General features: G+C 33.9%; 2 protein-coding genes across 2 annotated transcripts; both read left to right on the forward strand.

Annotated features, from left to right (window-relative positions):
* The first annotated feature begins 20,761 nt into the window (after positions 1 to 20,761).
* LOC127564091 (olfactory receptor 6C2-like) lies at positions 20,762 to 21,700 on the forward strand. Its single transcript, XM_052000403.1, has one exon. It carries the CDS (start codon positions 20,762 to 20,764, stop codon positions 21,698 to 21,700), a length of 939 nt encoding a protein of 312 aa, XP_051856363.1.
* Positions 21,701 to 49,214: 27,514 nt separating this feature from the next.
* On the forward strand, positions 49,215 to 50,153 carry LOC127564092 (olfactory receptor 6C2-like). The gene has a single exon (XM_052000404.1). It carries the CDS (start codon positions 49,215 to 49,217, stop codon positions 50,151 to 50,153), a length of 939 nt encoding a protein of 312 aa, XP_051856364.1.
* The last annotated feature ends 21,936 nt before the right edge of the window (positions 50,154 to 72,089 follow it).

Here is a 72,089-nt window from a genome sequence, read left to right on the forward strand (position 1 = left end):
GGTTAGCTTGCCTCCTACATTCCAACTTGTATTAGGAATAAAAAAAGCTACTCAGTCATTGGACAAACCTGAGGCCCCTTCATCTTCACCCACAGTTGCAATCCTTCAGCCCTAAAATTATTTCTTTGTCTATTTTGATTGTGAACTAACTTTTCTGCATGTTTCTCTCTTACCTTAGCTCATCAGCTGCACTTTGCCTCTACCTCGTGGATGTCTTCTGGTCTTTTTATCTCTGAGACCTTTCAAGGAAAGTGGATGGGAAGATCTAGCTTAAGAAAAAGTCAAATTACAAAAGATTATCATTAGAATTTTTAGAGAGTTACATTTGATTCTCCAAATTGGCAAACTGCTTTCCCTGCTCTGAATGCTTTTTTCTCAAGAGGAAACTCTTGACTAGGACCTCCACTATATCCTCCCATTTAATTAACTCCAATGAAGTAACAGAAGATCTAAAAAGGAATTCACAGCATGGAATTAATAGCAAATAATGACTCCTTGAAAATAATAGTTTAATTTTTAGAAAGAGATATACTAAATACTGTTTGGAGTTGGCATTCAAGTTTATGGATGTGGATGCAGTGTACTCCTCATATATTGTGAATACTACTATCTACTTTTACTTTGTAGAACAATTTGAGTAGGGAATATTGCTTATCTGGCCATTTCTTCCATGCTGATACCTTTCCTATTTTTAAGGTGAAACTATGTTAAGGAGCATTTCCATGGCACAATGGATAGAGTTCTGGGCCTGGACCAAGGAAGATTCATCTTCCTGAGTTCAAATCTGGACTCAGGCACTTACTAGCTGTGTAAATCTGGGTAAGTCATTTAAGCCTGTTTGCCTCAGTTTTCTTATCTGTAAAATGAGTTGGAGAAGTAAATATCAAGTTGCATTTTCAAGAAAATCACAGCTGAAGTCACAGAGAACCTGAAATGACTAAAAATATGTTAAGCTATTTCTAGCTTACTCTAGAAGCTCTAATCACTCTAATAGAAGTCATAGTCAGAGACTGAAATAGTCACAAATAAAATGTAAATCTCTGTGCCTTTAGTTTGCAGAGCAGGGAGGATAGAGTTGGTTTATTTCTGCAAATACTCTTGATATTGCAATGTGATACCTATAATTCTTTTTCCCTATTTAAAGGAAGTAGGTATTATATTGTGACAAGATCCTTGAAGGGCTCCCCCTGTATTTATGATTTCTTGTTCTGATCATTGCATATTATACCTTCATTTCAAAGAGGAATGTAATAGAGCATTGCTATGTGAATCTTCACAGTCTTACATCATCTATTGCCAGTGATACTTTGCAGATTTTTAGATTTATCTCTGTCTGTTCACCTTGTCCCTATAATTTTAAGGTTAAAGGACAGGCACTCTTACTTGTTTTGAGCAGGATCTGGTCACAATTGTTTCTCACTATTCACTAATTAATTCTATTCAATAGCTTTACAAATGTTTCCCATCAATATTCAATTTTCCTCCATGTTTTCTTGGATTAGGCTTCCTTAGGAGAACCCAAGTAGTTATAGGAAAGGATTTTGCTTGGTTGCAGTAAATTATTTTTCACAAAGACCCCTAAAGGGAATTATTCCTGGGTTTTGAGAAATGAAGTGTCTTTATCCCAACTAAGATTAGATGTGCCCAGTTCACAAAATTCAGAATTCAAAGTTACAGACACCATCATAGACATGGAACAAAAATGTTACTTTTCCGGATACATGTTTATTGGAGAAGCAATTTTTTTTTCTTTAGGTTTATAGAAAAGATTCATCAAATGACTTCTTGAGCCAGAATTGCTATCTAATAGTAACCTTTCTCTAAGTTTATTTTCCTGCCTTTCTGCAGCCTGTCTTCTCTGACACCTATGGCTCACTGTGCCACATTAAAGAATTCTTTCTTCTTAGGGAAGTATTGCCCTTCTTCATATAATAGAATCCTCTTCCTCTCTGAATTCAGGTTTCAGTTAATTGTCTGATGAAAAGGATCTCTTAAATAACTTTCACTTCCAGGCCTTGAAAAATAGCCATGTCATGAGTTAACTTTCTCATTTTCAGCAAGGAATCCTGTTCTTTCAAAGGAAATAATCAGGAAAGAGGATATTTAAGAAATATGTAGCATATGGTAAAAGAAAAAGCTTCCTGCACTTGTGAAATCACATGGGTAACTCACCTATGATTTCTCTTCCATCAAGAGGTAGAAGCAATAACTATGTGATTCAAAAGGAGAAGAATATCTCAGAGGCAGATATTAGATTTCATTCTGAAATATACATAGTGCTTGTTGAATTTTTTAATTTAGATTTTAATAAAGAAGAAGTAGCCACATTCATTCCTCCATAGCTTCCAAAAGGAACAATAATGACAAGGCAAACCGTTTTTATAAATACTTTTCTAACTAGACTTATATCTCACAGGCAAGTAAAACTGTGCCTTGTCTTTCCATAATTCAAAGCTGAGCACTATTGGTTTAAGGAAGATTTATATATGCATTTATGGCTATGTTTTCTCTGATGTATCTGTAATTTCACATCCACAGGCAGGTTGTGTATAAGACAGCGATCTTCTATGTTTCTATCTCCTAGCACTCTCAAGGGTATTACCATTTATCATCTCTAAAACATTATTGAATCAAAAATCATCTCCCAAATTTAAAATGAAAATATTTCCATGAATTCTACATATGAAAAGGGAAGATAAAATCATGGTTGATGTAAAAAAAAAACTTCAGATTTTGTTTTTGTTGTGATTGAAAATCTAATCTATCTGAGCAGGAGGACAAGTTTCCCTCCAAATTATTCACTAAACACAAAGGATATTTGTTTTGTATTTTCTGTCTGCCATAAGTGCAAGGGGATCAGTTGAGCTCATAAATAAAAGGGCCCTTGGGTATCCAAGTTCAAAAGTCATTAATGAATCTCCCATCTAATTAATCTTGGCAAAATGACTTTAAATAGGCCTCTTTGTTGCCAGTCCCTACAGAGATTTGAAAGTGTAATAACAGCATTAGATTGTCAAGGTGCTAAGCATGCAGGTCAGGTGATTAAGTCTGGCATTTCATTCTTCCTTCTCACACTAAGAGATTCTTGGCTTTGTAGTGAAGCTCTTCAGGATTCCCTAGAGCAAAGCCATATTTGGAAGAAATTTTCATTAGCCATTTTTTATGAGATTCTGATATTTCTTTCTGTTTTACTGTTATAGATAGAGCCTGTCACAGTATTAGGTTGGAGCTATATATACCTATCTATACCTTCCCCTAGCATTCCTTCTCTTCCAACCTCCTAAAAGAGAAAACTCAAACCATCTTTTTTAGGACTTCTCAGATAATGACTAAGCTTTCTTGAACTGCTAGGATTCTCCATATTCCCTCCTGGATTCAGCTTCTCTCTTCTTATGTCATAGGCCCTCAAACATTTATCAGTGTATTTTTTTATTATTTTGGAACCAGAAGATTCCTTTTTTGAATTTCTTGAATTTTCAGGGCTATAGAGAATTTTTTCATGTGGTTAATTGAGAGCTTGATTTTTTTTTCCTTTTAAAACTACCTATTTATATTCTTTGACTATTCATGTATTGAGAAATGGTTCTTATTGTTAATTTGAATAAATTTCCTTATGAGAACTTATCAGAGAAACTTACTGCAAAGATTGCTTCCCCTTCCCTCAATTATCTTTTATAAGTTTAACTACATTAGATATGGTGGTGCAAAACTTTAATTTTATTTAATAATTTGTTCATTTTTGGGTTTAATTCTATCTCTTTTTAAATCAAGAACTCTCCCTGTATCTATAAATATGAAAGATAAATTTTATCTTGATCCACTATTTTCTTTATGATATGACCTTTTCCATTCAATTATGAATCTATTGAGAGCTTTTCTTGGTTTGTTTTGTGAGTTATTACTTTAAGACCAATTTTTGCCAAAATGCTGTCTAGTTTTCCCAGCAGTTTTTGACAAATAGTGAGTCCTTCAGGAAACTAAAGTCATAAAGAAAGGAGTAAAAAATGAGTGACAAAGGGGAATAAAGGGAAAAAAAAACCTGAAAGTACCTAAAATTCTAGGAAGAAGAAATTTCAAATAACTTGAACAAAACTAATAAAACAAAAGGAAAAAATAACAGCAACGAAAGAAGGCAATATGGTCTCCAGATCTAGCAAATGAATTTAAATACTTAAGAATAAATACTTAAAAATGAAATAAAATGATTCAGCATTTGAGGAAACAGGGGACTCTGTGGAATTTAAAAAGATCATGAGAATTATGAGAGCAGGATTTATGTTTTGTACAACAGAAATAATGAACAGAATAGAAAAAAAACTTCAATGTATAATGGCAAGTGTCATCAAAGAAGCAGCTGCCAAATAATAGATTGAGAATGCAAATATACAGAAGTACTGAAAGGAAAGAAGCAAAAAGTAAGAACTTTAAAATTAAAAAAAAGTGCTTCCTATGTACATAGGAGGCAGAGAGATAAATTAAAGAACAGAGATCTTCCAGGAAAAATAGGGAGGCAAAAACCTTGAACATCATAATGAAGGGAATAATAATCTTATTATTCAGTCTTGCTTGTGACTCAATTCCATAGATGAGTCTTGCTAATGATGAATCATTCTTACAAATTTATATGAAAATATATTTTATACAAATCATATGTGTTTGTTTCTAAGAAATAACAAGTTTTGGAAATAAAGGCAAATTTTATATGTAATAGCATAGAAGTTCTGATTATTAATTGAAAAGTTTTTGAGATAGATCATAATTTCTTTTTTTTTTAATTTTATTTAATTTAATAATAACTTTACATTGACAGAATCCATGCCAGGGTAAATTTTTTACAACATTATCCCTTGCACTCGCTTATGTTTCGATTTTTCCCCTCCCTCCCTCCACCCCCTCCCCAAGATGGCAAGCAGTCCTATATATGTTAGATATGTTGCAGTATATCCTAGATACAATGTGTGTTTGCAGAACCGAACAGTTCTCTTGTTGCACAGGGAGAATTGGATTCAGAAGGTAAAAATAACTCGGGAAGAAAATCAAAAATGCAAATAGTTCATATTTGTTTCCCAGTGTTCTTTCTTTGGGTGTAGCTGTTTCTGTCCACCATTTATCCATTGAAACTCAGTTAGGTCTCTTTGTCAAAGAAATCCACTTCCATCAGAATACATCCTCATACAATATCGTTGTCGAAGTGTATAATTAGATCATGATTTCTTAAAGTGTAATGCTATTACATGACATTCTTGTCCATATTCCCCATACCCATTTCCTGGTCAGTAAGCCTTTTCTTGATTTCTAGTTCTTTTCTATCACAAAAAGTCCTTTTTTGGAATATTTTGGTTCATATAAGACCATTCTTTCATTTATATCCTTGGGTTACATGACTAGAACTGGGATTTTTATATCAAAAGCATGCACATTGTAGACTATTAGAAAATAATTTCAAAAAGTGTTTACATAATGATTGTATAAATGTACAACTTTTAATAAATTGTGTTAGATTCTCTCAACATTGACTGTTAACGTTTTATCACCTTTGCTAATTTGTGTGATGTAATATGATTTGAAACCTCAGAATTTTTTCCAACTTCCATCTTTCTTATTATTGCTGATCTGTAGCAATCTTCTATTTGATTGTAAAAAAAGATTATATTTCTTTTGTTATGACTTTTTAAAAATATATCTTGACAGTTTACACATTGGGAAATAATTTTTTGTTTTCTATGTTTTGCTATGTTTTAAATTTATTTTGGCTATCAGTTCTTCATCAGAGATATTTGATTAAGATTTTCACTTTTTTCCTCTCTTCAAGTTTATAGTGTCCAAGATTGATTTTGTTTTTGCAAAAGCTTTTCAATTTCATGTAATAGAAGTTACCTATTTTATGTTTTATCATTATTTTGACCTTTTATTTGTTAATTCTCTTCATAGGTATAGGTATGAAAATTATGTGATCTTGTTCTCTACAAATTGAGTTTTGTTATAATTTTTAGCATTCAGATAACACATCTATTTTAGCTTATTATGATATATATTCTGGTTCCACTAATTTTCATTTTTGTATCTATATATACATGTGCATATTTCACCAATACCAAACAATTTATTGGAAAATTCTATTTTTCCTTCATTCAAAATTCTGATTATTATTTCCTTTGAGATGCTGCAAATGAAGTTATCTTTTATTTTGTCTTGTGCTCTAAAGTCCAGGTTCTTTGTGATATTTTTTTTCTCAGATGGCATCTCACAACTGAATCTAGGAATCATGAAATTATAGATTTTTAGCAGTAAATGCTTGATTTATCTATCTATTTTACATACCTATATATAAGATCATATACAAATTTCTTGGGTGAGTAAAAATCTTAAAACCCTGCTCTGAAGTATCTAACATTTTGATATTAAATGGTATACTATAAAAAGTAGTATAGGAATACAGTCATTTTTATTATACTGACATAAATATGAGCAATGGATTGAAATACTTTCTTATTTCTTTGAATGAATGAATGAAAGCTTATTTATTTAGAACATGCTATATGCAAAAAAAAAAAAAAAACATTCATAGTGTTGGGAACACAGATAGTAAAGGGAGATACTTCAGAATCTTATGGAGTTCACACTAAAATGGCAATCAACTGTAAGAATAAATCTAAGCTCAGGCCTGGCATTCAGGAAGATAATTTTTGGGGGCAATTCAGAGACTTGGTGAAATTTAATAAAACAATTTAGTACTCTTATTACCTCACATTCTGAAATATAATATGTCCTGGACAAGTATAATTACCTTGATGCTAATTACTTATAATAAAAGTATTATAGCTTTTAAAAGTTTTTCAGTCAATGAACCTTGTAAGTTTTGTTTGTATTAAACCTATCTTTTATTCAGATAACATAAATAATTTTCCTATAAATGATCTATGTTGTACCTTGGCTACTTTCCTTCTTCACCTTTTTGGAAGATCTTAGATATGAGACAAATTTCAGCTTTAAATGATTTTTCCTAGGTCTCTGTGGTTGAGGCTTAAAAAACCAGAGAACAGAAGAAAATAGATTAACTTTTCCATTTAAAAATCACATTATTAGAAGGCCAAATCTGAATTTTGTCTGCTTCAGCCAAGATAAGAGGGTTTTTTCACTGGCAAGCCATAGCTCACTGTGAAATGTCAATGACAAACCAGCTACATTGGCTCTCACAGAGACCATGAAAGCAAAAAAAGATAGAAAACATTGATGTATGTGGTTAAGACAAGTTTGTTGTATTTATGCTCTCCATATTTAAGCCCTAAAACCACCAAATTACTAAGGAAACATAGAGCAACTAAACCAATCAGTGCATAAAGGGACAATGTTTTGTATATTGGTAGAAAGTAGGCATTCTCTATCAGAAATGGCTTCACCCTCTTGCTATCCTGATTTATGATATATGCCCAACAAATCCACTCCTAATTCAGTCTTTGCCAGGCTGCTGGCTAACATTTTAGGGGAGTTCAAGGGTGGGTTCAGAGCCAGGTCAACATAACCTTGAATCCTGCAGTTAAGCAGGTGTTTCTAGGTAAGTGTTATTCCCTGGAGAGGCATAGTTCACTAAGCCTAGAATAGTTGTTTTTTGGTGTCGTTCTTCCCTTCAAGGAATATCAACTCTAGACTTTATAGAATTAGGTATTACAAAGAGAAACCTTGTGAGAGGTTGTATGTGTGTGTGTGTGTGTATGTGTCTGTGTGTCTGTGAGAGAGAGACAGATAGATAGCAGAGACAAAGACAGTGAGAGACAAAGATAAAGAGATGGGGAGACAGGAAAAAAAAAACAGAGAGGGAGATGGAGAGAGAAAAGGATGAAGAGAGGGGAAAAGAAAGGCGAGAGAAAAAACTGAGAGAGAAGAAAGAAAGAAAAGAAAGAAAGACAGAAAGAAAGAAAGAAAAGAAAGAAAGAAAAGAAAGAAAGAAGGAAGGAAGGAAGGAAGAAAAGGAAGGAAGAAAAGGAAGGAAGGAAGGAAGGAAAGAAGGAAGAAAGGAAAGAAGGAATTAAGGAAGGAAGGAAGAAAGGAAGGAAGGAAGGTAGGAAGGAAGGAAGGAAGGAAAGAAGGAAGGAAAGAAGAACTCCATCATGAAAAAGAGAGATGTGTGGGATCATATTGTTTCCTCCCCAGCATTTCCATTCAGAAAGACTGTGAAGATTGTGGATTGAGAAAGTGTAGCCATGGGAAATATGGTCACTTTGCTAAAAGCTTATTCCAATTTGTCTAAGATAGCACCCTCAGAGATGTTTTCTTTCTTTCTTTCTTTCTTTCTTTCTTTCTTTCTTTCTTTCTTTCTTTCTTTCTTTTTCTTTCTTTCTTTCTTTCTTTCTTTCTCTGTCTCCCTTCTTCCCTTCCTTCTCTCCCCTTACTTCCCCTCTCTCCTTTTCTTTCTCTCTTTCCTTCTCCCTAATTTGTGATTAACCTGAGTTATCTGACTTCCAATGAGATAGTTCTTTTACCCTGCACTGTCTAGTATATATTCTCCTATGTATGTTCCTGTGATTTTTCTTTTGCTATCAAGTTGGATAAATGGGTTTCTTTGCTATTAACTATGTGTATTTACTGTGAAATGATATTTGGTGGGACAAGGGTCAAATCTTGAATATAGAAAATGGGGTCCTCCTTTCCTCATGAATCATAAGTTTAGCTTAAACTACAAAACCACATTCCCCAAATGAATAATATTAAAAAATCAGATAAATTGCTAGCTCAATATCTTTTTTCTTTGAGAAGAGGAGAGTGGCACATTTTGTAAGTCAAACATTCTACTTCTTCTATTGACAGAAAATAAAGTTTCCTTTCGAGAAGGGCTGAGTCTAAAGTAGTCTATTATGCCTAACTTTGAGCAATGCAATGAAACCTCCATGCTACATGTGGATGAGAGTCCTTGTTACATGTATTCATGAAATGTTTGTATTTGTTAATTTTTAAGTTCAAAATTTTAAAAATAGGCATACATTTATTGAATAAAGAGGGGGGGGAAAGCATTCTATTTCAAGTGTAAGCATCAATGTAACTTAGAGCAGAAAACATATCAAATGTATTGTAAGACAGAAAATAATCTGCATTTTTGGGTAGGAGTGCAGAGTATTTGAGGTGAATATCTATCTATCTATCTATCTATCTATCTATCTATCTATCTAGACAAGTGGGGAAGAAACAGATTGTGTTAAACCTCTAATGACAAACTATGGATTCTATACTTTTCTCAGGAGGCAATGGGAAGATTTTTTGAGTGAAAGAGTGACATGACAAATTTACATTTGGGAAAGATTATTTTGCAATGGTAAGAAGGATAGATTAGTGAAATATAGGGGAGAGAGTGAAGTTCATGTTTCAATATTAAAAAAAATTACTTAATAATGATAACTTTCATAGTGAAATGTATGGTATTAACAGTTAATGAGTTACCTTCATTTAGTGACTGCCTCACATTTAGCCATAGATGTTTTAGAAGGGATTCTGGGTATGATTCTTTGATAGTTATAAAATAATATTGATAAATCAACTCAATTTTATTTGTTCAGCTTAGCAGGTGTTTGAACTTTATGTTAAGAAATGGGATAAAACAGGACTTTTAGGAATGGAACCAAGATGGAGGAATTAAACAAGGAAGTTGCTCATATTCTCTCAATTTCCCTCAAAAATCACATGAAATTAAGCCTGTGAACAGAGTGTGAAATAACAGAGCCTATGAAGAGATGGAATAAAACAATTTGTCATCTTGTCATATTTTGGAAGGACTTCAAGAAAGATTAGTCTAACTGGGTGAGAGGGGAAAGAGTGCACAGCCCAGCTCAAATGGTGTCTGGGAAACTCAGCATATCAACAACTGGGACCCTCCTTTTTTCTTTGCTCAATAAAACAGTAGCAGATCACACCAGTGGAAAAGTCTCTAATCTTACCTCAGAAAGCAAATTGCCAGTCGAGGAAACCAGGCAATAACAGGCAAGACTAGGTCTGGTTGCCTGAGAATATAAACAAGACACCAAACACAAATTCCTGTGTTTAAAGCCAAGGTTCAAAGCTTCACAAAAAGTTTGGGAAACTGCCCCCTATACCCCAGGAGCAGACCTCAACGTTAAAAGTTACAAAAGAGGGGGAAAAAGAAAAAAATGAGCAAGAAACAAAAGTGAATCTTGACTATGGTGACAGGGAAGACCAACATAATAAATCAGAAGAGAACAAAATTCCCACATGTGAAACTTCAAAGAATGATATAGTTTGATTTTAAGCTGAAGCAGCCTTCTTGGAAGAGCTCATAAAGAATTTTATAAATCAAATAAGAGATGTACAAGAATAATTGGGAGAAGAAACAAGTATGCAAGGAAGACTCAACAGTTTCAAAACAACAACAACAACAAAAAAAATTCCTTCAAAACTATAATTGTTCAAATGCAAAAAAATAAAAAAACAAAAATTCCACTAAAGAAATCAATTCCTTAAAATGTACAATTAGTCAAATGCAAAACCAATCTACCTAAGAAAATAGTACCTTTAAAAGTAGAATTAATCACATGGAAAAGGAGATACAATTGCTAACTGAAGAAAATCATACATTAAAAACTGAACTGGGCAAACAGAAGCTAATGGTTCTATGAAACACCAAGAATCAGAAAACAAATTTAAAAGAAAGAAAAAAATAGAAGCAAATGTAAAATATTTCACTGGAAAGACAACTGACCTGGAAAATAGATATGAAAGAGACAATTTAAAAATCACTGGACTACCTGGAAGCCATGACCAAATAAAGAGCCTAGATAGCATTCTACAAGACATAATTAAGAAAAACTACCTGGATATACTAAAAAGACAGGACAAAATAGTTTTTGAAAGAATCCATTGATTACTTCCTGACAGAGATCAAAACATTGCTACAAAACTCAAGAACTATAAACTCAAGGAAAAAATACTACAAGCTGCCAAAAAATAATCAAGTACCAAGGAGTCACAGAATTATCCAGGATTTGGCAGTTCCTACAATAAAGGATCAGAGGGTCTGGAATATCATATTCTAGAAGACAAAGGATGCTGGACTGCATCAAAGAATCAACTACCCATATGACTGTTTCATCTTTCAAAGGAGGAATGGAGATGGAAATTCAATGAAGTGGGAAACTTTCAATATTTTCTATTGAAAAGACTAGAACTAATCAGAAAATTTGCTCTACAAATACAAGACTCATGAGAAGCACAAAAAAATCAAACAGCAAAGAAAAGAAAACAATTGTTTAAAGATTAAACTGCTTATATCTCTGCATTGGAAGGTAATACTTGCAACTATTGAAAACTCTATTATTCATTAGGGCAACTGGAAGGTGAACACATAGAGAGAGGATGTGGTTTAAGTTGATTATTGTGCTATTATTTTTAAAAAGACATTAATACTGGAAGAAGAGAAAGGGGAGGTAAAACAGGGTAAATTAGGTCTCATGAAGAGGCACATAAAACCTATTAAAGTAGAAGGAAAGAAAAGAGGGTCATGAGAATTGTTTGAAACTTGATCTTACCGCTTTTGTCTCAAAGAAGAAATAACATACACAATCATAGGGTATAGAAATTTATCTTATCCTAAGTAGGAGGATAAAAGGGAAAGAAAAGAGAGGGGGTAGATAGAAGGAATGGCTGAAACAGTAGCAGGGGTCTTCAAACTTTTTAAATAGGGGGCCAGTTCACTGTCCCTCAGACTGGACTATGGTAAAAACAAAAACTTTGTTTTGTGGGCCTTTAAATAAAGAAACTTCATAGCCCTGGATGAGAGGGATAAACATCCTCAGATGCTGCATTTGGCCCGTGGTCTGTAGTTTGAGGACCCCTGATAGGGGAATGAAGTAAGAGATGGAGATAGGGTGATAGAGGACAGGACAGATTGAGGGAGGGGTTGTGAGAAAAAAAAAAAACTAGTGTGGAGAAACAGGGTTGAAAGAGAAGGGGGAAAAGTATAATAGGAGGGAAAATAGCATGAAGAGAAATTCACAGTTGGAATGTGAATGGAATAAGCCATAAAACAGAAGTGGTTCACAGATTAGATTAAAAATCAGAATATGACAATATATTGTTTACAAGAAACAAATTTGAAACAGCGAGATGACAGATGAAATAGAGTAAAAGTCAAAAGCTGGAGCAGAATATATTAGGCTTCAGCTGAAGCAAATAAAAGCAGCATTAACAATTCTGATTTGAGACAAAGCAAAAGCCAAAATAGATGTAATTAAAAGAAATAAAAAAGGAAGTTACATCTTGCTAAAAGGTACCATAGACAATAAAATAATATTAATACTAAACATATAGGTACCAAATGGCATAGCATCTAAATTCTTAAGAGAAAAAGTTAAGCTGGTTACAGGAAGAAATAGACAGCAAAACTTTATCAGTGAAAGACTTTAATTTTCCCCTTTAAGAATTAGATAAATCTAACCACAAAATAAACAAGAATGAAATTAAGGAGGCTAATAGAATCTTAGAAAAGTTAGATATGATGGACCTTTGAAAAAAATTGAATGGAGATAGAAGGAATATACTTATTTCTCAGTGGTACATGACATTTAGACAAAAACTGACCATATATTTGGACAAAAATCCCTCACAATCAAATGGAGAAAGCAGAAATAGTAATTGTATCTTTTTTTTGGGGGGGGGACCATGATGAAATAAAAATTACTTTCAATAAAGGGCCAGGGAAAGATAGATTAAAAACCAATCAGAAACTGAACAATCTAATTATAAAGAATGAGTGAGTCAAACAACAAACTATAGAAGTAATCAATAATTTTATTAAAGAGAATGATAATGAGACAACATACCAAAACTTATAAAATGCAGCCAAAGCCGTTCTTACTGGAAAATTCATATCTTCAAATGCTTATATGAATTGGCATGCAACTAAAAAAGCTAGAAAGAGAATAAATTTAACTTACCAATTAAATACCAAATTAAAATTTCTGAAAATCAAAGGCGAGATTAACAAAATTAAAAATAAAAAAACTATTGAATTAATAAAACTAAGAGTTGGTTTTATGAAAAAGCCAACAAAATAAATAAATCTTTGATTAATTTGACTAGAAAAAGAAAAGAAGAAAACCAAATTACTAGCATCAAAATGAAAAGGGTGAAATCACCACCAATAAAAAAGAAATTAAAGCAATAATTAGGAATGATTTTGTTCAACTGCCTACCAACAAATCTGACAATCTAATTGAAATGGATGAATATTTACAGAAAAATCAATTGCCCAGATTAAGAGAAGAGGAAATAAAACACTTAACTAGCTCCATTTTGGAAAAAGAATTTGAACAAGCTCTCAGTGAACTAAGAAAAAAATCTCCAGGGCAAATGAAATTACAAGTGAATTTTACCAAATATTTAAAGAACAATTAATTCCAATACTATATGAACTATTTGGAAAATTAGGAAATAAGATAGAAATGAGCACAAATGCTTCTTCTAACAGAGAAAAAGGATAAAAATTGTGTATACTAATAAGTGTGAAAAAGAAAGGCAGTTTGTTGCATAAAATAAGGTGGGATAGAGTAGGATGTTTAGATTAACAGTTGGGACAAAGTCTATAGATTAACAGGAATAGCATAAAGAGAGAAGAAAAAAAAACTGAGGAGAGAAGATAAGGGATGTGTCAGAAGAGGTTCAGTAATAGCACAGCAATTTGAGGAGTAGACAAAGTAGAAGTAGAAGGGACAAGAAATAAGAGATATACACAAACACTATAACCAGGATCAAGAGTAGAACTCATTATAAAAGATGGGACTCATAACCATTTATCTCAAGGAAAGTCAAACTTAAAGATTCAATAAATAGAGAAATCTATTTTATATGTCAACTATATTAAAACTGATTTAGAGGAATATCTATATATGTGTAAATGCATATATATGTATGTGTTTATGCATGTGTGTATGTGTAGGTATATGTATATGTGTATATAAGAAAAGTCACTTTCACTGAGTGAAAGGAGTTTGTAGTCCAGTTCAAACAGCATCACACACACACACTTAATGGGGGAGGTGGGAGGGATGAAAAGGACAAAAAAGAATGTGCACAGCAAAGAACAAAAGAATAACCTATAAAGAAGCAAAGAAAAGATGGGCAGTCATGAATATATAATCTTCTGTTATAGTATATGCTTTCTTAAAATGGAAATTTATTGTTACAAATTTTGAATCATCCCTGATATTCTGCTGGGCACATGATAATGCTGTTGTTGTTTTTTAAAAATTTTCCTTTTTTGTCTTTTTTATTTTGGTTTTTAAAATTTTATATTTAGTTTTAAATAGGTTAAAACAAAGAAATAAAGAAAATATAACTTGAAAGAAAAAATAAATTGTTACTGCTGTTAGCCACCATAAAAAAGAAGTAGAAAAGAAAAAGAAAGGCTGTTTATACTGTAGTTTAAAGACACTTTGTCTAGCATCCCAGTATACCAGAATATAGACTTATAGAACTGCCCACCAAATGCCCACAAATCCTTAAAAGTGTCTCCCCTGAGTGCAGATTAAGACCCCTTTAGACAATGTGGGGATAGGCCAGTGAGATGCTAGATACTCGCTTCATCATGTACTTTATTATAGTGCCTGTGGCCTGTTTCTGAAGCTATTGTTGCATCTTCCAGTCTCTGTGGGCAACTGGCTTCAAGGCTGCTTGTTGAAAGTTTTTTGACCAAGTTGATTATATTATAGATTCATTAGTGACTTTTAAACAAAACCTCCCAGGGGCCCAATTATTTTTGTATTCAGTAGGTCCCCATGCAATATTTATCACAGATAAAATATAATGCCATTTTTTAGAGCATAACTTGGAGGGAAACCTGTCCTGCAAAGACTCATCAGATCTACTCTTCTGAAATGAGGCAGGTCTTGATATTCCTGACCTTTTCACAATGACCTTTACTTGCCTTTAGCTCCACAAACACAAATATCAGAGAAAGAAGGTACCTAAGAAATCTAGCTAGTCCAGTCTGTTTATATTTCAGATTAGGAATGGGACTTGCAAAATGACAAAAATAGTAACTAAGACACACAACTAAAAACCAGATGTTCTAAAATTTGATTTACTGACAAATCCTACAAATTCTAGTACTTAAAAATGGCTCCAATATTTACAGAGGGATAGGTTCTTTGATCTTATGCTATTGAAGAGTTGAGAAGCTCTTTTTTCCATCATGATTGCTAAGAGATGTGAGAGCCAAGGAGAGAGATCTCTGTCTCTTCTGTGCTGCTGTCCCTGAAATTGTGGATATAAATGAGAGTGTGAACTGAGGTGCATATGCCCTTTGAATTAAAAGATTTAGAGCTGGAAGATATTTTTATAATTATATTTTTTGTCACACTTTCACTTTTTCTGGATAAGAAGCTGAGGCCATTTAGAAGTAAAGTGACTGGATTTAATCACAAGAATTCAAACTCTGGACAGTTGACTTTGAGTCAGTGATCTTTTCATTGTACCAAACTTCCTTTATTAACACATGTTGCTCACATTAGACTAGGGATATCTTTAATATTAAATTACTCATCTACAACATGACATATTGTCAGAAAAGTAAGTATGAAAATTACCTGGTATGTTATTTTTTCCTTTTTTATGAATGAAATGTGTGGGAATGTTTCCTTTTAATTGGAATTAAGGTTCCAGACCTAGTAGATTAATAAATCTCTTGCTTAGATAATTACTAAGGATGGGAGGGATTCTGTATTCATTCAGTGGGCAAATATGTCATATTTTTGTGCCATATGTCTTTTGAATTCAATGTTTGGAGGAATCAGTTATTTCTTTAACTTTATTCATGGAGTAGTTGTGTAGCTTTCTATTTGAGAAAATTCTTCATCAAAACAGGATTTCCTGGACTAATTTCATTTCTTTTTTGCCAGATTTTTATGACTGGTATAAAACAGGGGAATGTCATAGTCACAGAACAGCTGTATTTCAGTAATTCATTTGAGAAAATCCCTTATGAGTAGCAGTCTATGGATAAAATGGAGATTTTTGTATTGGATGAAAAGTTTGTTTAGTTATCTTCATGACTAATGAAATGTCCAAAACAACAACACAAAAATAGTCATTAGTGACTCAATGTCTACTTAAAAGGAAATTTTTTAATAGCATGTCTCAAGAAACAGTCCTTATTACTATGTTATTACAATATAACACTGATATTATTAATACCAAATTAATATCAAAATGATTAATATCAAATATATATAAATATAATATTAAATTATTGTTAATATGCAATTAAAACAAAACAGCATTTACATTGCTATTGCAATGATTTGGATGAAATAATAGCTGTTATATTTATCAGGCACATCTGGTTTGCCATGCCAGAAGATGATATGCATGACAGAAGATATAAAACTAGGAGAAATCATTACGTTATCAGGAAATTGAGTGTGGTTCAAAAATAATCTCACTGGCCTGGAGTCTCAATTGATATGTAATGACATGTAATTCAATAGCAACAAATATCAAGTCCATTGCTTAAATTAAAAAGCAATCAGATCCATGGATACAAAACGTGGAAGACAGCTAAATAGCTATTCTTTTCTTAGGGAAGAGGATATATCACCTCGGGGTTTTGGTGGAATTCACACTTGATATGAATTAGAAATGAGATGTTCGCCAAAAATAATAATGCTATCCAGACCTGCAAAGAATATCAGCATATCCCCAAAGAAGTAAATGATAATCCTAATGTAGTCTACACTGGTAAGACTGCATGTATAATATTTTGTTCAATTCTGTGTTTCATATTTTAGGATCTTGACAAATGGGTATATCCACATAGATGTGATATGATAATAAAAAGGACCAGAGGCTGTGGTACATGAGAATTAGTTGAAAGGATTGGACAAGCTTAGTCTAGAGAAAAGAAGCCTTAGAGAAGATATGATATTTGTATGCAACTATCTGAAGGATTTGAAGAATTGTCATGTGAAAGAGAAAGAGCCTTCTTTATGATTTAGCCCAAGAGTAAAAACAGGAATAAAGGGTGGAAGTTGCCAGGACATATTTAGGCTTGATGTAAGGGGAAAACTTTCAATGAATTGGAGGATTCCCAAAGTGGAATAAGCTTCATCAAGAAAGAGTGAAGCAGTACAAATCTATGCCAGAACTGGGTGACCATTTATCAGGGAATTTACAGGAGCTATTTGTTTGAAGTAGATAGTTTCCGAATTCCTCCAACCTTCAGATTTGATGATTTTTCTTAACTACATAGAGTCTGAAATCTATCTTTTATTTGATTTGGATAGATAAATTTCCTCTCTGAAAAGGCCCTCAAAAATCAACACACTCAATAATGATTGATCATTAATACTTAAGAATGTATTAGTTTATCAGCTGCTTTCTAAAAGACATCTGAATTAATATTAGGGTAGTAAGGAATTAAGAGTTTTGATGAGAAGAAAAAGAAAAGATAAACTTAAGAGGGTGGATATGTTCAGAATAAATATAAGTGAAAATTGTCTGAATAAGTACATACTTTCATCAAAGCCCTATACAAAGCACATTTTCCCCCTTTCACCTAGAACAGCTACCCATCAGAATTGAGCTCTGACTCTTTGAGTAGAGAAATCAGGACTGAGAGACTGGTCTCTATATGAGCATATGAGAATTAGATAAAATAAAGAGGTTGGTGGATCCAGAGGCTTCTTGGTGGCTATTTTATAATTTCATCAGATTTTCAGCATTAATCCAATAAACATAGATCGATATTCCTATCTGTTGTGTTATCAAGATTGTTTTTAAAAATTATCCACGATCTTAGTGAGAAGAGCCCTACTTCCCTAGGCTTTTGAGAAATGCTTCCCAAATTTCTTTGTGGGAAATAGTTTAAAGTAACTAAGTAAAAATGATTCCTCTAGATAACTAATTTTAATCTCCTGGGAAATATTTTTTCTATTTAGTTTTGCAGGTAAATCAGGAACCCTGGAGACACCTTGCAGATGGAAAACATTTGAGTAGCTGCCTAGCTGCTAATGTAATTAATTAGTGGTTTTCAAGGAGGATCTTTCCACCAAATGATGCCCACCAAATATGAAATGGGACAACAGGAATAATTCATTTAGCTTTGTGGCACCAGTAAGACCCAATTTTATTTAAAGTTCAATTTTATACTAGTCGAAGGGTATAATTTGAAATATGACCAGTAGGTCAGCCTTCTTTCAAGAGTATAAAATCTTTCCATTAGCCATTAATTACTCTCTTAAAATAAAAATCCCCCTTTAAGCATTATTGTTAACACCTAAATATGAATTTCTTTATCAGAACTTAACCAGTAAAACAGACAGCTGCTAGGCCCATAGGAAAATGAGAGAAATTGTTGGGTATATTTTGAGAAAAGAGATTGTGATGAGCTAGAAAAGGAAATGGCAAATCACTCAGTATCTCAGCAAAGGAACTCCCAAATGGAGTAATGTAGAGTTGGAAATGACCAAAATAATTGAATAATAACAAATAGTAGGGCATTGAATTTGAAATACTCTGTAAGTTCTATAGAGGGAATAGAAGTGACTATGTAGATCTGACCTTTATCATCACAGGGACTTCAAATCCATAAGAGTGTATAAGGTTACAATGACATTCTGTGTTAGCAGCATCTTCTATTAAGCACGAACATGCCAGATTGTTAGACACAATATTTATTCACAGATATAGAATCCTTGGAAATCTGTTCCAAAATGCTAGTCAAATAATTAAGCCCTAAGGAAAATAATTTTACATAGACCAGAAAGAATCTTAAAGAACACAAAGAGGAGAATGATTGGCTGAATTGGCTTAATTGTATCCTAAGAAATATGAATTGTATAAGAAAATTATCTCTCATTATAATACCTAATTTCTGCAATACTTCTTTCTGCAAGTTTGTATACCACTCTTCTCATTGTAACCCTATGAAGAACATTCTGCATATGTTAAAATATTTCCTTTGCCAAGGAAGGAACTGAAACCCGATGAGTTGTGTAATTTGTTCAAGAACACTCAACTAACAAAGGCCAAGGGCAGGATTGGAATCCAGGTTTCCAAGTCTAAATAATATTTACCAAATGCTGCTTTTAAATACCAACTATGAAGTTGTATATGTATCAAATATATATATGGATATAGATGTGTGTGTGTTCTGTCTTATGTGCATGCCTTTCTTCTTCTTCTTCTTCTTTTTTTTTTTTTTTTTTTGGTATGAATTTTTTTTCCTTTGGATTATTTCCTTTTTTAAACCTTTTTTTTTCTCCTGTAGAAATTTCTTATCCTTCCCAGCCATTATATGTGCATTTTGTCAGTATATTTCAAGTCTCAAGCATACTATGGTCAAATTAATTTGTGACATGTCAGGTTAAGTCTAAAAGCCATAGGGAAACTGATTAGGCAGGAGATGGGGTTGAGAATGTTTAGAGGGAGGAGACCTAATTATAGGAAGCCTTGGGCAAGCAAGGCAGAATTCTAATCCTAGAAGTCTGTGAGGATGAAACCTAGGGTCCCCACATCTTGGAACTTTAGGAACATCTGTCAGCTTCTCCAGGCAAGTAAGTAATCTTAGGTGATATTTAGGGCAGAGATTTTTAATATGGGATTTCAGTGAGGCTCTTGAATTAGTTTTTTTTTTAATTGCTAACTTTTTGAATATAATAGATTTTCTTGGTAATCCTATGTATTTTTTTTCATATGATTCTGAGAAGGGATTCAATACTTTTTCTGTACTGCCAAAGGGGAAAATGTCACAAAAAGATTAAAAATCTAACCTCTGAAAGTGTCATAAGAGATCTAAATCTTAGTTCTGAGCCAGCACTATAGTCTAATGTGATTTTGTCCCATAAACTTCCAACTGCCTACTTCAAAATATTGATCAGATGATAGCCTATAAAGAACTCTTTTATAAAAGTTTTTTTAATAAAAGAATCATTTCTATAGATTTCATTTTACAATATTCTTTTCAATAATAGCATGTATATAAGAATAAGTATATGTGTACTTAAAGATTCTTGCCCACATGGATGCATTAAAATATATTATTATATATTTTTGTACAGCAGATTAGATCATATTAGAATTTTCCAAAGTCAATGAAGTTTTAATCTTTAATAACTTAATTCTTCCCAGTGCTTTTGGCTTTAATAGATTACAGAAATTTTAAGAGTTAAGACTGGAAAAAGGATTTTTGAACAATCAATATTTAAATTTATAGACATACACTTCATAGACATGTAGAGAATCAATATCCAGGAAATAATGCAAAATTAATAGAACAAACTGTTTTAGTCTTTGCCGTGTTGACCCTCATGATCATCTTAGTATGTGTGATTCTGTCATATGTATATATTGTCAGAACAATCTTGAAATTCCCCTTTGCCCAGCAAAGGAAAAAGGTGTTTTTGATTTGTTCCTCCCATATGATCATTGCCTCCACCACCTATGTGGAAATATACACATTCATGTGTATATTGAAGTTTTATATATGGTTCATTATACATATGTGGACCCTATGCATATATATTCATATCTGCAGACATATACATATATAGAATGCAACAAACTTCAGAAAAAGTTTGATGACCAATGTTATCTTAATAGTATTTCTTTTCAAGTCTATGAAAAAAAATAAAGACAGGGTTTGTAGATTGTGTAACCTTTCCTGACAGTTCTAGCTTGCCAATTTGTTTTGTAATCTTATTCCTCAGGTCCAATGTCTTTCTTATATTTTACATGCAGATTTGACAGAAGTCTGATGTCAGGAATGAGAAACCATTCTGGGATAACATTATTCATCCTGCGGGGATTAACAGATGACCCTCGCCTTCAGGTTCTGCTTTTTATCTTTCTGTTACTCACTTACCTTTTGAGTGTAATTGGAAATCTTACCATCATCACTCTCACCTTGGTGGATCCTCGTCTTAAAACTCCCATGTATTTTTTTCTCCGCAATTTCTCCTTCTTAGAAGTTTCATTCACAACTGTTTGTATCCCCAGATTTCTCTACAGCATGTCAACTGGGGACAATACTGTGACTTATAATGCTTGTGCCACACAGTTATTTTTTGTTATTCTCTTTGGGGCAAGTGAATTTTTTCTTCTCACTGCTATGTCCTATGACCGCTATGTGGCCATCTGCAAGCCACTACATTATACAACTATAATGAATAATAGAGTCTGTATTCAGCTCATTGTTTTTTCCTGGTTGGCTGCAATAATGCTAATCCTCCCACCACTTAGCTTGGGTTTTAAGCTGGAATTCTGTGACTCAAATGTCATTGATCACTTTGGTTGTGATGCATCTCCCATCTTACAGATCACATGCTCAGATACAAAATTAATAGAACAAATTGTTTTAGTCTTTGCCGTGTTGACCCTCATGATCACCTTAGTATGTGTGATTCTGTCATATGTATATATTGTCAGAACAATCTTGAAATTCCCCTCTGCCCAGCAAAGGAAAAAGGCATTTTCAACTTGTTCCTCCCATATGATCGTTGTCTCCATCACCTATGGCAGCTGCATCTTTATTTATATCAAACCCTCTGCAAAGGAAGGAGTGGCTATAAATAAGGTGGTGTCAGTCCTCACAACCTCAGTTGCCCCAGTGATGAACCCCTTCATTTATACCTTGAGGAACAAGCAAGTGATTGATGCCTTTAAGGACTCTCTAAAAAAGATAGCCCTTCTCTCTAAGAAGTAAGCCTTCTCAGAAAAGATCTATTTGCAAAAAATGAATCATGCCTAACTTTTAGAATCTACTACATGTAATCTGGGAGATAAATCATCTCCCTCTACATAATCCCACCTCAATTAATTCTCCACTTCAGTTAATCAAAGTATTTCTTTCTCATTCTTTTATCCAACTTCAACTGTGACTTTTATCATTAGGTTGGTCTGAGAATCAATATCTAGGAAATAATGCAAATATACAAATACATGATTTGATCTCTACTGCTAAAAAATGGTAAACATGAATCAAAGCTGTTTTTTATATGCTACTAGTTTTCTTAACTTGAAAGTTTCAAATGAATACAATTTAGTTCTTATCAAATTACTCATTTCAATATTTTGTTATTTCTGTATGTCACTGTTATATTATCAGTGGGTGATAGTGAGCTATGAGGAGCTCCAAAAAAGTCTGCTATCAGTGTTATTCTGTTCGATAGAATTCAATGTTTTTACCTCTTCTGTCTGCTGTCTTTCTCTTTTTATATGGTAGTAAATAGACAAAGATTAAAAATTTTAATCTCACTACATTTAAGAAAATTCAGCCAAAACTTTTTGTTTGAGAACTTAGAAACAATTTAAGCATGATTATGACTTACACAATTTTGATTCCTGTGTTTAGAGAGCTTGTTTAATGAGGGTTTGTTTAATTATTGATGGAACACTCTAATCAAGAGCCTCCAAGTGTAAATCTATGATCTTATTATCTTATGACCTATCATGGAGCTAAAGTAAGGAGTAGACAGCCCATGGGTCTCACTTATATCCAAAAAATGTTAAGTGTATCAGAGGAAGGTTTCCAACGTATTGAATGATTACCATGTGGAATATTAATGAGGCAATAGAAAAAAAATTACTTAGAATAACCATATATAAACAAATTGTGATCTGCAGTATTGATGTATGTGTGTACATTCATCAGTGAATCAATATATCAACTTAATCTAGGAATTACATCAGTAATTTAGCTGACTGATTTTTTTGTGACCTATCATGCAACATAAAGACTCTCCTTTTGTACAGTCAACAATAGGAAAAGTTGGAGAAACATTCTCTTTTTTTGATAAATACATTAAAAAGTTTTGATCAACACTTTATGTTTTCCTTCAAGTCAGACATAAAAGTATGGAACAGAACAGAATCATTTTAAGATTCCTAAGACTCTGCCAACCAGATATATGCCAACTCATTAATAACTATCCTTTGAATTTAATTATTAAATTCACCTACCTTTACATCTGGTCCATATCATTCCATATTATCTAAAAAGATATTATGACACTTTGTCAAATATATTACTAAAACATAGGTATAATGTCTGTATAGTTGTTTTCTTATTTAAATTCTGACTTCTTTGTGTATTGGAAGGTTTATCAGGGAAACTTTTGATCTTGGGAATCATTATGTTTATACTCCTTGAGAACATAGGCTATAGACCTTTTTTAAAAAATGGCAACTTCAATTTAAGTGAATATGATCTCTGGCTCAGTGATTAGAGACATGTACTTTACTGAAATGTCTCAACAGCTCCTGATGAGGTATTATGACCAGAGACGGTATTGGTTATTTGGGTATTAGATGTGTTGAAGATGATTGGCAAATGAGAACAATGTAGATAGACTTTTGTGGAGGACTCTCCTTTTGCACAGTCAACAATAGGAAAAATTGGAGAAACACCCTCTTTTTTCAAATTACTTTGCTTTTGGGACTACTCACTACTGTTTTCTCTCTCTTGGACTTCCTGTTGATAGGAATTGGGTTTCTCTTCTTATCCCTCTCTAAATCTCCTCAACTGGCGTATATGAGTGGGAACATGTCTTTGCCTATGGTACTTTGAATCCATAACTATATTTTGCCTTTTCTTTCCCTAAGCACTAATCATTGAGAATAAGATGCTTTGAAGCTGAAAAGTAATCTAATGGGTAATGAAAGTACCTGAAGTACTGATATGGGTAAATTCTATTGAAAGTCCAGCATTAAAAGAATTGATAATGATATATACTCAGAGAATATGACTGTAGATATTATCATCTAGGAGCAGAGAGAACTATAAAGAGATCTCTGTTATAGATTTGGATTTTGAGAATTGGTAGGACTGGAAAGATATGGGTTGAAAGTAAAATAGCTATTTTGCAGTACCACAAAGTTGGATTTAAATTCTTTGAGGGAATATATGGAATATAATGGGGCTTTTTAGTTATTTTATTATTTTGTGTAATTGTTATGGTGTGTTTATGAATTTTTGCAGTATAATCATTTTCAGTGCTAAAAGAAATTGTAGCAGCCCTATACTTGGTTTTCATATGTATATGAAACGTCTTAAAAATTAGCATTAGTTAACAAATAATAAATATATGGAGGCTTGCCTATGTTTTCCCAGATCATCCAGCATAGAGACAACCTGCTTTTCTGAGTTCTGTTACTATGAGTGAGTTCTCCTTTGACAGGCTGAATAACCTGAACAGGATGCATCTTTAACAATGGCCAGTCAGGAACAGTCTCTCTCATTCCTGTGCGTTCTTTCCTTTATAATCCAGTGAATGAAGATCAAAATTCACTCACAGCCTGGTTGCCATGAACTGAATTGGGAAGAAGAATAACCTCCCTCTCCTTCAGGTTCCTAAAGGAAATGACTTTGGGAAGAAGTCAATATGAAAACCCTGAAATCTCCAATGATTTTATTCCCAGCTTGCTACACTAGAGACATTGGGAAACTTTTTATTGAGTGAGATCTAAGAAACTTTCATGGTCTCACTCTCACTCTCCTATTTTTGATTAACTTGAGATATTTGGCTTCCATTGTATATGATATATTTTCTAATGTATATTTCCTGTGATTTCTGATTTGTTATCAACTTGGATAAACTATTTTTTCTTTTTTGCTACTTACTTTGTGATTATTGTAGAAATGGTATTTGCTGAGAAAGCGATCTAGTCTTAGACATAGAGCTTGGTGTTCTTTGTTCCCTAGTAATGAACAGGAATCAGAAGTTTAGCTTGAACACCAAAGCTATATATCCTCAACTAATAATATTCAAGGTGGCAAAACACACACACACACACACACACACACACACACACACACACACAAATGTCACTTCAGTATCCCCTTTCTCTGAAGACAGCAGTGATCAAGCTTGTGGGCCAAACATCCTACTTCCTCTCCTGTCAGGAAACAAAGTTGCCCTTGTAGAAAGGAAGATGAAAAAGAATGTAGAGATGTCTATTCTGCTTACCTACTGACAATTCCATGGTGCAGGTAGAAGAGAGCTATTGTTACATTTGATTATGGAATATTTGTATTTGTTGATTATTGTGTTCGATTTTTTTAAAAAGGTATATATATATATATATATATATATATATTTAACAATTGAAGAGAGGAACTATTCCATTCCAAGCATGGATAATATGTGAGTTAAATATAAGACAGAGAATATAAAATGTATTGGAAGATATCAAAGCCACATTTTTTGTGGAGGAGAATATCTGAAGGAAGTTATATGAAAAAAGCTATAAAGATAAGATGGAAACAAACTGATAAAAGCCTTGAATGCCATACTAAGAAGTCTATATTTTTCTCAGGAGGCAATGGAAGATATTGAAAAATTTTTTGAGTGAGGAATGGCATAAAGAAGTCTACAAGTAAAAAACAAAATATTTTACAGTTGTGAGGAGAATCGATTAGAGGGAAAGAGTGAAGATATGGAATAAATGTATATATATCCATATAAATTCATATATTATATATATGTCATATATTCACAGATTTTTTGTCACCTTTATGATAACTGGCAACATCATTTCCTATTTAACTTTGTGGCATAGATAGTACTTCTAGTCTCCTGATCTCTGGGTTTCTCTTTTGGTCTCCTTGATCTGTGTCTATTTTTAAAATAATTTATAAGCAGCTATTAATGCATCTTTCAGGATGGCTTTCTCTGATAAAGGCCTCATTTCTTAAACATATAGAGAAATAAGTCAAATTTAATGAAAAATGAGCTATTCCTCAAGTAATGATCAAATGCCATACTAAGAAGTCTATATTTTTCTCAGGAGGCAATGGAAGATATTGAAAAATTTTTTGAGTGAGGAATGGCATAAAGAAGTCTACAAGTAAAAAACAAAATATTTTACAGTTGTGAGGAGAATCGATTAGAGGGAAAGAGTGAAGATATGGAATAAATATATATATCCATATAAATTCATATATTATATATATATGTATATATTCACAGATTTCTGGTCACCTTTATGATAACTGGCAACATCATTTCCTATTCAACTTTGTGGCATAGATAGTATGCCACAAATGATCAAAATATATGAACAGATTTGAGATGAAGTAATTAAAGCAATTGGTAGCCATACGAAAAAATGCTCTAGCTCACCATTAATTGGAGAAATGCAAATTAAAACAATTCTGAGGCATTACCTCATACATTGGACAGAAATTGGAATTGATTGGACAGAAAAGAAAAATGAGAAATGGGGGAGGGAATGTAAGAAAAATAAGACATTAATGCATTGTTAGTTGAGAACTAATTCAACCATTTTGTAGATCAATTTGGAACTGTCCAAAGAGCTAGAAAACAATATACATACACACACACACACACACACACACACACACACACACACACACACACCCTTTGACTTAGAAATAACACTGCTAGATCTGTATTTCAAAAAAGATAAAAACAAAAAGAAAGGACTTAAATACACCAAATTATTTATAGCAGCCCTTTTTTTTTGGGAGCAAAGGATTGGAAATTGAGGGGAAGCTCATCAAGTGGGGAAATGCTAAACAAATTGTTATGTGTGATTATGATGGAATACCATTGTGCTATAAGAAATAATAATAAGGATGTTATCAGAAAAAACAAACAAACTAGAAAAGACTTCAATGAGCTGAAAGGCTTATGATGAAAAAATTCTACCCATCTCCAGAGAAAGAACTGTTAGTATATGACTCTAAATTGAAGCATACTTTTTACTTTTTATTTTTACAGTGGGTTGTTTTGGCCTATGTTTTCTTTCACATAATAACTATTATGGAAATGTTTTGCCTAACTACACACATATAATCTATATGGGATAACTTGCTTTTTTAATGAGGCAGCCTGGGAAGGGAAAGGGTACACAAAGTTTTCAAATTAAAGTTAAAATTTGTTAATTAAAATTAGAAATTGTTTTTACATATAACTGGGAAAATTACATACTAAATAAAATTTTAAAAGAAAATAAAAGTGAGAACTAAGGAGAGAAAATTCTATCCCTTCTTCCCGTATCCCTGAGTTTGTGAATGTAGAAGAAAAAGTGTTTCCTCAAAAGCACATGCCTTCACAATTTTTTGTTATTTAATATTTTTGTTTTTCCCAGTTACGTGTAAAACGAGTTTTATATTTGTTTTCAAAACTTGGAGTTCCAGATTGTCTACCTTCCTCCCCACCTCCATTTCCATAGAAAAGGCACATGAAGTTATGTAAAATATTTCCATAATAGTCATGTTACAAAAGAAAACAAAAATCCTCCCCCAATAAAAACCCTCAAAAAATTAAAGTTTTTTTTTAAATGTTTCAATTTATAAACAGGCACTATCAGTTCTTTTTCTGGGTAGGGATAACAGTTTTTCATCAAAAGTCCTTCAGAGTGGTCTTGCATTATTTTATAGCTGCTAATAGCTAAATCATTCACATACATTGATCATCTCACAATATTGCAATTACAATGTATGTAGTCCATTTCACTTTGCTTGATTTCAGGAAGATTTTCTTGTCTTTCTTGAGAGCATCCTGCTCATCATTTCTTATAGAACAATAATATTCTGTAATCATCACATGCCACAATATTCAGCCATTCCCTAATTGCCAAGTATTCCCTCAGTTTCCAATTCTTTGCCTTGAGAAAAGAAATGCTAAAAATGTACTCATTTTTGTTGGATAGTTGAGTCTTGATTAGAATTCTAATTCCATTGTTCTCCAGAATATCATATTCCAAGCCTCTGATTCTTTAATGTAGAAGCAGCTAAATCTAGTGTTATTTTGACTTTGGCTCTACTGTGCTTAAATTGTGGTGATCAATAAATTCTTTCAAATTCTATTTTGCCCACTGTTTTTAGAATATCAAGACAGTTTTCCTTAATGAATTTTTGAAAGATGATGTCTAGTATCTTTTTGGTAAGTTGAATAATAATTTCCCAGTCAGTTGTTGTCAGTTTTAATTTTTAAGGAATATTTTTTTCAGTGAGCTTTGTATTTCCTTTCCCATTGGACCAGTTTTGCTTTTTAAGACATTCTCCTCATTAGCATTTTTAAATTTCCTTTTGCATTACATTTCTCTTCCCAATATATCCTCTACTTCTCTTACTTGATTTTCAAATCTTTTGGGTTCTTTGACAGTCTGAAATCAAATATTATTTTTCCTGAAGGCTTTGGATGAGTAACTTTGACTTTTTTTATCTCCTTTAGATTGTGTATTTTGATCTTCCTTGTCACCATAGTAATTTCTTATAGTCAGAAACTTTGCCTGTTGTTTGCTCATTTTCCTAACTTATTACTCCATTTTTAAATTCTCTGTTTCCAGATTGTTTGGTGTAAAGATCCAAGTTTCAGGAGTTTTATGAAGCTGTTTTCAGAGATCTTTCTAGGGATCTGTTAAGTTTCAGTTCTTCCAAGATTTTATGATTCCAGGATATGTATGTTTTCAGTGACCATGAGCATTTTTTTCTGCCCTGGCACTGTGAGGAAGATCCCTCATCCACTTTTGTTGTAAGTTCTAATGTGCTAAAGCAACAGAATTCTTCCTCAGGGCTAGTAAAGAAATCTGATTCTGACCAGGTCTAGTCTTTTAAAGTCTATGGGCTGAGGTATCTCGAAGCTGCCATGGCTTCTTCAGCTGCCCTTCACCTCTTCCTCCACCCTGATTTTTGGTTTTCCAAGGACCTATCACTCTAGTGGGATAAACTTTTCCTTTCAAACTTCCAAGTCATTCATAGTTTCTCTGGGCTGAGAGGTCTGGAAATCTCAGTGTTGCAGTGATACAGAGGCTCCACGGCTTGCTCCTGATTTGCTGGTGCTGGGGTGGATACATGCACTTAGAATTAAAAGATTTAGAGCAGTAAATCTTTTTTACTGCAAGTACTGTAAGTAAACCTTACTATTACATATTTTGTCAAGCCCTTCACTTTTTCAAGAGGAAGAAGCTTTTTCCTTTGAAGGAATCAGAATCACAAATGCTGTAAACAAGAGAACCAGTTCAACCCTGTTCTTTTGACACCAAGTTCAATGATCTTTCCATTGTACCAAATTGTACTTTATTAACACATTGCTGCTCAAATTATACCAGAGATCTTTGGTGTTAAATTACTCACTGAAAATTAACACAATTGTCAGAAAAATAAATATGAAAATTCATTGACATACCATTTTCTTTCCTTTTTATGAATGAAATATGTATGGCTGTTTGCCTTGAATTGTACTTAGTGTGATAGATTTGTTGATTCAGCAAATTTTTGGTGTAGATAATTATTAAAGATGGAAGAGATTCCATCTTTACTGTCCTTTCTCATCTGGCTCTGTGTCAAAATGCTAGCTTTGGCAATAAGAATTGAGAAAGAGATTAAAGGAGTTAGAGTAGGCAATGAGGAAACCAAATTATCACTCTTTGCAGATGATATGATGGGATACTTAAAAAATCCCAGAGATTCTACAAAAAGCTGTTAGAAATAATTCACAACTTTAGCAAAGTTGTAGGATACAAAATAAATCCACATAAATCCTCAGCATTTTTATACATCACCAACAAAATCCAACAGCAAGGGATACAAAGAGAAATTACATTCAAAATAACTGTCAATAGCATAAAATATTTGGGAATCTATCTGTCAAAGGAAAGTCAGGAATTATATGAGCAAAACTACAAAATGCTTTCCATACAAATAAAGTCAGATTTAAACAATTGGAAAAATATTAAGTGCTCTTGGATAGACCAAGTTAATATAATAAAAATGACAATACTACCTAAACTAATCTATTTATTTAGTGCTATACCAATCAGACTCCCAGGAAACTATTTTAATGATCTAGAAAAAGTAACAACAAAATTCATATGGAAGAACAAAAGGTCAAGAATTTCAAGGAAGCTAATGAAAAAAAAATCAAATGAAGGCACCTAGCTGTACCTGATCTAAAACTACATTATAAAGCAGCAGTCACCAAAACCATTTGGTATTGGCTAACAAATAGACTCGTTGATCAGTGGAATAGGTTAGGTTCACAGGACAAAATAGTCAATAACTATAGCAATCTAGTGTTTGACAAACACAAAGATCCCAACTTTTGGGATAAGAATTCACTATTTGACAAAAACTGCTGGGAAAACTGGAAATTAGTATGGCAGAAAGCAGGCATGGACCCACACTTTTACTCTACATCACGATAAGATCAAAATGGGTTCATGATTTAGGCATAAAGAATGAGATTATAAATAAATTAGAGGAACATAGGATAGTTTACCTTTCAGACTTGTGGAAGAGAAAGTAATTTGTGACCAAAGAAGAACTAGAGATCATTACTGATCATAAAATAGAAAATTTTGATTATATCAAGTTAAAAAGCTTTTGTACAAACAAAACTAATGCAAACAAGATTAGAAAGAAAGCAATAAACTGGGAAAACATTTTTTACAGTTAAAAGTTCTGATAAAGGCCTCATTTCCAATATATAGAGAGAATTGACTCTAAATTATAAGAAATCAAGCCATTCTTCAATGGATAAATCATCAAAGGACATGAACAGACAATTCTCAGATGAAGAAATTAAAACTATTTATAGCCATATGAAAATATGTGCCAAATCATTATTAATCAGAGAAATGCAAATTAAGACAAATCTGAGATACCACTACACAACTGTCAGATTGGCTAGAATGACAGGGAAAAATAATGATGAATGTTGGAGGGGATGTGGGAAAACAGAGACACTGATGCATTGTTGATGGAGTTGTGAATGGATCCAGACAGTCTGGAAAGCAATTTGGAATTATGCTCAAAAAGTTATCGAACTGTGCATATCCTTTGATCCAGCAGTGCTACTACTGGGCTTACATCCCAAAGAGATATTAAAGAAGGGAAAAGGACCTGTATGTGCCAAAATGTTTGTGGCAGCCCTGTTTGTAGTGGCTAGAAACTGGAAATTGAATAGATGCCCATCAATTGGAGAATGATTGGGTAAATTGTGGTATATAAATGTTATGGAATATTATTGTTCTGTAAGAAATGACCAGCAGGGTGAATACAGAGAGACTTGGAGAGACTTATATGAACTGATGTTAAGTAAAATGAGCAGAACCAGGAGATCATTATAACAATACTGTATGAGGATGTATTCTGATAGAAATTGATATTTTTGACAAAGAGAAGATCCAATTCAGTTACAATTGATCAATGATGGACAGAATCATCTACACCCAGAAAAGGAAGACTGGGAAATGAATGTGGACTACTTGCATTTTTGGTTTTCTTCCCAGGTTATTTTTACCTTCTGAATCCAATTTTTTTTCTTGTGCAACAAGAGAACTGTATGGTTCTGCACATATATATTGTATCTAAGATATACTTTAACATGTTTAACATATGAGATTGCCTACCATCTAGGGGAGGGGATAGAGGGAGGGAAGGGAAAAATTGGAACAGAAGTGAGTGCAAAGGACAATGTTGCAAAAATTACCCATGTATATTTTCTGTCAATTAAAAGCTATAATAAAAAAAAAAAAAAGAAAAAAAAGAAATTTTCACTGAAAAAAAAAAAAAAAAAAGATGTATCCTGGATTCTGGAGTCTGCAGTCTCCAGCCTCTCTCCTCCTCGACCTGCAGGCAAGTGACTCTGACTTCTCCCCCTCAGTCCTCTAATCCTTGCCTATGATTACCTCACACCAAACATTCAGCAAGCACCAATGGTGAGGAAAGCCACCACATTACCATCTCATCTAAATATATGGTACATAAAGTCATTATGTTCCATTTTATAAGTGATTTAGCCTTAAGTGCTTGGCTGTCTGATTCAAGCATACCTTTTCAGAATTTCAGCCCTCTACATCTCCCACTTTTTTTTTGTTTTAGAACACAGGTGGTCACATCCTCCCTGACTTCTCAGGAAAGGAGGTGAAAACACTAAAAAGGAGATGATCATGCCCTCCCTGACTTTTCAGGAAAAGAGATGAAAAATACCAAAGTGAAATGGGGAGCCCAGCCAGATGTTGTTAGTGGGTTTCTGGGCTGAAAGGTCTTACTAGAAACAGGTATAGACAAATCCATCAGCATGGGAGGTATTACACAAGGACATAGCAATAAAGCACAAGTTAGTAGTGATGAGTCTCCCTACAGCTGGTGCAGGCTCAATGTGATGTAACAAACATGAATCGTACATGCAAATAGTGATATAACAAACAATATGAAGTAACATGATATTGTAAAAGATTTCTAGAAATCCTAGAAGGAGGATATATAAATAACAATCACACATACAGCTGCTTCAGCAGCCAAGAGAAATACTTTCCACAGAAATAAAGTCAGATCTAAATAACTGGAAAAATATCAAGTGCTCTTGGATAGGTTGAGTGAATATAATAAACATGAAAATACTACCTAAACTAATCTATTTATTTAGTGTTATACCAAACTCCCAAGAAACATTTTTACTGATTTTATTGATTTTTTTTCAAAGTAAATGAATGTGCCCTTACTGTACCAGATCTAAAGCTATATTATAAAGCAGAAGTCATCAAAATCATTGGGTACTGGCTAAGAAATAGAGCAGTTGATCAGTGGAATAGGTTAGTTTCACAGAACAAAATAGTCTATGATTATAGCAATCTAGTATGTGATAAACGCAAAGACCCCCAACTTTTGGGATAAGAATTCATTAGTTGATGAAAAAAACTGCTGGGAAAATTGAAACCTACTATGGCAGAAACTAGGCATTGACCCACACGTAACACTGCTTACCATGTAAGGTATAAATGGGTTCATGATATAAACATAAAAATGATTTTATAAACAAATTAGAAGAACATAGGATAGTTTACCTCTCAGATCTGTGGAGGAGAAAAGAATTTGTGACCAAAGAAGCACTAGAAATCATTACTGATCACAAAATAGATAATTTTGATTATATTAACAATTTTTTGTACAAACAAAATTAATGCAGACAAGATTAGAAGGGAAGCAATAAACTGGGATAACATTTTTACATTCAAAAGTTCTGACAAAGGCCTCATTTATAAAACATTTGGAGAATTGACATAATTTCTTTCTTCTTCTTCTTCTTTTTAAAAATAATTATCACTTTTTATTGACAGAACCCATACCTGGGTAATTTTTGCACTCATTTCTGCTCCGACTTTTCCCCTCCCTTCCTCTCCCCTCTCCCCCAGATGGAAAGCAGTCCTATACATGTTAAATATGACAGCATATCTTAGATACAATATATATGTGCAGAACCAAACAGTTGTCTTGTTGCACAGGGAGAATTGGATTCAGAAAGTAAAAATAACCCAGGAAGAAAAACAAAAATGTAAATAGTTTTCATTTATTTCCCAGTGTTCTTTCTTTGGGTGTAGCTGCTTCTGTCCATCATTGATCAATTGAAACTGAGTTAGATCTTCCCTTTGCCGAAGAAATCCACTTTCATCAGAATACAATCTCATTCAGTATCGTTGTTGAAGTATATAATGATCTCCTGGTTCTGCTCATTTCACTCAGCATCAGTTCATGTAAGTCTCTCCAAGCCTCTTTGTATTCATCCTGCTGATCATTTCTTATAGAACAGTAATATTCCATAACATTCATATACCACAATTTACCTAACCATTCTCCAATTGATGGGCATCCATTCATTTTCCAGTTTCTAGCCACTACATACAGGGCTGTCACAAACATTTTGGCACATACAGGTCCCTTTCCCTTCTTTAGTATCTCTTTGGGATATAAGCCCAGTAGTAGCACTGCTGGATCAAAGGGTATGCACAGTTGGATAACTTTTTGGGCATAATTCCAGATTGCTCTCCAGAATGGTTGGATTCGTTCACAACTCCACCAACAATGCATCAGTGTCCCAGTTTCCCCACATACCCTTCAACATTCATCATTATTTTTTCTTGTCATCTTAGCCAATCTGACAGGTGTGTAGTGGTATCTCAGAGTTGTCTTAATTTGCATTTCTCTGATCAATAGTGATTTGGAACACTCTTTCATATGAGTGGAAATAGTTTCAATTTCATCATCTGAAAATTGTCTGTTCATATCCTTTGACCATTTCTCCATTGGAGAATGGCTTGATTTATTATAAATTAGAGTCAATTCTCTATATATTTTGGAAATGAGGCCTTTATCAGAACCTTTAACTGTGAAAATGTTTTCCCAGGTTGTTGCTTCCCTTCTAATCTTGTTTGCATTAGTTTTGTTTGTACAAAGGCTTTTTAATTTGATATAATCAAAATTTTCTATTTGTGATCAATAATGATCTTAGTTCTTCTTTGGTCACAAATTCCTTCCTCCTCCACAAGTCTGAGAAAGAAACTTTCCTATGTTCCTCTAATTTATTTATAATCTTGTTCTTTATGTCTAAATCATGGACCCATTTTGATCTTATCTTGGTATACGGTGTTAAGTGTGGGTCCATGCCTGATTTCTGCCATACTAATTTCCAGTTTTCCCAGCAGTTTTTGTCAAATAATAAATTCTTATCCCAAAAGTTAGGATCTTTGGGTTTGTCAAACACTAGATTGCTATAGTTGACTATTGTGTCTTGTGAACCTAACCTATTCCACCGATCAACTAATCTATTTCTTAGCCAATACAGAATGGTTTTGGTGACTGCTGCTTTATAATATAGTTTTAGATCAGGTACAGCTAGGCCACCTTCATTTGATTTTTTTTTTTCATTAGTTCCCTTGAAATTCTTGACCTTTTGTTGTTCCATATGAATTTTGTTGTTATTTTTTCTAGATCATTAAAATATTTTCTTGGGAGTCTGATTGGTATAGTACTAAATAAATAGATTAATTTAGGGAGCATTGTCATCTTTATTATATTTGCTTGGCCTATCCAAGAGCACTTAATATTTTCCCAATTATTTAAATCTGACTTTATTTGTGTGGAAAGTGTTTTGTAATTTTGCTTGTATAATTCCTGACTTTCCTTTGATAAACAGATTCCCAAATATTTTATGGTATCGATGGTTATTTTGAATGGAATTTCTCTTTGGAACTGACTCAATTTCATAAGAAATCAAGCCATTCTCCAATTGATAAATGGTCAAAGAATATGAATAGACAATCTTCTGATGAAGAAATTGAAACTATTTTCCGTCATATGAAAAGGTGCTCCACAGTAATGAGCTGAACTAGCTACACCCAGGGAAAGAACTCTGGGAGATGAATCACTATATAGAATTCCCAATCCCTCTATTTTTGTCCACCTGCATTTTTGATATCCTTCACAAGCTAATTGTGCACTATTTCAAAGTCCAACTCTTTTTATACAGCAAAATAACTGTTTGGACATGTATACATATATTGTATTTAACTTATACTTTAACATATTTAACATGTATTGGTCAACCTGCCATCCGGAGCAAAGGGTGGGGGGAAGGTGGGAAAAAGTTGGAACAAAAGGATTTGCAGCTGTCAATGCTGAAAAATTACTTATGCATATAGCTTGTAAATAAAAAGCTATAATTAAAAAAAGAAAAGAAAAGGTGCTCCAAATCACTATTGATCAGAGAAATGCAAATTAAGACAACTCTGAGATACCACTACACACCTCTCAAATTGGCTAAGATGACAGGAAAAGATAATGATGAATGTTGGAGGGGATGTGGGAAAACTGGGACACTGATACATTGGTGATGGAATTGTGAATGAATCCAACCATTTGGGACAGCAATTTGGAACTATGCTTAAAAAGCTATCAAACTTTGTATACCCTTTGACCCAGCAATCTTTTTCCTGGGTCTATATTACAAAGAGATCTTAAAGCAGGGAACGGGACCCACATGTTCAAAAATGTTTGTGGCACCCCTTTTTGTAGTGGCAAGAAACTAGAAACTGAATGTATGCCCATCAATTAGAGAATGGAGGAATAAGTTATGGTATATGAATGTTATGGAATATTATTCTGTAAGAAATGACCAGTAGAGATGATTTCAGAGAGGACTGGAGAGACTTCCATGAACTGATGCTAAGTGAAATGAATAGAATCAGGAGATCATTATGCACTGCAAGAACAAGACTATATGATGGCTCTCTTCAACAATGACATGATTCAAATCAGTTCCACTTGTTCAATGATGAAGAGAGCCATCTATACCCAAAGGGAGAGAGCTGAGTGTCTACCACAACATAGCATTCTCACTCTTTCTGTAGTTTGCTTGCATTTTGTTTTCTTTCACAGTTTTTTTTTTCTGTATTGATCTGATTTTTCTCATGCATCAAAATAACTCTATAAATGTGCATATGTATATTGGATTTAACATATATTTTAATACATTTAATATGTATTGGATTACCTGCCATTTAGGGGAGAGGGTGAGGGGAAGGAGGGGATAATTTGGAAAAGAAGGCTTTGCAAGGATCAATGTTAAAAAATTATCCATGCATATGTTTTGTAAAAAAAAAAAAATTGTAAAAAAAATTTAATTAAAAAAATGAAATCCACTTGCAAAAGATGAATGATGCCTAACATGAGATCTATATTTTATCTGAGAGGCTAATCGTCTCAGGCCTCTTTCTTCCTTTCCCTTCACCTCAATAGATAAAAATGCTCCTTTCTCATTTTTTTTTTTCATTCAACCTGAGCTGTGAATTTTATCATTCAGTCGATCTGATAATCAATTTCCAGGAAATAAATACAAGCATACAATCTCATAACCTGACCTCCACTGCCAACAAAAATGGAAAATATGAGTAAACACCTGTTTTTCTTCAGTTGACAGCTCAAAATGGGCAGAAATTACTCCTCATTATGTTCTAGATACTGCTATGTCTTAGTTTCAATCTTGTAATATTCGTGGATGATCATGAACTATGAAGCATCTCCAAAAATATCTTCATTAGTTTCACTCTGTTCAACAGAAACCTTATACTTTACCTTTCTTTCTTTTTTTAAAACAGTAAAGATATGGAAGCAAATAGAAGTGAAAATAAAATTTTGATGTACCTACATTTATGAAAATTCAGTGAAAATCTTTTGTTTGAAGGCTTTGACAGAATTCAAGCAGGATTATCCATTCATAGAATTTATTCTTGTTTTCAGAATATTTTGTTTAACTAGAATGAAGATAGAGTAATTGATAGAAGATTCCAACTTAGAGTCAGAGCAAGGAATGGACAGATTACATGCCTTGCTGATATCTAAGAAATGCCAAGAGGATCAGAAGAAGATTCCCACATTGGATGGACACCATGGGGAGTATTTATGTAAAGACACGAACAAAAGTTACTTAGGCCAATGATATATGCATAATTGGTGTGTGTGTGTGTGTGTGTGCGCGGGCGTGCATGTGTATAAGAGAATGAAAGTAGGAAAGAGAGAGAGAGATAAAGATAGACACACAAACAGTGTCAACCACATCAATTCATCTTAGAATTAAATCAATATTTTTACTGATTGAAGTTTTTTCAGAATTATTATCCAATTTATTAGGTTTTTTGCAAGATAAATCTTTGATAGGCAAATTATTTTTATTTTTCCTTCAAGTCAGATATAAAGGTATGGAATAGAACAGCTTCATTGTAAGATTCACAAAACTCTCCACTAGTTCTTTCACTTCAGGTATATAGGAATCCATTAATCTCTACTCTTTGGATCCAACTACTACCTCCAACAAACTCAATATCTAGTCCACATCATTTCATCTTGTATTCAAGGGTATGTGAGACTTTGTCAAATATATTACTAAGATTCTATACTTATTTTCTGGTTTAATTATTTATAGTTATTTTGTGATTTAATATTTTGGCTATGTTGTGTGATGGAGGATTGATTTCTGATTCCTGATCTTGGGAATCTTTTTGGTTCAACTCCTTTCTTTTTCTCTTTCTTTCTATCTTTTTCTTCCTCCATCCCTCCCTCCCTCCCTTCCTTCCTTCCTTCCTTCTTTCCTTCCTTCCTTCCTTCTATGAGTTCAGAAAGATTCATGCATGAAATTTTTTGTAGTCCTGTGAAATCTTTAGAGTGCCTTTCAGAATAATTTGTGTCTGTGTCATCTACATTTTTAATTTAAAGAAATGCTAAATTTAATTAGAGGCAAATTCAAATTAAGGTATAATTTTTTTCTCAACCAAAATCTATCTTTGGACTTCTTTGGGGAGGATCATTGGAATTAGATTAAGAATTTTCTTAGAAAATAGGAGGAAGAAAAATGAGATGTCAGCCACTTGATCCAATATCTATTTCTTACTCTTGTACATTCAGTCCATATCTGATGCTATTCTTTCATCTTCTAGTCTCTGTGGGGCACTGGATATGAGCCTGTATATTGAAAGTTTTTTGCCCAAAGTTGATCACATTAGAGATTCATTAGTGACTTCAACTTATGCCTCCAAGGGCTCTCTTGTTTGTATCCTCAATTGATCCCTATGGGCCTATAGCTGGTTAAAACAAATATCTTCAGTTATTTATGTATCATTTGGAAAGGAAACAGTATCCCTGCCCATGCAGGTTAGACCAGTTGTAATTCAGGAAGAGATTCTTAGATCTCCTAGTCTTTTGACCTTAAAATTACACATAGACTTAGTAGAGAAAGGATGCAACAGAGTGGTGGTATTCTCTATAAAAGATAAAAGGTTACTATTATAGATTCTCATTTTACAATGATATCTGCAAATAGGGAAAGGAAGAGTTATTTCTGACAGAGATAAGACTATAAGGAAATATCCTTAATAAGGATAAGGATAATGTCATCAGGATAAGTTACTGGAGCAAAAAGAATATGGCATCTTATCTCAAACCTCTTCACTAAACCAACCTTTTTTGGTTTATCATTATCATTATTATTATCAGGTTAATCATCCTGTTTTTGTTTGAACATATGCAAATATTTCATACATTGGCAGTATGATTTAAATATGAATTTACAGTTGATAAATGAAGAGAATTTCTGGGGCAGAGAACTTAGATATTTAAATCAGTGTGAATCTAGAAGAACTCTTTCTATTTTACAGGCCTCCCTATGAAATAGAAGGTTGTGACATAATGAATCTGAGTGAGTCTAGAAGTCCATATACATTTTATCCACTGACACATTCCTGCTCAGTTTTGTGTCACATCAAGAACATCTAATATTAATTTTCCTATCAAGACATGAAGCAGTACCAGAAAAGTAAGTATGTTGAGTGTTTCTCTCTATGGATTTACTGAAAGCTAATTGGTAAATTTATCAGCAAGCATTTATTCAGTACTTACCATGTGTTAGATAGTGTGATGAAGGATGAAAATATAAAAGAAAGTAAGAAACCAAAACAAAATAAAAAAACCCCAAACAAATCAGTTCCTGATTCCCCCTTCCCCCAAAAGCACCTCGTGTTTTAATTGGAAAAAAAAAAAAACAGGTAAATAACTTAATTCACAGAACATATAAACAAAGAAGATGAAGATAATCAGAAAAGAGAAAGCTTAGTATGGAGCAAGGGAACCAGAAAAAGCCTCTTGCAAATGATAGGATGTGATTTGGATCTTGATAGAACCCAGTGGTTGAGATAAAGGGGCAGCGCATTCTAGGCATGGAGAATATTCAGTACAAAAGCTCAGAGATTTGACCTGGAGAATTATTTTTAACTTACTCCAAGTTAGACAGTATACCTGGATCATAGAAGGAATGGAGGCTAGTAAGGTATAAGAACAAGGGACTGTATTACAAAGAGTTTAAAATGTAAACTACTGGACTTTATATTTGATCTTAGTTGGAGAAACTGAGGCAGGAGAGAGATTAGAGAGTTTTTAATATTTTATTAATGGGAGAGTATAATTGACTGGACAGGACTCTCGTCTCAAATTATCCAGTCAGACAGAGATAAAGATATACTGGGACCAAGGAATCCATGTTGGTCCCAGGGCTGGAGGAGACTGTCATCCCAAAGAATCCAATATCCAGCATCCAGCATCTAGCCGCCAGCCTCCAGCCTCCAGCAATGAATGGAGGAACCCCAACTTCTTAAATACTTTTTCTCTAAACAAAGGAAAGGGGTAAGAAGCATGGGAAAACTTCTGTCAAGATAGGGGAGGTCATAAGCCCCCCCCCCCCAAAAAAAAAAAACAGAAACAGGATGTCTGAATACACAGAGATAAAGATGTCTGTCAGTGAGATATCTTGGAATATTTTTGAGGGATATTGTAAATTCTTGAGGGCAGAAAAGAGTCAGGAGGTCCACTCTCTTGTTTATCTTGCTTGTGCTAACAATTTATAACCTTAGAGTAAATGGTCCTCAGTCTTAATGGACCAGAGTGGGATTTACAGTTTAGTGGATTGACACAGAACAGATAATAGAAACTGAGACAAGGGAAACTAGTGCAAGGAAACTGAGTCAGGACAGTTAAAGAGAACTGTGGCATAACAGTTATAATAGGGAGTTTCTTGAACTCATTGTGGGGAGGAAGGAAGTGACCTGGGAAAACTTATGTTTTAGAAAAATCACTTTGGTAGCTGTCAGGAATATGAGTTAGAAAGCTATTATAATAGTCTGGGCAAGAGGGTTGTGGCTATGTGAATGGAAGAGGACACAAATAAGAAAGAAAATATGAATTTAGAAATGGTATTTAATAATGGGCTGGATACTGGAGTGAGAGTGAGGAGTCAAAAATAATACTGAAGTTGAGGGCTTGTTTGATTGGGAGAATATTGTAACCTTTGACAATAATAGGGAATATTGGGAGAGGGGAGAGGTTTTTTTTTTTTTTTTTTTTGTGGGGGGTGGTGGTGGTTAATAAGTTCTATTTGGACATATTGCATTTGAGATACCCATTGAGAATTCAATTTGGCATTCAATCAAAAAAGTAATTGAAGATGTATGATTGAAATTCAACAGAGAAATGAGGGATTGATATATAGATTTGGAAATCCACTGTATAAAATCATAAAGTAAACTAGTACAAAACTAAATAAGGAGGGACACATGAATGAGCCTTCGAAAACATCCAAGTAAATGAAGAATTGTCCAAAAAAAAAAAAAATGAGAAACAGTGGTCAGATAAATATGAGGAGATCTAGGAAAGAAAAAATGTTGTGAAAACTTGCTCTGAAGAACAGAGTATTTAAGAAGATGGGTGATGGAAATGTTAAATGCTGCAGAGAGGTCAAGGTGATCAGGAATTCATAATTAAGAGTTTAGAATTTATTGATAACTTTGGAAGATGGCAATTTCAGTTGAATAATGAGGTCAAAAATGAGATTTCCAGGAATTTATAAGAAATGGTAAAGAGAGTAAGTAGAAACATTGATAGTAGACTGCTTTTCAAGAAGTTTAGCCATTTACTATTGAAAAAAAAAAGATTATCCATTAAGATAAGGAGAGATAAAGGTATGATAACTAGCAGATCAAATGAGGTTTTTGTTTTTTAAGGATAAGGAAGACCCAGGAGTGCTAAAAGGGCAGAAGTGGAAATGGTAGTGGAGGAAATTTGCTCCAAAAGTCAAGAGGGGATAAGACATAGGACACAGGTGGAGGCTTCCTTAGCCTTAGCAAGGAGAGGCTTCATCTCTCCATTTGAGCTTGAAATGAAGGGGAAAAAATGAAGAAAAATCTGAATGATCTGATATGTAGAGAAGATAAGGAAGAGTTCTTAGTGAATAATCTTGACTTTTTCAATGATGTAAATTAAAGTAGAGCAGACCATGATTAGAAGTAAAGGCTTACATGGTTGGAGTAACCTGAATGTGTAAAAAAGGAATGGGGAAGACTCTTGTCAGGTAAAAAATAAGTATCCAACATGTCATCATAGCTGGAAGAGATAAGCCCTAATCCTCTAGGCTCAGGAAATACCACTGAGGAATCAGTGTAAGAAATATTATACAGCTACCAAGTAAAATCCATGCCTAACTAAGGAAACTTATTTCCTTATAATGTGAAGGGAGAATTGACTGCAGATGGGAAACACTTGAATATCTACTGAAAATTATTAATTAGTAACTAAAAGAGCTTATAAAAAGTTCTTCAGAGTTAGATTCCCTGTCCTCTGACCTTCACAGAGGCAGACTTAGCAGATATAAATAACATCAACCAAAAGATGACATCAAATCTTTTCATTCAGAGACCATTGTCTCCAAGTAGACAGAGAATCCTTGAATTAATTTTCACAATCTTCCTTGTCTTATATAAATGGAGACACTTTTGCTTACAATTTTTCTTAATTCTGAGAATCTTGTGGCTTTTTAAAAATCCAACAATGATTATGCATATTTCCTGAGAGAAATTAGAAAATATTTCTGAGATTTTCTTTTTAGAAAATTACATGATTTTTAACTTTTGTCCTTTGATGTGATTTATCGTGAGGGGTTTCTCAGCAAATGATGGCAGGCACCAAAAGATGGGATTTGGTCATGTTATTGGACATTGACTATGGGAATGATAAATTCACAATGGCTATTCTCTTTGGCAAAAGGTAGATTTATTTAGGGGAATAGGTAACAGACAAAATGAAGGGATATAAAAGACACTGGAAATGGTAAATATGAAATAGAGTTGGGAGAGCTTATGAAAGACAAGTTCCTCAGTGAAACTTACAATTACCTAATAGAAAGGGAACATTACATAATGTTGGAGTATGACCCTAACTGAAAGGCTAAATCCTGAAAAAAGACAATCCCTTAAAAGAGTTAGTTGTAAGGAGAAGTGGAGTTGAGAGACATATTTGAAGTTATGGGAGAAACCACATGACATTTTTTTTTTGGGGGGGGGAGGGTACAAGGCAGAGTACCATGGTGAGCTGACCCAAAGAAAGGTTGTTGCTATGGGATGGCCCACAAGTAGGTTTTATAGGGAAAATTTAACTTCAGGGGCATGACTGGAATTTCTACAGAGGGTGGCTCTCAGGAGTTTGACATAACCTGGATTTCAAACTTGGACCTCCTCGCCAAAGGCTGGAACCATGGAGCTAAACTGATCTCTATCAGATCCTCTGCTTGCTTGCCTCAGGGATCAATTCTTTAGTTTCTCTTGGTCCAAAACAATATTCAGGATCTCATCACTTTGATGAAGAGTGCAGTAATGGAAATAATTTCAAACATAGGTGTATGTATTTTTTTTTAACCTATAAATAATATGGCCTCAAGGAAAAGTTATCCATGGGCTTTGATGCCCAATCATATGCATTTTTTGCTTAGGCAAAATAGAAAATAGCCTTTAAGGTATGATTTTAGAAGTATGGAGCAAATGATTTTTCCCCCAAATGCAATTCAATTCATTTCCTTCTTTAAATTAAATTGCTCTTTCTCCAGGAGCTATTCTCAACTATTTACTCCTTATCATTATTTAATTCATTAAAACTTCCTGGAACAAAGTAGGTGCTTAAATCCTTGGGGGATGGAGCTTCCAACTGTCCCCATCCCCAAACCAATTGCTTGTAGAAAGGAAAACACTTTACTGAAGATTTAAAAGAAAGGGGTGTGAGAAAAATGTGGGCCAGTCACAAGCTCTAGGAGAGATTCTGGGGAGACTGACTGGATAATAGTATTAAAGTTCTAATATGGGGAATGGAGGGAAATTCAAAGGATAATAAGTAGGCCCAAGACTACGTGCATCCCCTTCACTATTTTTCTCATGTCAGCTCTGCTTCCTTGGGCCATATTTTCCATCCTGTTCTTAAGGAAGTTTCATGAAAGAAAAGCCTGGGGAACAAAAAGAATGCATGAAATGGGTGAAGGTTACTGAACAGGAGGTTTCAAAGTGGCCAAAACATGATAATTAGAAATGAGGTTAAAAAAAAAAAAAAGGAGAAGCAGGAAGCAGAGTCTTAGAAATGATAGATTGCAGCTATACATACAACAAACAGAACACTCAGAATCTGGGTACTAGTGATAAATAATGGTTTTTTCCTCTTCTTTCTCCCTTCCCCAACTTCTCCTTTGCAAATTAGAATAGTTAAGTCAAGCAAATCTGAAAAATCTCCTGAATGACTTTGTTTTTGTAATCTAAGAAAGATAAAGTCAGTCAGCTCCTAAACACTATGTTTTTGGTATTATGCTAAAATATCACAATAGAAAAGAGGGAAAGACAGTTCTTGCTCTCAAGTAGCTCTTTTTTTCTTTTTTCCTAGTACATTTATACATTTTTAATACACAATACTTTATGAATGATGTTGGGAGAAAAAAGTCAGGGCAAAAGGGAAAGACCACGGAAGAGATAAAAGACAGAAAAGAAGTGATCATAGCATGTGTTTATTTACATTCAGTCTCTTTAGTTCTTTTTTTGGGTGCAGATGGCATTTTCTGTCCAAAGTCTATTGGGATTACTTTGGATCATTGAATCATTGAAAAGAACCAAGTCTTTCATTGAGCATTCTTGCTGTTATGTAAAATGTATTCTTGGTTCTGTTTGCTTCACTCAGCATCAGTTTGATGAGGTGAAGTCTAGTTTTTGGGGTTTCTGGTATGGGAACCAAAAATATGATGTTTAGGTTTTGGGGCTCCCTTTAGTAGGGAACCAAATGATAAGGTCTAGATTTAGGGAACCAAAATGAGATTAGGGTTTCTGGTGGTCAGGGAGTTAAATGATAAGGTCTAGTGGCGGGTTGGGGATTCAGGTAATCAAATGAAGAGGTTTGGCTCCCTTATACCCCTTGGGATTTGGTGCAAGGGTAGGGGTTTTGGAGAACTCCCACTTCTGGTGGCACAGAGATTCTCTGTAAAGGAATTTACAAACCTGAAAACCTAGATTGATAAAAGAGGTTTATTATAGGGATTGGGAAATAAGGTTAGAAATACTGACAGAAGCATAAAGGGAAATAGGTGCGGTTAAGAGAGGGTAGCACTGGAAAAAAATATTATTCCAGTGGGGAGAGGCTTCCTTGACATAGCATGACATAGCATGGCATGTTTAGAACCTCTGCAAAGAGAGAATTTTAGATTGGCTCTTTCATAATAGGAACTTTGGCTATAAGATGAAGGGGGCTAGTGGGTGCAGTCCCAAATTGGCTCATCTATAAGCTGGATTTCAACTTGAGCTGGAATTTGAATAGAATTGAATGAGCTTCTTTAATTTAATAGGATTGGAATTCTTTTGCTCAGGACTGAACCAACCCCACCTAGATAACAGAATGAAACTGTTTTGTCTTGTTTCCCTAGAGCGGGATTCCTCACTGAAGTAGAGTCCAAGGAGAATTTCTCCTTCAAGGATTTTTAGAGTTTTGGGGTCCCTTCTTCAAGTTCATGTAAATCTTTCCTGGCCTTTCTAAAATCAGCTGGTTCATCATTTTTTATAATTCTTTTTTTCTAGTGGAGAAAATGACAAGCAAATAAATATGTGCAAACATGAAAAATAGAAAATAATTAGAAGAGGAAAGAAACTAGAATTAAGAGAAGTTAGGTCAGGCTTTCTGTTAGAAGATGGGATTTTAAAACCAAAGGAAACGAGAGAGGGGCTAGGATATGAAGAGTTTAGTATAAGGGTACTTCTTTGTTTAGGATCTAATCCTATTTTGGCAGTGTACTTGTTGATAGAACATGTGAATACAAAAAGACTGAAGCTATGAAACCTGGGAGTCTAAGTGTTTTGGGATCATTGATCTAGAGCCATATGGTCAAATATTCTAGCCTAATAGCTTCACAGATAAGGAAACAAACTCAGATGCTTCAGGTTCAGAGTCAATGCTTATTCTACTGCATCATGCTATTATGAGTCAAGATGAATGAGACAGAAGTACTGCAAGTTGAGCAGGAATGATTTTGGTATAGATCTCTTATGTGTATTTAAGTTCCTTTGAGATTTCAAAGAGTAGGATCACTGGAGAGTGGAGGTCAGCCATCTCCAGTAAAATTTGGAGTAGAAAAATTATTTGTGTGCTTGCTCCCAATGGAGAACAATCACAGTATTCTGTGGACTATGGTGAAGGTAGGTCAGTTTCATAAACATTTGTTAAATTCTTACTATATCCCAGGGAGTGTGTAAAGAGGTGGGATATTCAAAGATAGAAATAAAATAGGCACTGCTTTCAAGGACCTCATTCTCTATTGGGGATAGAAGAATATTAGGCTGGAAATGGAATGCTGTGGATAAAGAACAAATGTCAAATCAGTTTTTTTTTTTTTTTTAATAATGGTAAAGAATGCTGCAAAGGTATCTGAAATGGAAGTCAGATTATGAATAGTTTTTAATGTGTTCTCTTAGAGTCTCTAGAAAGCCTTTGAAAAACTTTGAATAGAGGGTTGACATGGGAAGATCCATGATTGAGCAATATCAATTTGACAATTTTAATGGATGGATCTGAGTCTGTTTCCTTATCTTTCCTTAAGCTAGCAATTACACTATACAGTTCTAAGCCTTTTTTGTAATCACATGTTCTGTCAATAAATACACTATCAAAATGGAATCAGAAGCCAAATAAAGAAGTACTCTTATAGTAACTCTTTTTTTAGAAGTCTACAAACGTTCTGGAAGTGGAAGTCAGATTATAAAGAGTTTTAAATGTGTTCTCTTAGTGCCTCTAGGAAACCTTTGAAGAGCTCTGAGTAGAGGGCTGACATGGGAAGATCTATGATTGAAGAATACCAATTTGGCAGCTTTATGGTGTATGGATCTGAAAAAGAAGGTATTAGCAACAGGAGGACCAATTATACATGACTCTTAATAGTTGAGGTGGAAGGGGATGATGGTTTAAACTAAAATAGAGAATGTAAAAAGCTAGGACAAGAGTGCTTTTTGTATTTTGAGGGAAATGGGAGTGGGAAATCTATGGGACAAGATTGGCATATGACGAAGAGGGAAATATTATGAGTGATTCCAAGGGTTCAAAAAATTTGGTTGGTTGGAGGATGGTGTAGCCCTTGAACGAGATAAGGTGAGATCTTTCAAGACAGTTGTGAAAATCGAGTAAGGCTTTATCTATTTCAAAGTTTGAGTAGGCTGAAGGACTTTAAGCATTAAGTCAAAGGCATACTTAAAGATTCCTCCCTGCTATCCCCCTAAGGGCATACTTAAGTCCCCTTCTTGTTATCCTTCCTATTTCAACCAAATATGGGCAACTATGTACTTATTGGTCAAGTTCAGTTTCTTGGGTAGTTCCCGCGTTTAGAATGTAAGATCCTCAGCCAATAAGGATGAGGGTCAGTGGAGGGAGGGGGAATTTGCATTAGAGATTAAAAATGTTGACCCTGCCCCCTACGGGTGCTTCCTCCCTTCAATTGTCTGCTCGATGGGTGGTACACCTGATTCTTGTGAGAAGGGATAATAAACTTTGCTTTGCTTCTAGAGATCTCTCCAGTCTTTTTTATTAAATGGTTTCTGACCCACACATCCTCAACAAAAAATTGACAATTTGGAGATGGTATTGGCTTAGGAGAAAATTAATTCTGTATTGAGCACAATGAGGTTTAGAAACTAATGAGAAATCTTAAGTGGAGATGAATAGCAGAAAAATGGTCATATGAGACTGGACTTTAAGAGATACAGGACTGGCAATTATCTGCATAGAGATGATAATTTTACCTATTGGGATTGATTTGGGAAGAAATAAGAGATCAGAATGGAGCCTTATTCTTGTGGGAACACTCATTCTCAATGGACAGGAAAAAATGTGATAATTCAGCAATGGAGACTGGTCAGAAAGATGGAAAGAAAAGTATGTTACAGAAACCAAGGGAGGAGAAAGTGTCCAGGATAAGCATCCACAGCTGAAGAAAAATCACAAAAGGTAAGGATTGAGGCAAAGGCCATCAGATTTAGTATCAAGAAGTCATGAGTTGCATTGAAGGGACTCATGGCAATAAAGTGGTAGAATTGGAAACTAGATTGCAAGAATTGAGAAGTGAGTAGGATATGAAAGGGAGATAACACTTTTGAAGATTTTTTTGAAAGGAAGAAAAGGTATAGGACAATAGCTTGGAAAAAAATAACAAGGCCAAGTGAAGGTTTTTTGTTTAGTTTTTTCAAGGATAGAGAGAGTAGACTATAAGGATAGGGGGAGGAGAAATGTGAGAGAAATAGAGTGAGAGAGATAGAGGGAGAAGAAATTGTCAAGGTTTGGATCAGGGAAAAGGCCCACTCTGACACTAAGAAAAAAGAAAAGGATGGTGAGAACTAAGAGGTATTTTGAGGAGTGATGTGGGAAAGAAGGGAAAACTCAAGAAGAATGACTTCTATTTTTTCTAGTTAATTTTTTTTTTCTAGTGGAGTTGAGATTTCTCTCCTGAGACAGAACAAGTAAACGATTAAATAGGAAATCTGTAGAGAGCTTGTGAAGAGAATAAACAGGTAAGAAAAAGGCATTGTCTTTATTCATATGCAGCAGAAATTTCAATATTAAAACCCCAAGTGGGGTCATGAAGAGTTGGACATGACTGATAAAAAGATTCAACAACAAGAACAACAACACAAGTTAAACTGGGAATTTCTTGTAGATATAGGTTGGACCAGATATTTTATGAAGTTCTAGCTGACTGATTGTCAGGAGAAGATGGACTTTGGAAGGGTCAAGTCTGAGGGGATCAATGAAGAAATGGGAAGACATGAGATGAAAAATGATGTTTGCCACTGTTGACATGTAATATGATTTTGAGTCTGTCCCTATCGGAAAGGCATTTACAAGCTTTTGCATTCTGGATCTTATAGTGTCCAAGGGCAACAAGAAATGATTAAGCAGAAGGAACCAAGATACAAAGAGATAGTGTGGTCTAAGTATGTTCAGATATGGTTCTATCTTTTAAAAAAAGAGATCAGAAGTGATGTTTAGCAGTATATGATTAGATTCAGAATAGAAATGAGTGAAGTCACCAAAATGCCCAGGAAACTATGTAGTGAAGTACAAAGTGAATAAACTATATTTGAAGTAGATTAGGAAAAACATTGAAGTTGGAAACAGAAGTCTTAGAAAAGCATGAGCTATGGTTAGGTATTAAAACTCTTTCTCATTAATATAATATCCAGAACCTTCTATAAAGCTCATTATTTGTCAGGGTTTACCTCTTCCTGTTCTACCCCTCCCCCTGTCCCTCCTTGGTTCCAGGGGTCCTCAAACTATGGCCCGCAGTCCAGCTGCAGCAGCTGAGGACGATTATCCCCCTCACCTAGGGCTATGAAGTTTCTTTATTTAAAGGCCCACAAAACAAAGTTTTAGTTTTCACTATATTCCGGCCCTCCAACAGTCTGAGGGACAGTGAACTGACCCTCTATTAAAAAAATTTGAGAACCTCTGTGTGCCATTTTGGGCTCATTTTGCTACTCTCCATCTCAGATCCAATCTTTCTTTTATATAAAGGTTCATTAAAAGTCAGAAGTTGGGGATGCGAAACCATTCAGGGATAACATTATTCATCCTGCGGGGACTGACAGATGACCCTCAACTGCAGGTTCTACTTTTTATCTTTCTGTTTTTCACCTATTTATTGAGTATTATTGGAAACTTGATCATCATCACTCTCACCTTGGTAGATCCTCACCTGAAAACACCCATGTATTTTTTCCTTCGAAATTTTTCTTTATTAGAACTCTCATTCACAACTGTCTGTATTCCCAGATATCTATACAGCATGTCAACTGGAGATAATACTGTAACTTATAATGCCTGTGCTACTCAACTATTTTTTGGCATACTCTTTGGATCAACAGAACTTTTCCTTTTGTCTGCCATGTCTTATGATCGCTATGTGGCCATCTGCAAACCCCTGCATTACACAACCATTATGAATAGTAAAGTCTGTTACCAGCTCATCCTGAGCTCTTGGGTAGCTGGATTGTTGATCATCCTCCCACCATTATGCATGGGCCTCAGTTTGGAATTCTGTGACTCCAATGTCATTGATCATTTTGGCTGTGATGCATCACCAATTCTGAAGATCTCATGTTCTGATACACAGCTTATAGAAAAACTAGTTATAATCTGTGCTGTTTTGACACTCATCATCACCTTAATCTTAGTGATTCTATCCTATGCCTACATTATCAGGACTATTCTGAGATTCCCCTCTGCCCAACAAAGGAAAAAGGCCTTTTCCACCTGTTCCTCCCACATGATTGTTGTCTCCATGACTTATGGTACCTGCATATTTATCTATATCAAGCCTCCTGGAAAGAAACAGCTTGAGTTGAATAAGGCTGTATCAGTACTTGTGACCTCAGTTGCCCCTGTGATGAACCCTTTTATTTACACTCTGAGGAACAAGCAAGTTGTACAAGCCTTTAAAGACTTTGTCAAAAGGCTCATGCTAGTCACAAAAGTATAGAGGAATCCTGACTATGAGATACCAAAGGGTACATTGCATTTTATTTTCCCTTGTTAATAACTAATTCCCTATTGTCTGGCACTTTGATGTAATGTTATCAACTTTACACTTTCATCCAGAAACACCCATGAATCAAGATTATTCCCTTTTAGCCATCATTTGTTGGGATCTGTCCTTTCTTCTACCATTTGGATTACCATTCCAACCTGTCTAGTTTTTTGGCTTTGCCTTATGGTCAAGCCGACATATATTGAGATGAATTTCTGCCTCTGACAAAATACATATAAGGTAGCTCAAAAGTCTTGTATAGTTTTAACTTCCCTAAACTAAGACTATAGTAAGACATCTGAGGCATCCTGCTTATTACTGGTTAAAATACCATAAATATAAAGATTTTGACTAGAGTCATCAGCCTTAATGCTGACAAAGGTCTCTTATTGCCCTTTCAATATTATGCTAGATTCTTTTATTTTTGTTACTGTCCAAAGTAGGATATTCTTGAAAAGAAGAAAACTGGGATGTTGTTGATATGTTCACCTGTGCTTCTTGTTAAATTAGCCAAATCTACCCTAAGGAGCAGTGGTTCTTTTTTTTTTTTCTGTTTAACTCAATTTATTCAACTTTAAAATAAGGAATAGTTCCCAAAGTAATTGTGAGGATCAAATTTGTAAAGCATTTAGCATAGTGCTTTTTTTAATTTTTTTTATTTTTTTAATTTTTATTTAATAATTACTTTATATTGACACTCGTTTCTGTTCCGATTTTTTTTTCCCTCCCTCCCTCCACCCCCTCCCCTAGATGGCAAGCAGTCCTTTATATGTTGGATATGTTGCAGTATATCTTAGATACAATATATGTTTGCAGAACCGAACAGTTCTCTTGTTGCATAGGGAGAATTGGATTCAGAAGGTATAAATAACCCGGGAAGAAAAACAAAAATGCAGATAGTTCACATTCGTTTCCCAGTGTTCTTTCTTTGGGTGTAGCTGCTTATGTCCGTCATTTATCAATTGAAACTCACTTAGGTCTCTTTGTCAAAGAAATCCACTTCCATCAAAATATGTCCTCATACAATATCGTTGTCGAAGTGTATAATGATCTCCTGGTTCTGCTCATTTCACTTAGCATCAGTTCATGTAAGTCTCGCCAGTCCTCTCTGTATTCATCCTGCTGGTCACTTCTTACAGAACAATAATATTCCATAACATTCATATACCACAATTTACCCAGCCATTCTCCAATTGATGGGCATCCATTCATTTTCCAGTTTCTAGCCACTACAAATAGGGCTGCTACAAACATTTTGGGGCATACAGGTCCCTTTCCCTTCTTTAGTATTTCTTTGGGATGGAGCAGTGGTTCTTTGGATCTCACAGATTGTCTAACATTCATCTAGATTTATTTTCTGGGATTTGGATCTCTAGCTTCCTGTGATGTTTGTTGGTGGTTTTCCACTCAGTTTCTTAGTATTATTTTTCATTATTCTCTGATTTGAAAATCCCACCTTACCCTTTTTAATAACAACATGTAATTCAATGGAAATAAATTGGATCTAAAGTAAGAAGAATTAAGTTTAAATTCCTGTTTGGCCATTTAGTACCTATGTGATCTTAGGAAATTTAGTAATTCTTCCCAGGCCTTATTTTGCTCATCTGTGAAATTATGCATCAGGGTTAGGGATAGAGATTAGATCATATTATTCGTGAAGTCAGTTTTTGTGCTAAAATTGTGCTTTTACTGGGTTCTGATCTGCTTATCTCCAACTTGGGTTAAAGATGTTGAGCTTGGACTTTCTCAGATCAGACCTTTTACAATCTGATTAAAGGCATAACATTTACTTAGATTTCACTGGCTGCCAAGGGGATGCTTCTATATTCAACTCTTTGTCATATGGGGTGACAGGACTGCTCTGACTCATATGTCTGGAAATATCCAAAGTATATCTTCCTGATGATTCCTTTATCTGATAATAAATTCTATTATTTGAGATCTAGAAATACATCCATTTTGGATTATAATTTTTATATCCTGGATTATAAACTTCATGGTAACTACAGCACTTTACACTTTAGATTAACCTGTTTGTGTCTTATGACTTTCTTCAGAAGTTTTAGTGTCTCCAGGAATTTTTCTCTGATGATTTTCCTGAACTCCAGAAACTTGTTGTTTGCTGCTTCTGAGTCACTGACATTTGGATCTCCTGAAATGCCATCAACAAAATCCTCTATAAGTCAAAAGTCATGGAAACAGGATGCTGTTCAATTGAATTACAAATTCAATTGAATTGATGTCTCTAGAAACTCCCAGAACTTTCCCTGTGCTTTGGTATGAGCCATAGAAATCTCTTTCTGTTATTTTACTCATGCTACAGGAATATAACTCCTTTCTGAACTCAAGCATGGCTTTTGTTCATCCTGAATTCCAGAGACTAATGCTTTTTGGTTAATCAAGGTGTCTAATTCAGCTAAGTATCCTAACTCCCAGAGACTAAGCTCAGGAGATTCCATTGAACCTTGGGAAAAGTTTCACTAGCTCCAGGAACCCATTTCTAAGTCTTCTGAACCTGGAAAACTTGCCCTAGAAATAACTTTAGAATGTTGAACAAAATATCATCTGATTTATTTCTCAAATCTCACTGTTCAATAGAAGATACCCTGTGCCTTGGAATCAACCAAGCAACTGGGTTAAGAGGGAGAATCTTCCATCTTCAGACTTTTGACCAGGATCTTCCACATGTCAGGAATGTTCTGCATCTTCATTTCTACCTTCTGACTTTTCTATTCTCTTTCCTAGCTCAGATAAAGTCCTACTTTTTGAGTCTATAAAAGAACAAATTTATATTTCAAACTGATTCTGAACACCTCTTTCTCCTATCTAGTTAAACGAGTGGGCTAACTATGAAGGATAGGACAATTTATGTTCTTACCCTATCCATTTTGGAGAAAATAATAATAGCTTCCATTTATATAGAATTTTAAATTCGCAAAGTAGTTTAAAATATTCTTTCATTCCTGCATTCAATCCTGCAAAGTAGATGCAATTAATATCTTCACTCTACAAATGAGGAAACTGAGGTAAAGTAGAGTTAAATTAGTTTCCCAGGTTTAAACAGGTAGTAAGTGCCCAAGTTAGAATTTGAACTCTGGTCTTCCTGCTTCCAAGTTGAAACTCTGGTCACTGTGTTCTCTAGGGACTTACATAAGAGAGCCATAGAGAGGGGCTGTGATCTAATTTTTTACTTTAGCATATCAGACTTTCCCATGTTGTAAGAAAATAGTAAATTGTACTGAAGTATGAGACTATATATATATATATATATATACACATATATATATGTATATATATATATATATATAACTGATTCTGGTCCTGCTTCTGCACCACATAATTTCCTATTTCTGGAAACAATTCTCTGCTTCCTCCCCACCATTCTGCTCCCCCTTCCATCAATCTCTATTTTACATTATAATTATTTGTATACTATTTTTTCTATCCAACTGGATCTGAAGCATCTGGTGGGCAAGGATTAGCTCTATGTTTTTCATTTTTATATCCTTTACAGAAAAACATATATACAAATGTAGTAACTTAATATTTAAACATACCATTAAAGATAAAATTGGAAATGGACCACAAGGGTAGTCCAAACTGGTTGAAAGGACACTTACAAAAATAATTTTACCTGGAAATTTAAGTAATTTTCATTAATTGCCAAGCAAAGAGATAACAGCAATCCAAAGAACACCATAACAAACTTCTTAATTGCTTGCCAAACACAGAGATGCTCCAAAAGCAACTCTACATTATATTATAAAATACTTAGTATATTCTTGCAAATGATGACAGATGATTTTGAAGAATATCATTTCATAAAAGAGAGAGAAAGAATTAAAGATAAAGCTAGTTTAAAGCAAGCTTAATAAGATATCCAACTAAGGAAAACCATCCCAAGAGATTAAAGGATGAAAATGAAATGATGAAAAGCAGAAGAAAAATGGGAAAAAAAAGTTCATAAAAATCATAACTTAACTTTAGGATATGTTTAGAGAGGAGGTAGAAATATCACTGAGAACAAAGAAAAGGAAAACAGACAAGTTAGACCAAGTGTAGAATTTTGTGAACATTAAGAGATCAGTTATAAGATAACTAATGTAGAGGAAAGATGTCAAGGACATCATAATTTATCCATTTATAGCTTATCTTTTGGACACAGAGGAAGGAGAGATGTGAATGGAACTGCCTATTAATGGGCAATGCCCTCCACATAAGATTTTAGAAATTACATGAGTCACATTATGCACAGGACCTAAGATTTAGAGATACTTTGGACATAACTTGTAGGTAGAAGAGAAGCCAAGCCAAGTAAGGAGACATGGGGAAGTAAAAGAATATTGTCTTGGTGAATAATGGAGAATGGGCGAGGCTAGATCACGAATGGAATCTGAACCATTGTCTATATATTGTATTCTCTCATTTTGTGTAGAGCTAAACATTGCCAGTCAATCCTGCATAACCAAGGACAAAATTCTGGGACAATCAATTACCATCTTACATATGGGAATTGATGAGATTGCCTCTCAACACTCCATTTACTCATTTCTTTTATCTGCTTCCTAACAAAGAATTTGGTGAAGGAGAAACCAGCCATCTTGGAGAAACCAACCATGCTATTCCTTTCTCTTTATCTTACTTATGTAGTAACGGATAGTGGGCACTTTTAAAAACATATTTCCGTGAATGGCACAATTTTATGTGCTTTTCTGGATATGGAAGCTTACTTTAATTCTAGGGATACAGATTAAGAATGAAATGAAGATGTATCTGGAAGGGAAGTGAATTTTAAGTGGTAAGGCTTTATAAAAGCTATCTGAGTTTTGTCAGGACAAGTTGGCTTGGTATTTGAGCTGCATATTTAATTGAGAATATGGCAGATTAATAGAGACTATAGGGGACCAATTTGTTTTGTATGTACTTTGAGGCTGAAGTAGGAGGGAGAGAATCTTCTGTTTGTGTTCCTCTTGCATGATTTTTTTCTGGAATTCTTTTGGCCTTCTCTGTCCAAGTCTACATAATGGTTCAAAAAGTTATCTGTTTATCATGTTATATAATGAGACTTTTTTGAATTACTACTTGTCTGAATCATCTGACTGAGACCTATCTCCTTTTAGTGACAACTGTGTACTCAATAGTCTCTTTCCTTTGAAAATATCACTTATAACTATAGACATGTCACATATAATTATCATGAAAATGCCATTTCATCTAATCCAACAGTAAAAGAACATTAGTAATCATGTCAGAGATCATACCAAATTTTTATGTGCCTGCCATAACCTTTATTCTTAGCTTCCATATGGAAGCAAAAAAAAAAAAAAGACTATTCATTTGAGGGATACTATTAACTTCTACACATCACATTTCATAGATAAATCATAGGTGATATTTACTATGGGCTATTTTGGAGCCATCATATTTCACTGGGGACTTTCTTTAAAGGAGAAATTCTCCTGGTAGAGAATTATCATAACATACTATGTGGATACTCATAACATGGTTAGAAAGCATCTATTGATATTCAAGACTCAGAAAGATCTCCAGATCCTTGTGGAGTAAGAGTTTTAACAGATGGGATGAATTCTGACAGTATTTATGCAACTGATAGTTGGGAACCATTTTAAAACAGGAGAAATGAGTTCTATTTTACATATTGTATTGAATCACCCCCTGTTCCCTATAAATGGGCTGGCCTAAAGGAAATAATGGTATGATTGAATGACTTTGTTGAAAAACAATTTCAATAACTATGAAGAAAGCAGAGGACTTAGAATGGAGATAGGAATAATGACAAGTAAAAGGAACAATGATATTAAATCATCCAAGTTGCTCAAGTAATGCTGAGTTCAAAAGAAATTAATATTCCAATAATGTTTCCATTATCACATGATCAAGTATTTCATTTAGAGGCAAATCAGAAAAAGAAGGGAAAATATACCTATGCCCAGTATAACAGATTAGACTAAGCATAAGGGAGAAATTCCTGGTTGAAATCAAAAGAACTGCAATAGGCAGAAAAATATATCCCAAAGGAGTCCAGAAGGTACTTACAATAGTGAGATTGTTTATAGACTTAACAGATTTAATATCAGGACAGGTATAAAAGACTCACATAATAATTTCTGAGTCATTGGGAAATTACCTCACTAGAAGATAAATAATTGCATTGGAGTTGTGGCACAGTAATGACAGGCTAGGTACTTATATTAGGTCAGAGACTTCTATTTAAGGTCCCATTTGTCAGATGACCATTTAGGTTCTCTAGCAAGCCAAATATCACTTAGGATAATTAGTCTTGAAAATGGTGGTATTGTCAGTACTAGTGTTTTGGGCTGTCATATTTAGGGCAGTACAATCTTTTTCTAGTGTGGAGCCTATAGCTGTGAATATTCCATGAATGATATGTTTCAGGGACTTCTTGAACGTTTTTCCTAGTTCCTTTATATTTAAGATTCTTCATTTGAGGTCTGTGAACATGTTAAAATAATTCTGATAATTGTATTTCTTTTCATCATGGAAATAAGTCACTGGACTCTTCCAGATGCAGATGAAATAAATAATCACCTGGAGCTGACTCAGGCCTTTTTGAAGAGGCCAGTCATTCTACCTACAAAGACAAGAGGAAAACACTGATTTCTAAAGTTCACACAATTAGCTAACTGGAACATGTTTCAGAATATCCCCATATACTTGAGAGTCTTTCTAATGCACTTCCTTTACATAAAATCATGATTCTCCCACCAAAAAATTCCCAGGACCTCCACATGGAAAAGTTGCCCCAGCAAAGCAAGTTGAGGATGTACATACTTATATTGGACTCCTAATGTACTGATATTGCACCAACCCTATAATCCTGGTTATATTTTGGGGGATATGTTGCTTTAGTCTCCCCACTATTAACTTGAATTTTTTTTCTTTGTACTAATGTTCATTTATGAATATTGGCATCTAATTTTCTTCATTTTGATTGTGCCTATTTTATGTATTAAAATGATATATGCACCATAAAAGGAATTTGAAAAGGAATTCTTTTCCAATCTTTTCAAAGAGTTTATATACTGCAAAGAGTTTAATACTGCAATTAATTATTCTTTGAATGTTTGATGGAACATGCTTAGAAGTTTATCTTCTCTTGTTTTTCTTTTTCATTCACAGTTCATTTATGAATAATTCAACTTTTTTCTATAATTAGTTTATTTGAATTTTCTATTCCTTGTTCCAACATTCTGAAAATTTTTTTATATTTTTGTATTTATCCATCTTATTAGGCTGTCAATTTGTTGCCACATGTAATAGGACAAAATATTTTCTAATAATTTCCTTCTTTTCTTCTATTTATAGTGAGTACTTCTTTTATGCTACTGGTGAAAATTGACTATTCAACTTTCCAATCAGCTAATAGTTCATTTATTTTAGTGTCAATATTATTTTTAAAAGCATCTTGTAATTGTATTTATTAATTAATTTTTTGCTTTAAATAAATTAATTTCTTTTTTGATTTTAAAATTTCATGTGTTTTGTTTGTGGGTTTCTGTTTTTAAAGTTTTCTTATTCATTGATCTATTATTTCTCTCATTTGTTGATGAAGATATTTAGAATTACAAATTTTCCTCCAATGACTGAATGGCATTCCAAATTTTTATATGTTGCTGAATTGTCATAATTATTGTTGATGAATTCATTTATCTATCTATCTATTTTATTTATTTTGCTGAGGCAATTGGGATTAAGTGACTTGCCCATGGTTACACAGCTGGGAAGATGAAATTATTTTAAATTTATCCTTTGACCTCCCATATTTTTATAAATTTTATTTAGTTTATAGTTATTTTTATTTTTAACTATTTCTTCAGCAGCTTTTCATCAAATATAATTTTTATTGTATTTTGGTCAATAAAATATATATTTAAAAACTTGAGCAATTTTGTATATGTGAAGTGTTAATAATAGATTATATAGTCAGTGTTGTGAAGGTATTATTTAAAACTGAAAAATAGCTAAACTTCTTTCTATTACAATTCAATAATAATTAGATATGCATCATATCTAACTTTTCTTTAAAAAAATTATTGAAGTCTTCAACTTTCTTTCTTTTTTTGTTAAATTTATTTAGGTCTGAAATATGTATGTTGAAGTTTTGTACTACTATATTTTTACTCTTTTTTCCTATATCTCATTTAGCTTTTTTTTAAAATCAGATTTTATACCCATATATGAATATATTCCCATATATGTGCTTATATACTCAATTCACGAGTCATCAATTTACTGTCTGTAGTACCTTTCAGCATAACATTTATTCCAAATCTCCTTTAAGAGTCTATTTTTGTTGTATTGTCTGAATGCTACCACAATTTTTTTTGAGATGAGGTCTATTAGATTTTGCTTCAAACCACTGTCCTTTCATGAATTTTATGTTTTAAATATTTTTTGTAAATGATATTGCTATGTTTTATTTAATTCATTTTGCTATTCTCTTCCATTTTATGGGTCAATGTATCTCATTTGTAATCAGTTACAATTGTTAATTGGATATTTCCATATTCTTTCCTTTTTGCTTATTGCCCCATCTTTACAAAGACAAATGTGGTTAAAAAAAAAAAAAGGCATATACTCAGTTCTTTATTTTAAGTTGCTTGCAATATTTTTGGGAAGACATTCCTGGAATTTTGATTATGAGGGTTCTTTGAAGAACTGACTAATGGGTATCTTCTGTTTTTATTTTACATTTTATCAAAGGCTCAAAGAATGTTCTCTGTGCTCTTAGTTCAACTTACTCCTTGGACTTCTCTACGTTATCTTTATCAGCTTTGTGCCTCTCCTGCTTTTCAGCTTTCCTTTATGTGTCCTCTACCTCTGTTATAAGATAGTCAAGGATAGGGACTACCTTTTTATTTATATTTGTATCCTAATAGCTTAATACAACTCCTGATGCACAATAAAAACTTTTTCTCTCCCTGATGTCCCTTTCTTCCCTTTTCTTTCTCTCCCTTTCCCTCACCCTTCATATTTCTCTTTCTCTCTCTCTTTTTTCTCTTCCCTGTTCCCTCCCCCTTCTTTTTTCTCTTCCTCTCCACTCTCTATCCCTTTTGCTTTCTCCCTCTCCCTCTCTTTTTCTTCTTCCCTCCCTCCCTCTCTTTCTCTCATTTTAGATGATATTTAGTGCTAGACTTGGAGAATTCGTGGGTTATTAAGTCTTTTGTGTCATGGCCTTTGGCAATCTGGTGGAATTTATGGATTCCTTTCCAAAATAATATTTTTAAATGTATAAACTAAAATATGCAGTAACAAAATTTACCAAATATGTTGAAATGATTCTTAACTAAACAAACAAAAATCCTGAACTCAGGTTAAGGAACTCTACTGTAGATGAATATACTTTTTCTTCTGCCATATCTGTCAAAAAAAAATACAAATTCTTGCATTTGTTGATTTACATGTTTGAGTCATATATGACTTTTTTAGGTGTCCCTGTCCTAACCCAGTAAAAAATATGACATGAGATAGAAATTTGACATTGTATTTGTGATGATAGAAATCTCCCCTGATTTATTTTCCTGAATTTTATATAGTCAAAGGGAAAGTGAAATTATTTTTCTGAATTTTACATAATCAAAGGGAAGAAAATATTGAAAGCTTCTTTTTATGATTTTACTATGATACAAATTTCTCAAAATCTCAATAAAATTGTAATTTACCTTTGCCATCTATATTCATAAGGATATTTATTAAATTAAATGGGGGTGTGTGGATAGGAAGTCTTTAAAGATGTGTGACAAGCAATATGAAAGGATGTAAAAATCAACCTGTTTTGGGAAGACAGTCCAACTGATTGTCTATGGAAGATATACCTACCTAAGAATGATAGAACCATAACATTAGCCTCTAGTCACATCTATGATGGAGAAAAAAGAGTGATTATAGTAGCAACATAGACAGATAGATGATAGAACATTTATTAAATTCTTACTGTCTCAGACATTTTATTTAACACTAGGATTAAAATTACAAACAATGCTCCAAGGAATTAACATTATTATTTTTAATAATAGATTCTTATTCTCAAAACACATGCAAAGACAGTCCTCAACATTAAAAATCCTGCAAAATCCCCATGCTCTAAATTTTACTCTCTCCCTTTCCCCCTCTTCTAGACAGTAAGCAATATCTGAATCACCCCACCACTGAAAATAATCACATGTATCAGAATTGATCATTGCATAATCTTCTTGTTATTGTGTACAATGTTCACGTCACCCAGCACAAGTTTGTGATGTCTTTCTGGAGGTCCCTGTTTGGACGCCAAAATGTAGCATTGGGACTAGTCTAGAGGATCTCAGGACTAGCCTTGTTCTTAGTAGAGGAGTGAAGTAGCCAGGAGAGCCACCAGGATGGTTAAAGATGGAGAGTCTCATTTCCAGTTCTCTCAGCCCTTTAAATACCTCAGTATGATTACATCATTACAGCACACTAAGTATATGCAAACTAGAGAACCATTATCTTATCAATCACACTGAGTATGTGCTTACTATAAGCACCCTGCTATGTAAAATACTTCTTGCTGTAAGTATTTCTTGCTTCAGGTAGAATACAGGGGGTCATACCCTCCTTGGCTTCCCAGGAAAAGATAAGAACACCAAAGGCAGGTGATCACACCTTCCCTGACTTCTGAGAAAGGGAGGTAGGCACCAAAAGGAAATGGGGAGCCAAACCAGATATTGTCAGTGGTTTTCCTCTGGGCTGAAAGGTCTTATACCTTACCTAGAGTTCCCCTATTATCTGCCGTAGAGAGGAGAAACAGAGACATTAAGATGCTCCTCCAAAAAACAAAAGAAAGGGGGAGCCACAGGTAACCCTAGAGAACTTCTAAATCTAGCTCTTTATACTATTAATTTCTTGATTTTTGACAAAGATGCACTGGCTCCAGCAGACAGGTTTTATAACCCACTGGAAGGGCAGTGTCCAGTGTGAGAGCTCCACTATCTTTAGATAATCGCCAGGTGATATGGAGAGACCCAGAAAGTGGTGAATAGAAGGGACCAGATAGGTTAACTGCTTGGGGGAGAGGGTTTGCTTGTATATCTTTACAGGTGGAGAAGGAATCAGATAGGTGCCAATGAGCTGTAGCTTACAAGTCCTACAACAGTCTTAACTTGTCTTGTAGAGGGCTGAAAACCCTCAGGAATCATTAGATTTTCTGAGAAAGGATTAGACTGTTGCAGGACTTCAAAATCTGCTGGAATCATTGGATTCCCTAACATATAAAAAGACTGTTGCAGGACTTCAAAAACTTGCAGGGATCATTGGATTCTCTGACATGAAGCAATGGACAATAGATTGGTTTTGGACTATCTCTTGGCTGCTGAAGAAGGTGTATGTGTAACTGTTGTTTACATACCCTCCTTCTAGGACTTCTGGACATTTTTTACAATACCATATTGACTCATATTGTTTGTTATATCACTACTTGCATGCACAATTCATGTTTGTTACACCATATTGAGCCTGCACTGACTGTGGGGAGAGTCATAACTAATAGCCTGTGCGTTATTGCTATGTACTTGTGTAATACCTCCCATGCTGATGGGTTTGTGCATACTTGTTTCTAATAAGATCCTTCAGCCCAGAAATGCACTAGCAATCCCTACTTCCCTTTGGTGCTTTTCATCTCCCTTCCTGAGATGATAAGTGGACTTTTGTGAACCTCAAAGCAAAATGGCAACACGTCTACTTCTGGTACCTTTTCTGCATGAATATGATAGCACTAATTTTATAATAGTATTTGATACAATGCTACAGCAAAAATTCATTATACTAATAGCAATTAAGTTTACTCCCTTTTTTTCAAGTAAACTACCTCTTGGAAGGATCTAATAAACCATTTCTGTGAATTCACTTATCATAAATGACTGGCAGTGGCTAGAAGCTGGAAAATGAATGGATGCCATCAATTGGAGAATGGTTGAGTAAATTGTGGTATATGAATATTATGGAATATTATTGTTCTGTAAGGAATGACCAGCAGGATGAATACAGAGAGGACTGACGAGACTTACATGAACTGATGCTAAGTGAAACGAGCAGAACCAGGAGATCATTATATACCTCAACAATGATACTGTTTGAGGATGTATTTTGATGGAAGTGGATCTCTTCCATAAAGAGAGCTTTAATTGATCAAAGATGGACAGAAGCAGCTACATTCAAAGAAAGAACACTGGGAAATGAATATAAACTGCTTGCATTTTTGTTTTTCTTCCCGGGTTATTTTTACCTTCTGAATTCAGTTCTCCCTGTGCAACAAGAAAACTGTTCGGCTCTGCACATATATATTGTATCTAGGATATACTGTAACCTATTCAACATATAAAGGACTGCTTGCCATCTAGCGGAGGGGGTGGAGGGAGGGAGGGGAAAAACTGGAACAGAAGTGAATGCAAAGGATAATGCTGTAAAAAATTACCCTGGCATGGGTTCTATCAATAAAAAGTTATTTTAAAAAAGATATTAAAAAAATAAATGACTGGCAGATAGTAAGTATTTGATACAAAGATTTTGATTGATTGATTTTCTCCTACCTGACATTTACCTAAGGTAAATATCTTCCTTTTAGGAAGAGAAACATATTAAGAAATATTTAGTAGAAAATAGTGGGGAAAGGGGATCTAGTATTAAAGTTCTGTGACATTATGAAGCATAGAGGAACTAGAGTGAAGACTCTACAAGGTATTTGAGAATACCAAAATCCCTTCACATTTTTTCTCAGACTAGCTCTACTCAATCCTGGGGCAGATTTTCCTTCATGTTTTAGGGAAGGCATGAGGAAGGGGAAGGCTGGGACACACATGAAATGAATGAAAATGGTAAATGAGATTAAGGGGAAGAATAATGAGAAAAGATAAAGAATAGGTAATTTTATATAAAGACAAGTGGCATAAATTAAAGTGAGGCAAAAGGTGATATAAAGAAAACAGTTTTAGAGATGAAGTATTGAAAGTATGTGTGAATCTGAAATGGGCTCCTAGCTGACTGAATTTGGGGCTGGTGGTAAGGCAAGTTAGATTACGTCTCCCTATCTGTGAGCCAGCACTATTCCATTGGCAAGAGAGAATAATTATGATAAATAAATCCCGTGAATTATTATGCTTTATTTGAATAATGTAGGTTGTAAGTTATGAAACATGGTTCAGGAGTGTATGGTTTGAAAGTCTGAATCATGGTTTGTTACAATGAGACTATGTCCTGGTAAAGTAGTTGTGGACAAACTACGTAAATGGAGAGGAGGTTGAAACTACAGACTCTTTGAAGTTAGTGTTCATAGGATCATAGTCTGGAATGGACAGGACTTCAGAAATCATGTAGTCCAACCTGTTCACTTTAGAGATGAGGAAACTCGAGGTACTTAGAAGCTCAAGTGACTTGCCAAAGTCATAGTGGCTGTAAGCATTAGATGCAGGATATAAACCCATTATCTTTTGAGTTTGGAGCTAGCACTGATTTTCCTGTACTATGCTATTCTGTACTGGAGTGAGCAGGAGTGAATGAGACTGAAATACCTTTCAGATGAGTAGAATGACAATATGTATGTATTTCTTGAGTGTTTTTCCGTCCATTTGTCTGAAGATCCCTAAAGAACTTGGGAATATGGAAAGAGGAATTATCCATATTGGTGGAAATTATTGTTACAATAAGTATTGTAATAATTCAGAAATTATTAGAGTATTAATCACAGCACAGGACAATTTCAATATCTTATGGGCTGCAATAGATTCAATTCCTCAAACTTTTATTAAGCACCTATCATGCGCCATGCTCTGTGAAAGATACTGGAAACATAACAGTAAAAATGAAACATGCTCTGCTTCCAGGGACCTCACATTCTTTGGATGGGATGAGGGAGAATATGAGTCAGGAAACAGAATGTTATATATAGGGAATGTGTCAAACTTGATTGACTAAAATAGAGAATGGAAGCAACATAAAAAAAGATTGCAAAGATAGGTGAGGAAGAGTAAGATTCTGAAGGATTTTCAATGTTAATCAGAGTCCTGAATTTTCTCTCAAGGCACTGAGAAGTCACTGAAGATCTTTGAGGAATAACCATTTAGTAGTTCTTCAGCATTTAAAAATGAAAAGTAAGGCAGTAGAATCAGGGAGATGAATTGCTCAATAATTGTAATAATTTAGGACATAAGTGATGATGGTTTGAAATGGGGTGAGTCCAGAAAATGGAGTGGAATGAATGGGAGAGATGCTCTGGAACGAAGATTAACAAGATATTGTCACTAATATAATTTAATGAATAAAGAAAAGAAAAAAAATTTGAATGAAGCTAACATTATGACTTCAGAGAGTAGAAAGATTATATTCCACTTGAAATAAGCAGAGTATTTTGGAAAAGGGATGGGTTTTGAAGAAAATAAGGTTTGTATTGAAAATATTGATTTGGATAAACAGATAAATCAAGATAGATGAGTAGCAGGCAGCTGGAAATAGGACACTGGATTTCAGGTGAGAAATTAATCCTAGATAAATACGTATACATATACACCCACACCCACACGCAAACATCCCCCCACACCCACATCCACACACATACAAACATACATATACATATATACATTTCTCTACAGATATAAATATAAATATATACATACAACATACATATATGCATAAATACATACATGCACACATATTTATAAATACTTGGAGACGCTTGAAATCATAGTAGAAAGACTAGAAAAGCATAGAAATAGCAGAGAAGACAGTCCAATACAGAGCCTTGGTAGACATGCTCCATCAGGAAGATGATGATCCAGCAAAAGATATTTATATTCCAGGGAGGTGAAAGGTAGAAAAAGAGCAGTTTACAGAACCCAAGGGTAACCAGCCATATTGCCTAGAGTGCTGGCCTTGGAGTCAAGAAGATTAATCTTTCTGTGTTCACTTGCTACTTTTGGGACCCTGGGAATGTCATTTAACACCATTAGTCTCAGTATCTTTTATTTGCAAAATGAGCTATAGAAGGAAATGACAAAACCATTCCCGTGTATTTCCCAAGAAAATTCTAAAAAGGGTCACAAAGAGTTAGACATAATTGAAAAAAAAGACTGAACAATAACAAACAGAACCCAAGGTAAGAAAAAGTATCAAAGTATCAAAGGTGAGATTGTGGTCAACAATGTGTAAATAGATTAAGAAGGATGAAGATTAAGCAATAGCCACTGGGTTTAATATTGTGGACACTGAAAATCTTGGAGAGATCTATTTCAGTGCAGTGCTTTGATTGGACACTACATTGTAAGAATTGGTAATGGAGTGAGATTTTTCTTTTTTTTGTGGTTGCTGTCAATGATGATATTGGTTATACTAAAAAAAAAAAGAGGGGTAGAAGCAGGTAGAAGAATTCTGATTGTTATTGATTAATAACAATAATTGATAAAAATGGAAAGTGGAACTGCTTAAATCTTATATTTCTTCTTTTTATTCTGCAAAAGAAGATGATTTTTATCCTTGAAGTGAGTCAAATAAAAGAAATGAAGGATTTGATCATGAAACTATAATAGTGATAATGAGAGATCAATGAAAGTCTTGTTAAGTAAATTCAATATGAATTACAATCTTGCATATGGAAATATTTCAGAGATATAATTATGTCAGTTACATGTGAAGCATTGGGGAAAGTGAGAAAGATCATACATTACTTGAAAAAGTCAATTGTTACTCTAATTTTCCATAGAAGAAAAAATAGTCATGAACTATAGGCCAGTGAAGTTGACTTAATTGCTAAAGAAATTATACAATGGGTTTTATTATAAACATTATTAACTAATAATATGTAACAATAATGTTAGTATATAAATATATATTAATAGCATCAAGGTGACATACAAGATGAAATTCAGTAGAAAAAATGTTTGACATGATTTCAAAATCATGTTAACATTCAGAATGATAAAATTATGGTTAGCAAAAAAGAAAAAAAAAAGTTTTGGGAGTTATTTAGGGCATTATAATTTCTATGAGCAAGCAAGATGTTCTACCAGTTTAAAAGCTAGTGTCATTTAGAACAAGCAGAGTTTCCAGGAAAAGACAGTAGAAACCCTTGTCTTTTGTCAGACCTATCAATTTTATTTGGATTCTGGGTGACACAATTTCATTGACATGCTGGTAGGAGAAAGTAATTAGGAGAGAGAAGGCTTGAGTACATGTCAGACGAGAGGTTGAAGAAAGTGAGGAAGTTTACCCTGGAAAAGAGAAAATTCAAAGCATAAAAATGGATTGGGGACAGGGAAACAATGAAGCCATTTCAGAAAAGCTGTCTCCCTTATCTGTTTGACTATATGGCAAAAGTGGGGGCAATGTGAAGAATTTGTAAAGAGATCAATTTAAGCTTGGTATCAGACCAAAAAAAAATAGTAATTTGAGCAAGTGAAAATGAGTGCTCTGGAGCAGACAGTTTGGAAAGAAATTAATATCATTTGCCAGGGAATCTTTGAGCAGAGACTTGGTGATTGATATTGCTTATTAAATTATAAGTAGTACATCTTTCAGGTAAGGGTTGAACTAGGTTTCAAGTGCGGTCTCTTCCAACATATAAAGTTTTTGATTCTCTGAAGTATATGTGTAATTTGGAAAGAAAGACCTTCAAGTCCATTAGAAGAGATGAAACTGAGAGGATTTTTTACCTGATATGACATCTCTGGGATCATGAGACTTTAACTCAGAGATTCTGAACTCTGGATCTTGTATTGTTCATAGACAAACTAAGACTAACGAGGAGAAGTCAGGAGGATATGATGGTAGAAAGTGTAGGCTGAATATCAGGAAACAGATATGATGGTTAGCTGGTTCTGATCAGGGAAATAATTAACCTTAGATTAGAGTCAAATGAAACTTTCAGTTTATGAATTAGGTTCTGAAAAAAATGAGAGTTTTGACAGACTTTTTGAAAAGCAGGTACCATAATTTGTTGGCAAAAATCTCATAAACTTTATACCTCCAATATATTATGATACCAATAATACTGGTAGGATTTCTAATTGTTTTCAAAAGGAAAGGCAGAAGAGTGCCTTGTTAAATTTTTCCATCCACATTCCATTTTTGACTGATTTTGCTGCTCTTCACCTCAGGTACAATCTTTTCTTTTTTAAATGTAGATACTTCAAAAGATGGAAGTATAGAATGTAAAATGATACAGGGGTAACAATATTCATTTTTCAGAGACTGACATAATCACAGTTGCAAGTATTTATTTTTGTCTTTATATTTTTTTACCTACATTCTTTGTGTGACTGGGAATTTGATCATTATCATTCTGACCTTGGTGGATCTGCATCTGAAAACTCCACAAGTATTTTTAAAATCACTTTCTTGGTTGGGTTAACACAACTTCTCCTTTTGTCTACCATATCCTAGGACTGCTATGTGGTCATCTGCACATCCCTGGATTATACAATGATCATGAAGAACAAAGTTTATAAACAGTTCCTCCCGAGTTCTTGAGTGGATGGACTGATAATCATACTTCCGCCACGCAGTATGAGTCTTGAGCTGGAATTCTGTGAATATAATGTCATTGACCATTTTGGCTGTGCTACACCACTACTGAAGATTTCATGCACCTTTCATAGAAAAGTGGATTATAATCTTTGCTATGTTGTTATTCATCATCACTTTAGTGTTGTTTTGCTATCTTATGCATATATCATTAGGACTATTCTGAGATATTCCTCTGCTCATCAAAGAAAAATGGCCTTCTCAACTTGTTCTTGCCACATGTTTGTTTTTTCTTGTTTTTATTACTTATGGTACCTGTATCTTTATCTACATCAAATAACCTGGGAAAGCATAGCTTGCTTTGAATAAGGTGGTGTCAGTACTTGTTACCTCAGTTGCCCTGGCAATAACCTCTTTATTTATACACTGAGGAACAAGCAAATCAGACAAGCCTTTAAAAGACTTATCAAAAGAATCACATGTTTCCCAATGGTGTGAAGAATGCCTTAGTCTAAGGTACCAAATAACACAAGAAAATATGAATGACCTTGATTCACCTTCTAGTATTCTATCACCCTTTTCTACCTCTTGTTAATCACCACTTCTCTGTAATCTGGTCATATTGACATCATCAAGAAAAATTTTCATTTGTCTCCAGAAATATTCATTTCTTTGCTAATAATTCATTGTTTCCTTTCTCCCATCTGCATTTTAGTCTGTTCAATCTTGTCCATACTCTTGTTTCTGACAGACCATATATAGGAAACATAGAAACTTATAATAAGAATTAGAATCATCCATTCCCACCCATTTGATGTTATACTAAATTCCTTTATTTATAATTATACCCAAATCTGTTTTTCTTAAATGTAGGTTAGAGTGACTATAACCTAAGGGTTGGAGATTTAATGGAACTAATATAATCCCTGTGTTAAAAGTAATAGTAGAAGCTATGATCTTTCCAGTCCCATTAGATAGACAAATGCTTAGGAATTCTCTCTTCCTCTGTGGTCATCCCTTATGGATTGTCCTTAAATTTCTGACTGTCACTTTTTATTGATCTCAATTAAAATGACTCAATGTGATGACTCAACACCTCATATTACTACCCTTTGTTCTGTAGCACTTTATATTACAATGGGAATAAATTGGATTTGGTGTCCAAGGTTCTGGGTTCCAGTCCCTTTTCATATTTTCATGTTCATTATAGGAAAATGATATTCCAGTATCTGGAGAAGTCCCTTGCCCCTATTCCCAACAATAACCCCAATTAATCCTAAAAATTCAGCACTAACTGGAGAATTAAGGAGCTTCTTATAGTCTTCTACTCAACATAGGTTTATACAGAAGGCCTACCAGAATCCCATAGGAATGCAGAAATATACAAGCTATGGTAGGATAAAAGCTTGGAACAAAGCATCCCCTTTTAGGAGAGAATCTAATCTAAGAGGAGATACTCCAAAAATTACTCAAAGTAATCCCAAAGCCCTGTGGCAAGAATGACTGCAGTAACTCCATGCTTAGAGTACATGGAAAAAGCCTATAAAAATCCTAAATTAGATAGTGAAGCAGAATAATATGTCTTGAGGGAGGACTTAAATAGAACCCAACCCCAGAGCAGTTCAGGAGTCCCTTGAACAAGGGGCCTAATATTCACCACCATCTTCAAGATCAGGCAGAGCTTATCAATTATCCCTTTCCAGAATGTAGGAGAGCATTCTGATCCTAGCACAAGCTCCCCATCCCAACGAAGACACTGAGGTTCTTGATATGAGAAAATCATGAAAAGCACTGAATAATATGAATTATTTACTTTAGACAGAGATATCCAGGAGATAAACCTTGAGGAAGAAAATAACCTTATTTGAATTCTAGTTAAATAACTATTTAAAACTAAAAAAAACCAAAACTCTAAAAATTCTAATTAAAACAAGGATCTAGATAAAAGGATATCAAGAGAATCTAATAGAAATGAAATGAGACAGAAAGAGAAATAACTACATAATAATAATAAGGTTGACAAAGAGAAATGATATTTTGGAATAGATGACGGAAAATCCCAGACAAAAAATAATACCCTAAAAAACATACAAACAGAAATTATCAAACCAAAGTGATAGCAAGGCATCTTTAAAGATAATGATGACATTGAAAAATATGAAAAATAATATTAAAAATAATGCATATCCTTTGACCCAGTATTACTGCTATAGAAATATATTCCAAGGAAATAAAAAATAAATTAAAAGACACATGTAAAAATATTTATCGTAGCTCTTTTTGTAGTGCTTAAAAATGGGAAATTGAGGAGTGAGCCTTCAACATGGGAATGGCAGAATAGAATGCTATTATGTAAGAAATTATGAAGGGAATAGTGTTAGAAAGACCTTGGAAGATATATATCACTGATGCAAAATAAAGTGAACAGAACAAAGAGAACATTCTGCAAGTTATAACAATATTCTAAAGATAATCCCCTATGAAGATTTAGAGACTCTTAAAGGACTCATAATAAATAGTACTATTTACCTCCACATAAAAAACTGATAAACTCTGAGTGCAGATTAAAACATGTATTTCCTTTTTATCTTTTTCTTCCTTTTCTTGGAACAAAGATAATGTCCAAATATGTTTTGAATGACTTCATATGTTTAATGAGTATCATATTTCTTGCTTTCTCCAGAAGTGGAGGGAGATACAAATTGGGAAATTAAAATGAATCATTTTTAAAAAAAAAATAAAACAGGAATATTATATATAAAATGACCTGTAGGGGGCAATGAGGTACTCTACTACAAAGTTTCTTCAACTTTGTTTCACCACCACATATGGGGTCACATAACTGAATGTGGGGATTGTGAAATATCAAAATATTGATCAACTCTGAAAAATATTGAAGATAATCTATGTCCTGCGTATCAAATATTCCTTCAAGATTTAATTCTTTATATAAAAATAAACCAAAATATCCATCTAATTAGTATGTAAATTTACTTTCATTTTTAATATATGGTAAAATTATATGTATGCCAAAGAATTATGTTAGATTTCTTTAATATGTAATCAGTTAATGTTTGATTTCTATATCTATTTTACATACTTATGTACTTGGGGTTGTGTAAAATTTTCTTAGGCAAAAAGGGGTCATGAGTGGAAAAAAGTTTAAGAATCCCTGGTGTAATGGATAGAGTATGGACCTTAGAGTCAGAAGGGCTTGAGTTCAAATCCAGTCTTAGACACTTGACATGTACTGGTTATGTGACTTTGGATAAGTCATTTAACATCAATTATCTCTTAAAATCAAAAGGAATGCAAAACAAATTTAACTGAGATAATCCAAGAATTATGAGACTATCTAAAAACTATTAATTTTTTTTTTTTTGCAAAGCAATTGGGGTTAAGTGACTTGCCCAAAGTCACATAGCTAGCAAATATTAAGTGTCTGAGGCCAGACTTAAACTTAAGTCCTCCTGAATCCAAGGCCAGTGTTCTATCTTCTGTCATCTAGATGTCCTCTCTTACAAAAACAAATCTTTATATAATATTTAATTTATAAGTGAAAACAGGCCCAAACTCTTAGAACTGAAGGATACTGTAAAAACAGGGGGGAAAAACTTTGATTACATCTTAAAAGAAATGTAAAAATGAAAACTCCAAAGTATACTATAGCTCCAAATCCATAACTTGTAGAACAAACTAAAAAAACATTTTAATAAGCAAAAAAGAAACAGTTCTCTTTCTAAGGTGCCACAGTAAAAAATCACATGAGATTTAGCGCATAGTATAATAAAGGACAGGGCACTTTAGAATATGATATTTTACAAAGCAAAAGAATAAGATTTACAACTAAGAATTATCCATCTAATTAAAAAAGCCCTCTGAAAATTTTGGTGAAACACAAGATTTCCAAGCATTGCTGATAAAAAGGCCAGCATTGAGAGTTAATTTTGAAAAGAAACCCTAGGAACCAAAATTAACATAGAAAGCCATGCATTTTAATATGGAAAGGAAAATTTAATATGCAAAGGGGATTTAGTATTTATAACATGAGGTATATAAAAAGTTATGTTTTCTCAGAATTCTAATATCTTTTTCAGTTATAGAGAAAAGACATTTGACAGAGTGGGTGATTTTGTTCTGTTTTGATGGTTATAGAATAAAACAAAAAGGGAAGAGTCAGGAAACTAAATAGGAGAAGAACAGAAGAGGAAGGAGATAAAAATCAATATCATATAATAGATGTGTATTATAAATGGAGCATTTAATAGCAGAGGAATGAGTTGGGGAAATGGACATCCTAGAATCTCATTTTTATCCCAAATGGATAAAACAGGATTGAACACAATTAATATAAATCCACTCACAGACATTCCTTATCTCCCA

Source organism: Antechinus flavipes, chromosome 5 (genome assembly GCF_016432865.1).
Source record: "Antechinus flavipes isolate AdamAnt ecotype Samford, QLD, Australia chromosome 5, AdamAnt_v2, whole genome shotgun sequence".
NCBI classification, from domain to species: domain Eukaryota; kingdom Metazoa; phylum Chordata; class Mammalia; order Dasyuromorphia; family Dasyuridae; genus Antechinus; species Antechinus flavipes.

What these genes read in the sequence shown, in the direction of transcription:
- LOC127564092 (XM_052000404.1), top strand. Translation starts at nt 49,215, where the DNA reads ATGCGAAACCATTCAGGGATAACATTATTCATCCTGCGGGGACTGACA.
- LOC127564091 (XM_052000403.1), top strand. Translation starts at nt 20,762, where the DNA reads ATGAGAAACCATTCTGGGATAACATTATTCATCCTGCGGGGATTAACA.